Below are 72,089 nucleotides of genomic sequence, written 5' to 3' on the forward strand. Positions count from 1 at the left end.
CCAGCCATGGCGTAATTTCCTTCAGCAAGAAATTTTATCCACATTGTTCTGCACTCAACCCAGGTGAGGTGAATTGGTATCCGGCAGGATTAATTCCTTGAATGCATGAGCGCTGAAAGGCAGCTCAAGCTAAAGCCGGGGTATTAATAATAATAACATCGCACCTCGGAATAGAATATTTCTAGATAGATGGTGCTATATAAATGCCTATTATTATTACATCATTTCATAAAAAATTTTATTAAAAAATTCTTATAAATGTATTGGTCCGAGACAGGGGAATGGACTCCAAGACCCTATCCTCATCTACTATTGAACTGGTTTCCCTTAAAGGTAAAGTTTCGTTAAATCAAAATCTTACAAGAGTTAAAGTAAATATGGAAAAAAAATTTTCAAAATATTTCTTTCCAGAAGTTAACATGAGAATAATAATAAACACCTCCATTCCAATGTTATTTAACTGATTTTGCTATGACATTTACTGCAACTCATGTAGGATTATGTCTTTGTGGACATCTGGGCCCCCTCTACAAAGAGTTACAATTGATCCTATCAACCCCAAGTATATGGAAATCCATCAATGTCATGATTTTTTCTTAAGGAAATTGCACAATGTCCTTTAAAAACAAAGAGAAGCATACCGAATTAACAAGAAAACACACATATTGTCTTGGATCCTCAAATTTAGACCAGGAGAAAACAATAAAACTAAGAATGCCATTTATGATCCTAGTATAAAACACATGAAAGAGCAAAGTTTGATACTTGATAGATTACTTGAACATAGAGAAACAATTCTGTTTTATTTTGTCTTGCAGAAAACAATGAAACTAAGAATGCTGTTTATGACCCTGATACAATCAGAAAGAGCAATGTTATAGTTGATAGATTATTTAATCATAGAGGAACTATGATCTTGTATACTTTCTTGTCTTGCAGAAAGACAATTAAACTACAGCTACAGGTTCAAGAAACACATTTAAAAGTGTGCTCAAGCACCAATTCATCAGTTAGTATTTACATCATCTGACAAAAGTTCCACACAATGGGATGAGCGCCACATGTTAGAAAGGGGATGAAATGACAATGAACCATTCTTTAAACCGTGCAAGGTCAGTATACTTTGATGTGTTTTGAGAGCTTTTTATGAGCACTAGCACATTTGAAGTTGTAAAAATATTGACAATAATAATGAGGTTAATGATGGTGATGATGATGATGGTGGTGGTGATGATGATGATGGTGATGATAATGGCGGATGATGATGATAATGATGGTGATGATGATGGTGATGATGGTGTTGATGATGATGATGATAATGGTGATGATGATAATGATGATAATGGTGGATGATGATGGTGATGATGATGAATATGATGATGGGGCTGATGATGATGATGATGGTGATGATAATGATTAAAATGATAATTATGATGATGATGGATAATGAGGATAGATATTAATGATAATAATACGATGAAAATGATCTGATGATAAAGATGAAAAGAACAAAAGAAAAAAAAGAAGCATTCATTTTTCTCAATTCTATTTGTGTTCTAAGAAAATGAGCCACTGAGCTTCATATCACAATCTTATGACATGTTAACTAAAATATTTATTAAATAGTTTGGGGGAGGTGGATGATCTGACAAAGGGCTTCTTTTTTCTCCTTCTGATAAAGTGAAATTAAATCGCATTTTTCTATTGCACCAAGTAGCAATCTAGGCCTGAAATCTAGGGAGCCTGCATGTGTCTGCAATATGAGGATTAACTTTGACTTTTTTTTGCCCCATAATTTTTTCTGCCTCTTTTTTTAAATTTCACTTCACTTATTCATTTCAATTACTTATTTGTTATGTATTATTCATTTATTATATTATCATTATTATTATTATTATCATATATTGCAGGGGTTCTCAAACTTTTTCTATGAAGGGCCAGATGAGACTCCAAGTAAACCTGAAAGGGCCAGGGTGAAGTGGATACTAAGATTTAAAAAAATGTCCGCGAAGCGCAAAGACCCTTGCGGTCGGGGTCCTAGATGCTCTCTTGGCCCCGGGTCTTGGCCCTTATTTTGGAAGCATTTAATCCAACAAATTTATAACAGTTTCATATGGAACACAGGCAAAATTAGAAAAGATTTCAAAATACATGTAGCGAGAGTCAATATTAATGATAACAAAATTGTAGTACTTTATTAAAAGGAATCTAGATTATACCTATACATACCTGGTATTGGGGAGACAGATAATGTCTTGAAGTATCAATATTTTTTGTAGTCAAAGTAGAATGAATAATAGAGCATGTCTGTTGTAGACTCTAACAAGGATGTCAGTCTCTTAGTCACTTTCAATATGGGAAAAGTGACAGTCTGTCAGCAACAAGTTGCTTGAACCTTGGCACAAAAGGTTTGCCAGACGAAGGCTCTGGTGCAAATGTTCACTGGTCAAGCAGGGGCTGCGGAAGCGGAAGGGGGGCGCTTCAGCCCCCCCCCCCCCCACTTTTTTCCAAAACCATGTACAAAAACGTAGTGACCATAATGATTGTGATTTTTTGCATGGCCAGCCCCCCCCCCCCCCCCCCCCCACTTTTAAAACCGTTCCGCGGCCCCTGTCAATGTACTTCGGTATGAGTTAGTTCTTTAAACTGTTCTGTATGTAAATCCAAACATGGTGAGAACAGCGCTGGTCATGTAATAAGAAAGTAGATCGAACAGACAGAAAAGACTCCACTAAACTTTGTTTAAAAGCCAAATTAATTTGACTGCCATTACTTTTATTACGGTTAGGTCTACATGGATACACAATGTAATCATATTAAGCTATGTTTCATATTGTGACTTAAAAGTGATTAAAAAAAACCAGCAGAGTCTCGCGGGCCGGATTGAGAGGCTCCAAGGGCCGGATCCGGCCCGCGGGCCGTAGTTTGAGAACCCCTGATATATTGTTATATATTATATTATATATTATTAAATATTATTATACATTACTATTATTACTATTATTGTTTATTATTAGTATCATTATAAATATATTTATTATTATAATTCATTTATTGTTATAATTCTTGGGGGGGGGGGGGTAGTTTGTATTTCACTTGTCTATAGGCCTAGTGTTCTGTTGTGCTAACAACTTATTTCATTTTTCTTTTTCAAAAGTGAGCGACACTTTTTACTGCCACATTCTCCAAACGATAACATCAAAACTGGGTTGCAGTGAAAGAACATGGAAGCAATGTGTCAGAATTCGATCGGCTTCACACGTCACATGTCAAATTCATTCTCTTATTCAATTATGCACATCGTGGGAATGTTATTTTTCACCATCAGAACATATTTCCTCGGAGCACCATATTATTGGCTAGCTTGCCCCGGGAACCCTCTTTTTTAACGACGCATGATAATTTCCCTCATTTGTTTTTGCAGAAGAGGTGTCAAAGTGAATTAACTTGTGGAAACCATACTGGGTCCCCGGGGAATGTGACAGACGCTGTGAAGCAGCAGTTGTCATCAAGATTTATTTTTCTTTATGCCTCCTTAGAGAGGTTGTTGATCAAAGTTTGTATTCAGATCATATCTCAGAAATTTCTTATTGAAAATTGTTTAAAAGTTAAAAGTTTGAAGTGCTTTTCTTTTCTTCAGTACAAAATATGATATTTTTAATGCTTTGAAATCAAAGTGCCATTGCAAAAAATCTCTTCACACATTTCTCATGAATCAGTACAAAAAAGTTCTCTAAACACATGTACATGTTTGTACACATAAATAGCTTTACTGTAAAGAGGCTTTCTTCTGATCAATACTGATTAATTAATACTCAAGAATTTGAAATTGTTTAAGAAGTACCCTCCTCTTCCCCAAATCAATAAGCTTTCTTATCTGATTTTTTTTTGAAAATTATATGAAACTATGAATTAAGGGTGGAAAGCCAATCCAAGACAATGTTTATTTAAATGAAAAAAAAAAGAAAAAGAGAACAAGCTAAACTCGAATTTCGTCAAAATCGGATTTAAAATAAGAAAGTTACAACACTTTACATTCTTGCTCAATTTCACAAAAGTTACTTTCTATGCACATTCTGATGCTATGCAGATGAAGAACTGATGACATCACCAACTTACTATTTCTTTGTATCTTATTCATATTAAATGAAATATTCATATTTTCATCCCTTGTCATTGTGAAATACAGTTCAATTTATGGAATTGCCAATTATATTGATTTTCAAACCTCCAAAAATTAAAACATGGTATACATGTACAAAATACAATACAACATAAGTTGTGAATGAGTGATACCAACCCTGCCATTTGCATATTACTGTGTTTTGATAAATAAGTGCAATGTTAAAATGTCATTTATGTTATGCTTACTTGATTTTTCTCTTTTCATTCAAATCAACCTTTTTGTGGGTTAAACTTCCCCTTTAACCTACTTCAGTGTCTGAATTCATAAAAAAAAATAAAAATAAAAAATGAACAACCCCAAAACATTCTGATAACAAAAGTAAATTAAAATCAAATATTAACAAAATAAAAATCATTCCTAAGGATGAACATGGCTTGGCCTCCTCCTTCATATCAAACATGATTATCAAAATAAAACATACAAACAGGTATCAGAAATCAGGAACAAAGGCATGCAGAAGAATTTCCATTATCAGACACTAGATGGCAGTGTTTCACTTTAAAATGTTCACTCATTTCTCAGTATCAATGAAGATGGCTATTCTGGCTAGCATGTGAATGAATGTTTTGTATTCTTTTTATTATAATTCATAATAATTTTTTTCCTAAAAAAAAAATATAGCAGAATATTGAGCTGATTCGTCTTAATTTTTAATTTAAATTCACTGGGAAGTTCATGATACTAAAAAATAAAAGAAAAGATTTTTTGTTTGTCAAAAGCAACTTTGAAAATAAAATCCGATCAGGAGAACTGTTTCAATCTATGACACAAGATGGCAGTATTCAACATATGAAATAAACGGAATTGACTTCCACAGAAACAAATTCCAGATAATGTACAGTGGAGCGTTGTGGCCCAGTGGATCAGTCTCCGGACTTTGAAACAGAGGGTCGTGGGTTCGAATCCCAGCCATGGCGTAATTTCCTTCAGCAAGAAACTGATCCACAATGTGGATGAGGTGAGGTGAGGTAAATGGGTACCGGTAGGAAGAAATTCCTTAAAAAGCTGTGTGCGCTATGAACGCCTAGCTTAGCCGGGTAATATAGGAGCGCCTTGAGCACCTAACAAGGTGGATATGTGCGCAATATAAATACCCTATATTATTAAGCAATGAATGTAGAATATCCACTTAATTAAAATCATAATCATAACAATACAAAATTACAAAAAAATCATAACAAACATGAACACGTACCAGTATTTTACATAACAACAAGGGATTACTATTAGGTCTTTAATAGAAGGGAAGTTCACTGTGATAAAAAAGTTTGTTGCCAAAATACCAGAGAAAATAATAAAAATATTGGTGAAGGTATGAGGAAAATCTATCAAAGATTAAGAAAGTCTATAAATTAGAATTATTAGGTCTTTGCTTTGTGACGTCATACATGTATACGAGCAGCTGCCCCATATGTTATGTAATATACATGCAAAATGCATGAATTTCAAGTTTTTAATGGCTTTCAGGAGCAGGTGTGATATGATTTGTCTGCTAATATACTGAAGGGTACAATAAAGAAAAATCTTCAATTTTTTGAGAAGACATTTCATTGAATTTGTTTTAGAATTCATGATACTGGTACATGGAAAGCTGCTCGCATATGACGTCACAAACCAAAAACTTCAACTTCTAATAACTTTGATGGATTTTCCTCAAACCTTCACCAATATCAAAAAAAAAAAAAATTCTGCTATTTTTTACAATAAACTTTTTGTCAGGGTGAATTTCTCTTTTAAAAGTAATTTAATTAGAGCCTAAACTAAACATATGATAGCAAGTCAGTGAAAAGGATCTATGAGTGACTATCTCCTATAAACAAAAGAGATTTGAGAACATTAAATCTTTCACTTTGTTATGGCAACGAAATGTGGAAAAGTATTACTTTCCTTTTTTAAACACTAATTATATTTGAATTGAATTAAAACCAAACATAAATTATATAAATGGATCACTGTAAAAATACATTTACAAAAGGCTTTAATTAATGACATAAATGGTTTAGGAGTCAAATAACTCACTATTCCCCAATACATGTATACCAGAAAATGTAATTTAGCAATACTTTGAAAAAAAAAAATGTTCTCCAAAGACAAAGAAGCTATTACACACGTATAACTTCTTGGTTCCATTTGACCATGTAATTTTGGGCTTTCAAGAAAATATTCAACATTCCACCAAGATTATTAGTACCTTTTAATACCACTTATACTGCATCAGAGCATAATCACTTGAAATTCTGGTATCATTTTGTGGTTAGAATGTGGAGAAACAGAGAGCTGCACTTTCATTGTGCTTATTACAGCCATTTTTAGGCCGAGAACATGATCGGGGACTTGGGCTGTAATTACAGCCATTCCAAGTGAAGAACTTTGGCTTAGGGTAAGAACATGATCTAGGACTATGGCTGTAATTACAGCCATTTATAGGCAAAGAACTTCGGCTGTAATTACAGCCATATCTAGGCTATGAACATAATCTACATGTATGACTTTGGCTATAATAACGGCCTACGGCCATATCTACATGTAGGCTATGAACATAACCTATGTCTTTGGCTGCTGTAATGGTTACACTTCGTAATTCCAAAGGTTCGTTAATCAATATTTCGAAAAAGGGCACATTTCATTTTGAAAAAGGAGCATCTTTCATTTTGAAAAAAGGACATTTTTTTCCTACGGGGATATTTCAAAAATCATAACCAGAAGCTGTTAAAAATGACACCCCATCCCTTAACAGGAGGTTATTCACATGTGACCAATACACAGTCCCCAATATTCTTAATCCATTCACTCAGGCAGCAATAGCTCAGAGAAAATTAAAAAAATATCAAGATGCTTGATCCACGCGTCAATTCATTATTATCATAGCCAGCAGAAGCTGTAATAAAACAGGGGGGTGCACTCACATTTATTGGTGGTACGGGGACGTGCCGCTTTGATGACCCCTTTTTCAGACCTAATTTTCAGTTCTCTAGATACTCCGAATGACAAAAGTTCAGTTCAGAAGCCGCCCAGCCCCGTTCGCAAGACCCCCGTTACGAGACATCTCAGTTCCCCAGCCCTGCCAAACTTGTCAAGCAAGAGCACTGCATGCGAGAGGATGCATGTACGGCTTCGCAACTCCCTATATATAACTAGTAGCTGCTCCATGCATGGCATGGCCGTTCCGTAGACCCTGTTTCTCACACCATACGGTATATATTTAGTTCCCAAGACCCCGTACTTTACCCTTTTGGCACACCCCCATCAAAAAATAATGTCAGTGTCCCCCCCAGGTTAAAAATGACACACAGTCCCGAACATTCTTAATCCATTCGCTCAGGCAGCAATTGCTCAAAGAAAATACAAATTTAAGATGCTTGATCCACGCGCCAATTCTTGATGCAATACAAGCTTTGACCACAATAAACACATGTATCATCCTCCGTTGAAACTATTTAATTGCATAATATCCTGTTAGTTTTTAAATAAAACATTTTAATAAGTACCCTCCTCTTCCCCAAATCAATAAGCTTTCTTATCAGTTTTTTTGTTGTTACTGAATTAAATTAATATTATTTTCGGATTAGCGAACCTTACATCATTTTCGGACTAACGAACCTTCGGATTAACAAACCTTATTTCGTTTTCGGACAAACGAACCTTATTTTGTTTTGGATTAACGAACCTTCAGATTTACGAATCGTCAGAATAATGAATCTACGGAATAACGAATGTAACCTGCTGTAATTACAGCGAAACGGCATTTGCCCCCGCTTCATTTGCTTTGGTCTTGATATCTCTGAGGGCATACATGTAGGGTTAGAGTTAAGAGTTTTTGGTTCGGAATAGTGTAATAATAAGGATTAGGGTTTATTTATTTTTGGAGGTTAGGTTTCAGGTTTGGCTACACATGCAGGTATTCCATCCGAGCAGTTGTCGCCGGATGGAACCATAAGTACAGTCATTTCAAAGCTAAGAAGATAATATATGACTCTGGTTGTAATTAGAGCCCTTTCTAGGGTAAGAATACCATCTACGACTTTGGCTGTAATTTCTAGGCTAAGAATACAATACAGGGTGCTACATAACTTTTTTGAAGCACTTGCCCAGTCGGGCAAGTAAATTTTCAAATAGTTGGAAAATACTTGCCCAAATATAGATTTCACTTGCCCGAAAAAATCCTTCAAAACAAAGTTTTATTGCTTCAAAACAAGTTATAGCCTTATAGTTTTACATACCATACCACTGACGGCTTTAAAAATACATTTTTCAACATGACTACTGATGTACCTTGTAGTTGTATTTCTTTTTTTTTGATGATTTTTATCTTGAACATCATGACAAAATATATGGTAAATATGCTCTTTAATTAATTTCCTAATCTCATATATTTTCCATATATTTTGGAGGGGACTAGGACACACAATAAAAAAAGGGGAAATCACTGAAAATAACCAGAGAAAAAAAATAAGAAAGGGAGAGAGAATGAAAGAAAAAAGGTAAGAAGACAGAAAGGAAGAAGAAATGAATAAAGAAAGAGAGAGAATGGCTGCGGGGAAGAGAAAGATGGATAGAAAGAAAGGAAGAAAGAAGGGAAAGGAGGATGGAAAGAAAAAAGAAAGAAAAAAAATAGGAAAAAAATGAGAGGAAGAGAAAGGAAGGAAAGAAAGGAATTAATAAAAGGAAAAAAAGAAAGAAAAAAGGTAAACAGAAAGGAAGGAAAAGGGAAAGAAAGAAAATGAGAGAAAGGAAAGGAAGAAAGGAAAAAAGAAAAGGTATAAGGATAGATGGAAGGAAGGAAAAAAAAAGAAAAAAAGAAAAGATAGATACAACGAAAGACAGAAAGAAATGAAGGAAGGCAGAAAGAAAAAATAAGGAAGAAAAGAAAGGATGGATGGGAAAAAAAAGAAAGATCAAAAGAACAAAAGACAAAAAAAAAGAAAATCAGAAAGAAAGAAGGAAAGAAAGAAAGAAAGAAGGAAGGAAAGAAAAAAACTGAGGGGAAGAGAAAGGAAGGAAGAAAGGAACGAATAAAAGAAGAAAAAGAAAGAAAAAGGGTAAAAAGAAAGAAAGGAAGAAAAGAAAAGAAAAGGATTGATGGAAGGAAGGAAAAGAGAAAGAAAGAAAACAAGAGAAAGGAAAGAAGGAAGATAGGAAGAAAGTAAAGGTATAAGGATAGATGGAAGGAAGGAAAAAAAAGATAGAATGAAAGACAGAAAGAAATGAAGGAAGGAATGAAGGAAAGAGATGAAGGAAGGCAGAAAGAAAAAATAAGGAAGAAAAGAAAGGATGCAGTCAGACCGCAGGTCCCTATGCTAATGAGCAAAAAGGCCAGATTCATCCAAATCATCTCGTGGCTGAATCCTCCTCCTTGCAAAATTTCGTGATTCGTGAGATTTTCTTTCTCTAAGAATTTACCTGTTTTAACCTCAAGTTAAATTAAATATTATTGTACCATCAGATAGAGTAAAAGTTACTCTTTCATATTGGTCATTTATTTTGTATACAATATTTTGTTAAATAAGTAAATTTCTGGCCTGAAAATGTGCCTCAAAACTGAATTTTCTTCCTCTGTTTTCTTTTGCAAATTGTGCAAAACTTTTTATTTTGAGCCTCAATGATATCTATATCACCATAAAGCTGAACTTCTGTACTTTCTCACAATGCCACTCTTGATATGCGGCACCTTTTAATCGGGTCAAGATCACACTTTTCCCACCAAGGTACAAGACGAGATTTCTGAAATTTTGTACTAGCAAGAAATCCAGAGTTTTGATTGGCTGGATAAGGTTCACAGAACAACAGGCGCGGGGTATTTGAGGAGATTACCACATGGGAAGTGTGACCTTCCCACGAACCCAGGCACTGGGACCGTTGGAATCTGCCATTGTGTGGTCTCTTTGACCAATCAGAGTGCAGTATTCTTGTTTTCAAACTGCTCTATGTACTTGGCAAATGAAAAGTGTGATCTTGACCCGATTAAACCAATTCTTATTTTGAAACCTATATCATTTCAAAGCATACATATTCAGCTTTATCATGATATAAAAATCATTTGGGCTCAAACAAAAATAAAATGTGAAAGTAGCAGCTTTTGTCAGGTGAAAATATTTATTTTGTAGCATATTTTAGATCAAAATTTTAACCTATATTACAAAATCTTTGAATAAATCCAAACACATGACCTGAAAGAATGATTCTTCTTTTTTGCAATGGTACCAAATTCATGAACGTCGATGCACAATTAGAGCAGCAATGACCGAATGAAAAGAGGTGTTTTGGTCCGCATCAAGCTCATTAAATATGCAAAACATCTCAAGTCATGAATATCACTTGGATGAAAGAAGCCACTTTCTTGGGACCTGCAGTCTGACTGGATGGATGGAAAAAGAAAGATCAAAAGAACGAAAGACAAAAATAAAGAAAAACAGAAAGAAAGAAAGAAAGAAAGAAGGATAGAAAGGAGAAAGAAAGAATGAAAGACCAAAAAAAGGAAGGAATGAAGGAAAGAAATAAAGAAAGAATGAAAGGGATGAAGAAAGTAAGGAAGAAAAAAGACAGGAAGAAAAGGTAAAGAATGGATGGACGGAAGGAAGGGGAAAATGAAGGATTAAAGAAATAGGTAAACAAAGGTTGGATGGAAGGAAGAAAGAAAAGAAGGACAAAAAGAAAGACAGCTATAGTAACAAAAAAAAATGAACCAAAGAAGGAAGGAAATTTAAAGAAATAAAGAGGGATTCAAAAGAAGGAAAGATAGGCAGAAAGAAAGAAAATAGAGGAAGAAAGCTCAAACTATCCAGTCATAAATAAAGAAGAAAATTTATCAATTTCCTTGGCTAAAAAAAATGGTTACGAAAGAAACCACGTTTATCAACATACACACAAATGCATATATGTGGGACTGTCAAACAATGTATTTCAGTGTGTGCGATACAGACGATCATTCGAAACCCGATCTTTTTGAAGCATAACAGAAGTGAAAATTTCTCCTTTTACTGCTTACAAAGGACAGAGCTACCCCCAATTTTTAGGAAATATGGACATTACAATAATTTTTATTGGTAAGAAATGTGAATTTTGACAGTTCTGTGGGAGATTTCTTCCTGAGCAAACTTCGTTCGTGCAGCACCGTACTCCGTATGCATCGGCTGCGTGGACTATGCGCTAGCTAGCTAGGTATGCTAGACTCCCATTGATTCTGTGTGTGTACGTCTCTGAGCTGTGTGTTTATTGCAGAAAATGGCGCAAATTTTGCAATTCGAAAGACGAAATTAATGATATTGCTTTTTTTGTCTCTTTTTCTTTTCTATATTTTGATGGTTAAATATGGGGAATCTTTCTAAAATATAATTTCCATAGGAGAATTTTGCTTGCCCGATTCGGGCAAGCAGTTTTTGTCTTTGCTTCAAAACACTTGCCCGACTCTAACTTTTACTTGCCCCGGGCAATCGGGCAAGCGCTTATGTCGCACCCTGCAATATATGACTCTGGCTGTAATTACAGCCATTTCTAGGGTAAGAATACAATCCATGACTTTGGCAGTAATTACAGCCATTTCTAGGTTAAGAATACAATCTATGAATTTGGCTGTAATTACAGCCATTTCTAGGTTAAGGATACAATCTATGACTTTGGCTGTAATTACAGCCATTTCTAGGTTAAGAATACAATCCATGACTTTGGCTGTAATTACAGCCATTTATAAGCTAGGAATACAATCTATGACTTTGGCTGTAATTACAGCCATTTCTAGGCTAAGAATACAATCCATGACTTTGGCTGTAATTACAGCCATTTCTAGGTTAAAAATACCAGCCATTTCTAGGGTAAGAATACAATCCATGACTTTGGCAGTAATTACAGCCATTTCTAGGCTAAGAATACAACCCATGACTTTGGCTGTAATTACAGCCATTTCTAGGCTAAGAATACAATCTATGACTTCGGCTGTAATTACAGCCATTTCTAGGCTTAGAATACAATCTATGACTTCGGCTGTAATTACAGCCATTTCTAGGCTAAGAATACAACCCATGACTTTGGCTGTAATAAGAGAGTTGTTCACAAGTGACATCACACATCTTTGTCGCATTGCCAATGTGAGGATCTCCATAGCATTAGTGATCGCAATATTCAAATGCTCATAACTTTCTCATTATTTGTCAGATTTTTCTCAAACTTTCGTTGATCTGTTTCTTTGATTTTTCTGTTTTCACACAAGCTATCTTTTTCCAAAGGTTTCATTCTCCTTTAAGAATACAATCTACGATTTTGGCTGTAATTACAGCCATTTCTAAGCTAAGAATACAATCCATGACTTTGGCTGTAATCACAGCCATTTCTAAGCTAAGAATACAATCCATGACTTTGGCTGTAATTACAGCCATTTCTAAGTTAAGAATACAATCCATGACTTACAGCCATTTCTAGGTTAAGAATACAATCTATGACTTTGGCTGTAATTACAGCCATTTCTAAGTTAACTCTTAACATGCCATACACACTACTAACCCAACGCCACAGTGCTAATCCGATGCTAATCCCCTGTGCCAGCCACAAAACCCCCCTGTGCCACATTGATTTTGGGATCGCGAGTCGTATTCACTCCTTTCAATAGTCATGATTACAATTGCTTGTAACTCTCTAACGATTAGTTTATCCACAAAATATTGTGTAGTAAAGTTGTAGGAAATTTCATACCCCTTATAATGGTGTCCTTATTATATGGATGGGTTATTATCTTTACCGCTGAATTATGAGTTGTATCAAGTAGTTCCATTTTGTGGAGTGTTTTGTATGGATCAAAAAACCTAGGTGTCTTCCCTCTCGGAGGCGGAGCCATATCTTGTAAAAAATGTAGAAATACTCGTAAAAGTCTAATGTAAACTGCGTGAGTAAGTTGATCTGTCAGAAAGCAAAGTTCGCACTGTACACAATAGTGCTAATTACGGCGTGCATGCGATGCGCAATACAATGCAAAACGGCGTAACAATGATTGTAATTCCGAATGTGCGCAGTCATGCACGAAGCAGGCGAGGGTAGGAAACAATGCAAGCACAAAGCAATCAATAGTAGGCGTGCGAGCACGAGTGTGGCATGTTATAGTAGGATACGTAGCGTGCACGAAGCACTCAATGAGTTAAGAATACAATCCATGACTGACAGCCTTTTCTAGGCTAAGAATACAATCCATGACTTTGGCTGTAATTACAGCCATTTCTAGGCTAAAAATACAACCCATGACTTTGGCTGTAATTACAGCTATTTCTAGGCTAAGAATACAATCCATGACTTTGGCTGTAATTACAGCCATTTCTAGGTTAAGAATACCAGCCATTTCTAGGGTAAGAATACAATCCATGACTTTGGCAGTAATTACAGCCATTTCTAGGCTAAAAATACAACCCATGACTTTGGCTGTAATTACAGCCATTTCTAGGCTAAGAATACAATTTCTAGGCTAAAAATACAACCCATGACTTTGGCTGTAATTACAGCTATTTCTAGGCTAAGAATACAATCCATGACTTTGGCTGTAATTACAGCCATTTCTAGGTTAAGAATACCAGCCATTTCTAGGGTAAGAATACAATCCATGACTTTGGCAGTAATTACAGCCATTTCTAGGCTAAAAATACAACCCATGACTTTGGCTGTAATTACAGCCATTTCTAGGCTAAGAATACAATCCATGACTTTGGCTGTAATTACAGCCATTTCTAGGTTAAGAATACCAGCCATTTCTAGGGTAAGAATACAATCCATGACTTTGGCAGTAATTACAGCCATTTCTAGGCTAAGAATACAACCCATGACTTTGGTTGTAATTACAGCCATTTCTAGGCTAAGAATACAATCCATGACTCTGGCTGTAATTACAGACATTTCAAGGCTAAGAATACAATCTATGACTTTGGCTGTAATTACAGGCATTTCTAGGTTAAAGGGGAATTAAACCTTTGGAACGAGTAGGAACAGAAAAATCAAAGAATAAGAACAAAGAAAGTTTGAGGAAAAATCTGAAAAATAATGAGAAACAGAGAAAGTTATGAGCATTTGAATATTGCAATCACTAATGGAGATCTCCCATTGGCAATGTGACAAGGATGTGTGATGTCACATGTGAACAACTTTCCCTTTGATGGACTATAAAATACCCAAAAAATGTCTCTTTTTGCTTTTTCTAATGGTGATTCAAACTCTTTATCCATGATGTATTCTTTAAAAATCTGTATTACATGCCCTCCTATAGAAAGAACACATGATCTACCGATAGATGTGATAAAACAGGCAGTTTAAGTGAAATATATACTTAAGTAATGGAGAGAGTTGTTCACAAGTGACATCACACATCTTTGTAGCATTGCCAATGTGAGGATCTCCATAGCATTAGTGATCGCAATATTCAAATGCTCATAACTTTCTCATTATTTGTCAGATTTTTCTCAAACTTTCGTTGATCTGTTTCTTTGATTTTTCTGTTTTCACACAAGCTATCTTTTTCCAAAGGTTTCATTCTCCTTTAAGAATACAATCTACGATTTTGGCTGTAATTACAGCCATTTCTAAGCTAAGAATACAATCCATGACTTTGGCTGTAATCACAGCCATTTCTAAGCTAAGAATACAATCCATGACTTTGGCTGTAATTACAGCCATTTCTAAGTTAAGAATACAATCCATGACTTACAGCCATTTCTAGGTTAAGAATACAATATATGACTTTGGCTGTAATTACAGCCATTTCTAAGTTAAGAATACAATCCATGACTGACAGCCTTTTCTAGGCTAAGAATACAATCCATGACTTTGGCTGTAATTACAGCCATTTCTAGGCTAAAAATACAACCCATGACTTTGGCTGTAATTACAGCTATTTCTAGGCTAAGAATACAATCCATGACTTTGGCTGTAATTACAGCCATTTCTAGGTTAAGAATACCAGCCATTTCTAGGGTAAGAATACAATCCATGACTTTGGCAGTAATTACAGCCATTTCTAGGCTAAAAATACAACCCATGACTTTGGCTGTAATTACAGCCATTTCTAGGCTAAGAATACAATTTCTAGGCTAAAAATACAACCCATGACTTTGGCTGTAATTACAGCTATTTCTAGGCTAAGAATACAATCCATGACTTTGGCTGTAATTACAGCCATTTCTAGGTTAAGAATACCAGCCATTTCTAGGGTAAGAATACAATCCATGACTTTGGCAGTAATTACAGCCATTTCTAGGCTAAAAATACAACCCATGACTTTGGCTGTAATTACAGCCATTTCTAGGCTAAGAATACAATCCATGACTTTGGCTGTAATTACAGCCATTTCTAGGTTAAGAATACCAGCCATTTCTAGGGTAAGAATACAATCCATGACTTTGGCAGTAATTACAGCCATTTCTAGGCTAAGAATACAACCCATGACTTTGGTTGTAATTACAGCCATTTCTAGGCTAAGAATACAATCCATGACTCTGGCTGTAATTACAGACATTTCAAGGCTAAGAATACAATCCATGACTTTGGCAGTAATTACAGACATTTCTAGGCTAAGAATACAACCCATGACTTTGGCTGTAATTACAGCCATTTCTAGGCTAAGAATACAATCCATGACTCTGGCTGTAATTACAGACATTTCAAGGCTAAGAATACAATCTATGACTTTGGCTGTAATTACAGGCATTTCTAGGTTAAAGGGGAATTAAACCTTTGGAACGAGTAGGCTTGTGTCGGAACAGAAAAATCAAAGAATAAGAACAAAGAAAGTTTGAGGAAAAATCTGAAAAATAATGAGAAACAGAGAAAGTTATGAGCATTTGAATATTGCAATCACTAATGGAGATCTCCCATTGGCAATGTGACAAGGATGTGTGATGTCACATGTGAACAACTTTCCCTTTGATGGACTATAAAATACCCCAAAAATGTCTCTTTTTGCTTTTTCTAATGGTGATTCAAACTCTTTATCCATGATGTATTCTTTAAAAATCTGTATTACATGCCCTCCTATAGAAAGAACACATGATCTACCGATAGATGTGATAAAACAGGCAGTTTAAGTGAAATATATACGTAAGTAATGGAGAGAGTTGTTCACAAGTGACATCACACATCTTTGTAGCATTGCCAATGTGAGGATCTCCATAGCATTAGTGATCGCAATATTCAAATGCTCATAACTTTCTCATTATTTGTCAGATTTTTCTCAAACTTTCGTTGATCTGTTTCTTTGATTTTTCTGTTTTCACACAAGCTATCTTTTTCCAAAGGTTTCATTCTCCTTTAAGAATACAATCTACGATTTTGGCTGTAATTACAGCCATTTCTAAGCTAAGAATACAATCCATGACTTTGGCTGTAATTACAGCCATTTCTAAGTTAAGAATACAATCCATGACTTACAGCCATTTCTAGGTTAAGAATACAACCCATGACTTTGGCTGTAATTACAGCCATTTCTAGGCTAAGAATACAATCCATGACTTTGGCTGTAATTACAGCCATTTCTAGGCTAAGAATACAATCCATGACTCTGGCTGTAATTACAGCCATTTCTAGGCTAAGAATACAATCCATGACTTTGGCTGTAATTACAGCCATTTCTAGGCTAAGAATAAAATCTATGACTTTGGCTGTAATTACAGCCATTTCTAGGCTAAGAATACAATCCATGACTTTGGCTGTAATTACAGCCATTTCTAGGCTAAGAATACAATCTATGACTTTGGCTGTAATTACAGCCATTTCTAGGCTAAGAATACAATCCATGACTTTGGCTGTAATTACAGCCATTTCTAGGCTAAGAATAAAATCTATGACTTTGGCTGTAATTACAGCCATTTCTAGGTTAAGAATACAACCCATGACTCTGGCTGTAATTACAGCCATTTCTAGGCTAAGAATACAATCCATGACTTTGGCTGTAATTACAGCCATTTCTAGGTTAAGAATACCAGCCATTTCTAGGGTAAGAATACAATCCATGACTTTGGCAGTAATTACAGCCATTTCTAGGCTAAGAATACAACCCATGACTTTGGTTGTAATTACAGCCATTTCTAGGCTAAGAATACAATCCATGACTCTGGCTGTAATTACAGACATTTCAAGGCTAAGAATACAATCTATGACTTTGGCTGTAATTACAGGCATTTCTAGGTTAAAGGGGAATTAAACCTTTGGAACGAGTAGGCTTGTGTCGGAACAGAAAAATCAAAGAATAAGAACAAAGAAAGTTTGAGGAAAAATCTGAAAAATAATGAGAAACAGAGAAAGTTATGAGCATTTGAATATTGCAATCACTAATGGAGATCTCCCATTGGCAATGTGACAAGGATGTGTGATGTCACATGTGAACAACTTTCCCTTTGATGGACTATAAAATACCCCAAAAATGTCTCTTTTTGCTTTTTCTAATGGTGATTCAAACTCTTTATCCATGATGTATTCTTTAAAAATCTGTATTACATGCCCTCCTATAGAAAGAACACATGATCTACCGATAGATGTGATAAAACAGGCAGTTTAAGTGAAATATATACTTAAGTAATGGAGAGAGTTGTTCACAAGTGACATCACACATCTTTGTAGCATTGCCAATGTGAGGATCTCCATAGCATTAGTGATCGCAATATTCAAATGCTCATAACTTTCTCATTATTTGTCAGATTTTTCTCAAACTTTCGTTGATCTGTTTCTTTGATTTTTCTGTTTTCACACAAGCTATCTTTTTCCAAAGGTTTCATTCTCCTTTAAGAATACAATCTACGATTTTGGCTGTAATTACAGCCATTTCTAAGCTAAGAATACAATCCATGACTTTGGCTGTAATCACAGCCATTTCTAAGCTAAGAATACAATCCATGACTTTGGCTGTAATTACAGCCATTTCTAAGTTAAGAATACAATCCATGACTTACAGCCATTTCTAGGTTAAGAATACAATATATGACTTTGGCTGTAATTACAGCCATTTCTAAGTTAAGAATACAATCCATGACTTTGGCTGTAATTACAGCCATTTCTAGGCTAAGAATACAACCCATGACTTTGGTTGTAATTACAGCCATTTCTAGGCTAAGAATACAATCCATGACTCTGGCTGTAATTACAGACATTTCAAGGCTAAGAATACAATCCATGACTTTGGCTGTAATTACAGCCATTTCTAGGCTAAGAATACAATCCATGACTTTGGCAGTAATTACAGACATTTCTAGGCTAAGAATACAACCCATGACTTTGGCTGTAATTACAGCCATTTCTAGGCTAAGAATACAATCCATGACTCTGGCTGTAATTACAGACATTTCAAGGCTAAGAATACAATCTATGACTTTGGCTGTAATTACAGGCATTTCTAGGTTAAAGGGGAATTAAACCTTTGGAACGAGTAGGCTTGTGTCGGAACAGAAAAATCAAAGAATAAGAACAAAGAAAGTTTGAGGAAAAATCTGAAAAATAATGAGAAACAGAGAAAGTTATGAGCATTTGAATATTGCAATCACTAATGGAGATCTCCCATTGGCAATGTGACAAGGATGTGTGATGTCACATGTGAACAACTTTCCCTTTGATGGACTATAAAATACCCCAAAAATGTCTCTTTTTGCTTTTTCTAATGGTGATTCAAACTCTTTATCCATGATGTATTCTTTAAAAATCTGTATTACATGCCCTCCTATAGAAAGAACACATGATCTACCGATAGATGTGATAAAACAGGCAGTTTAAGTGAAATATATACTTAAGTAATGGAGAGAGTTGTTCACAAGTGACATCACACATCTTTGTAGCATTGCCAATGTGAGGATCTCCATAGCATTAGTGATCGCAATATTCAAATGCTCATAACTTTCTCATTATTTGTCAGATTTTTCTCAAACTTTCGTTGATCTGTTTCTTTGATTTTTCTGTTTTCACACAAGCTATCTTTTTCCAAAGGTTTCATTCTCCTTTAAGAATACAATCTACGATTTTGGCTGTAATTACAGCCATTTCTAAGCTAAGAATACAATCCATGACTTTGGCTGTAATTACAGCCATTTCTAAGTTAAGAATACAATCCATGACTTACAGCCATTTCTAGGTTAAGAATACAACCCATGACTTTGGCTGTAATTACAGCCATTTCTAGGCTAAGAATACAATCCATGACTTTGGCTGTAATTACAGCCATTTCTAGGCTAAGAATACAATCCATGACTCTGGCTGTAATTACAGCCATTTCTAGGCTAAGAATACAATCCATGACTTTGGCTGTAATTACAGCCATTTCTAGGCTAAGAATAAAATCTATGACTTTGGCTGTAATTACAGCCATTTCTAGGCTAAGAATACAATCCATGACTTTGGCTGTAATTACAGCCATTTCTAGGCTAAGAATACAATCTATGACTTTGGCTGTAATTACAGCCATTTCTAGGCTAAGAATACAATCCATGACTTTGGCTGTAATTACAGCCATTTCTAGGCTAAGAATAAAATCTATGACTTTGGCTGTAATTACAGCCATTTCTAGGTTAAGAATACAACCCATGACTCTGGCTGTAATTACAGCCATTTCTAGGCTAAGAATACAATCCATGACTTTGGCTGTAATTACAGCCATTTCTAGGTTAAGAATACCAGCCATTTCTAGGGTAAGAATACAATCCATGACTTTGGCAGTAATTACAGCCATTTCTAGGCTAAGAATACAACCCATGACTTTGGTTGTAATTACAGCCATTTCTAGGCTAAGAATACAATCCATGACTCTGGCTGTAATTACAGACATTTCAAGGCTAAGAATACAATCTATGACTTTGGCTGTAATTACAGGCATTTCTAGGTTAAAGGGGAATTAAACCTTTGGAACGAGTAGGCTTGTGTCGGAACAGAAAAATCAAAGAATAAGAACAAAGAAAGTTTGAGGAAAAATCTGAAAAATAATGAGAAACAGAGAAAGTTATGAGCATTTGAATATTGCAATCACTAATGGAGATCTCCCATTGGCAATGTGACAAGGATGTGTGATGTCACATGTGAACAACTTTCCCTTTGATGGACTATAAAATACCCCAAAAATGTCTCTTTTTGCTTTTTCTAATGGTGATTCAAACTCTTTATCCATGATGTATTCTTTAAAAATCTGTATTACATGCCCTCCTATAGAAAGAACACATGATCTACCGATAGATGTGATAAAACAGGCAGTTTAAGTGAAATATATACTTAAGTAATGGAGAGAGTTGTTCACAAGTGACATCACACATCTTTGTAGCATTGCCAATGTGAGGATCTCCATAGCATTAGTGATCGCAATATTCAAATGCTCATAACTTTCTCATTATTTGTCAGATTTTTCTCAAACTTTCGTTGATCTGTTTCTTTGATTTTTCTGTTTTCACACAAGCTATCTTTTTCCAAAGGTTTCATTCTCCTTTAAGAATACAATCTACGATTTTGGCTGTAATTACAGCCATTTCTAAGCTAAGAATACAATCCATGACTTTGGCTGTAATCACAGCCATTTCTAAGCTAAGAATACAATCCATGACTTTGGCTGTAATTACAGCCATTTCTAAGTTAAGAATACAATCCATGACTTACAGCCATTTCTAGGTTAAGAATACAATATATGACTTTGGCTGTAATTACAGCCATTTCTAAGTTAAGAATACAATCCATGACTTACAGCCATTTCTAGGCTAAGAATACAATCTATGATTTTGGCTGTAATTACAGCCATTTGTTGGCTAAGAATAAAATCTATGACTTTGGCTGTAATTACAGCCATTTCTAGGTTAAGAATACAATCTTTGAATTTGGCTGTAATTACAGCCATTTCTAGGCTAAGAATACAATCATGACTTTGGCTGTAATTACACCCATTTCTAGGGTAAGAATACAATCTATGATTTTGGCTGTAATTACAGCCATTTGTAGGCTAAGAATATAATCTATGACTTAAGCTGTAATTACAGCAATTTCTAAGCTAAGAATACAATCTATGACTTTGGCTGTAATTACAGCCATTTCTAGGTAAAGAATACAATCTATGACTTTGGCTGTAATTACAGCCATTTCTAGGCTAAGAATACAATCCATGACTTTGGCTGTAATTACAGCCATTTCTAGGCTAAGAATAAAATCTATGACTTTGGCTGTAATTACAGCCATTTCTAGGCTAAGAATACAATCCATGACTTTGGCTGTAATTACAGCCATTTCTAGGCTAAAAATACAACCCATGACTTTGGCTGTAATTACAGCCATTTCTAGGTTAAGAATACCAGCCATTTCTAGGGTAAGAATACAATCCATGACTTTGGCAGTAATTACAGCCATTTCTAGGCTAAGAATACAATCTATGACTTCGGCTGTAATTACAGCCATTTCTAGGCTTAGAATACAATCTATGACTTCGGCTGTAATTACAGCCATTTCTAGGCTAAGAATACAACCCATGACTTTGGCTGTAATAAGAGAGTTGTTCACAAGTGACATCACACATCTTTGTCGCATTGCCAATGTGAGGATCTCCATAGCATTAGTGATCGCAATATTCAAATGCTCATAACTTTCTCATTATTTGTCAGATTTTTCTCAAACTTTCGTTGATCTGTTTCTTTGATATTTCTGTTTTCACACAAGCTATCTTTTTCCAAAGGTTTCATTCTCCTTTAAGAATACAATCTACGATTTTGGCTGTAATTACAGCCATTTCTAAGCTAAGAATACAATCCATGACTTTGGCTGTAATCACAGCCATTTCTAAGATAAGAATACAATCCATGACTTTGGCTGTAATTACAGCCATTTCTAAGTTAAGAATACAATCCATGACTTACAGCCATTTCTAGGTTAAGAATACAATCTATGACTTTGGCTGTAATTACAGCCATTTCTAAGTTAAGAATACAATCCATGACTTACAGCCTTTTCTAGGCTAAGAATACAATCCATGACTTTGCTGTAATTACAGCCATTTCTAGGCTAAAAATACAACCCATGACTTTGGCTGTAATTACAGCCATTTCTAGGCTAAGAATACAATCCATGACTTTGGCTGTAATTACAGCCATTTCTAAGTTAAGAATACAATCCATGACTTACAGCCATTTCTAGGTTAAGAATACAATATATGACTTTGGCTGTAATTACAGCCATTTCTAAGTTAAGAATACAATCCATGACTTACAGCCATTTCTAGGCTAAGAAGGCGATAGATGTGATAAAACAGGCAGTTTAAGTGAAATATATACTTAAGTAATGGAGAGAGTTGTTCACAAGTGACATCACACATCTTTGTCGCATTGCCAATGTGAGGATCTCCATAGCATTAGTGATCGCAATATTCAAATGCTCATAACTTTCTCATTATTTGTCAGATTTTTCTCAAAATTTCGTTGATCTGTTTCTTTGATTTTTCTGTTTTCACACAAGCTATCTTTTTCCAAAGGTTTCATTCTCCTTTAAGAATACAATCTACGATTTTGGCTGTAATTACAGCCATTTCTAAGCTAAGAATACAATCCATGACTTTGGCTGTAATCACAGCCATTTCTAAGCTAAGAATACAATCCATGACTTTGGCTGTAATTACAGCCATTTCTAAGTTAAGAATACAATCCATGACTTACAGCCATTTCTAGGTTAAGAATACAATATATGACTTTGGCTGTAATTACAGCCATTTCTAAGTTAAGAATACAATCCATGACTTACAGCCATTTCTAGGCTAAGAATACAATCTATGATTTTGGCTGTAATTACAGCCATTTGTTGGCTAAGAATAAAATCTATGACTTTGGCTGTAATTACAGCCATTTCTAGGTTAAGAATACAATCTTTGAATTTGGCTGTAATTACAGCCATTTCTAGGCTAAGAATACAATCATGACTTTGGCTGTAATTACACCCATTTCTAGGGTAAGAATACAATCTATGATTTTGGCTGTAATTACAGCCATTTGTAGGCTAAGAATATAATCTATGACTTAAGCTGTAATTACAGCAATTTCTAAGCTAAGAATACAATCTATGACTTTGGCTGTAATTACAGCCATTTCTAGGTAAAGAATACAATCTATGATTTTGGCTGTAATTACAGCCATTTCTAGGCTAAGAATACAATCATGACTTTGGCTGTAATTACACCCATTTCTAGGGTAAGAATACAATCTATGATTTTGGCTGTAATTACAGCCATTTGTAGGCTAAGAATATAATCTATGACTTTGGCTGTAATTACAGCAATTTCTAAGCTAAGAATACAATCTATGACTTTGGCTGTAATTATAGCAATTTCTAGGGCAAGAATACTATCACTGATTTTGTTATCATACATACATGTACATACATACTATGTGTGGGCCGCAGTATTAGAAATTTCATTTTGCTTTTTTTTTTGCATTTGCCCCTTATTCTCCGTTCCAGCGTGACGTCATCTGCCCTAGATACGCCGTGGAGACCGCTTCATGGGTGAAAACAAAGGAGTGGGTGAAACAGTGCATTATGGTCCCATGCATAGGTCAAACCGCTCGCATGCGATGTTATGAAATCAGCCGTGAATAATACGTGTGAGGAATAAGATACTGGCCCAAAATCACAAATTTTGAGGATAACCGGAGGATGGAAACGGAGTGAAATACGGGTGTAGAGTAAGATATTAAGTTATTCATCTTTCTCGTTATATTTTTATTTTTACGATAAACATGATTTCCATCCCACCTTTGTGACTCGGTATATCCGAACTGGTTCACCGTCTCGATGTTCGGGTAGGTGGAGCATAGTGTAGCGCCAAAGCGGTAGTGAAGTGGAGTGGAGCCTGCACGAACATCGATAGAGGTACCTTAGGTTAAGATTTTGATGTTGATTCCCCCAACATGGTCCAAGTTTATTGACCCTAAATGACCTTTGACCTTAGTCATGTGACCTGAAACTCAGGCAGGATGTTCAGTAATACTTGATTAACCTTATGACCAAGTTTCATAAAATAGGTCCATATACTTTCTAAGTTATGCTGTCATTTAAAAAACTTAACCTTCGGTTAAGATTTGGTGTTGACGCCGCCGCCGCCGTTGGAAAAGCGGCACCTATAGTCTCATTCTGCTATGCAGGTGAGACAAAAATCAGGTAAAATAAGATCAAATTTGTCTGCACTAAATCCATTTGGTCGTAGCTTGACAGCGGCCTCTGTTTTTTGTTGCTTGTGGGATGGTACAACAGATAGCTCGCTGGTGTGGGATCAAACGTTTGTCCTAACAAGATTCATGCTGGCCAAATATTAATTTATGCGACAGAAATTTTTTTTTCCCACCTTTCTCGTTTTTTTTTCATGGCCTGGGAAGATGGAAAATGACAAGGACTTCCCTTTGATAATATGACAGTGACAGCCTACAGCACAACAACTTTTCGGCATTTTTATTATTTTTCATGACCAAACAATGAAAAATAGCAGCATACCATACTTCGCCTTCACTTTTCACAATGCGGCGATGTGTACAAAATGGTTCGTTGGTCGCGCGTTGTTTTCGCCCACGCGCTGCGGGGGGTCGCGTTCTACGCAAAAGTACCCAGATGATCGGAACTGAGAATATGTGGTACCTTCCTGACATGATTTGTCTCTACTTTCTAGTTCATATGAAAGGTTGAAATGCTCTTAAATTATCATGAAGTGAAGTAAAAATCGGGGACAAAAGTACAAAAAGTCAAATATTGAATATGAAATTGACCTCTATTATAACCCGAGGTCAAAACCAACTTGTTGGTGAGGTAGAATTTGCCTTTTCTACGGATGTTGGCGAGGCTGGCAGTTCCTAGCCATGAGGTCGCTGGAGAAAACCTTCTCCCATAGACTTCGAACATGACTTGGTACATGGCCGGGGCTAAGGCCAGCAAAATGTGACCTCAAGGCCAGCCTCGACTACATCCCTGGCCTTTAATATCCTTACCTGTCTGTTAGCCTCACAGTACGCAGCCACGTTGTTTGCCCTGAGGCAGGTTCCGCTGGAAGCGATGTAGGTGTAGCAGCGAAGACTGTCACCCTTCTGATAGACCTTGGACATCTCACCCTTGTGCTCATTCCAAGGTGACATCTCTAAGACCTTTTTACTCAGCTCATCGTAAGGAAGGTACTGGGATAAATCTGAAGAGACAGAGAATGGGAAGAAATCAAGAGGTGTTGTGAATGAGTGGATAAGTCTTTACACTATGAACCTTGTGGTCCGGGTTATACTTCCACTGCAGCACTTGCCACCATCCTTTGGCAAGGCGTTTATGTAATTTACCACTCTCCACCCAGGTGTAGTATATGGGTATCCAGTATAGCTACAGGGCCATTGAGAGAACGGTTTTTGGAACTGAAGTGGCTACCCTTATCATTATTATCATTACTGTTATTATTATCATTATTATTATATTAAGCTTTTGGAATCACAGAAATCTGTTCAACTTAACCCTAAAAGGACTGGGGGGAGGGGGGCATGATGGCCCCCGCCCCCCTCGACGCTTCCCGTGATATTTCCGAAATGCAAAAAGACAGCATCGCAAAATTTTATGACTTTTTCTATGAAGTCTCGCGCAACTTTTGAGACCTAATTCGCGACATACGGGTATAGCATCGCGACGTCACATGACATTTTATGAGACAATGTCATGCCGAAAATGGCTCATTTTTATACTTTGTGTACAAAGTCTATGGGAGATGAAATTCATAAATGGGTGATTATTTTTCGTTCTAATTGGTCTGCTTAATTTAGTTGTTAAATGGTCCATTGAAAAAAAAATTAACGAAAAACAAAAGATGAAAAACAAGAAATACATAAGAAATTCTTGGATTTTTTTTATACACTACCTTGCAGTTTATGTGCTAAGGAATGCCCGTGCCAAATTTCGGCGTGATCGCCCGAACGGCGGCCGAGATCAGAAGTCATCAATACATCTCAAAAAGCCCAGTCCTTTTAAGGTTAAGAGACGTTTGACTTAGCAGTTCAGGTATTGTTTACCACATAATTTTCCTAAATGTTCCAATTGTCTCAACTTCGGTAGATATGCGAACTTTAGGAAATTGATGAACCTGTACCAATGTTTTCAAAAGTGTCTTGTTAGTGTATTGAGCTACTGCTTTATCTATGAGTTGAGGCTGGAAGAATAATTTGGCCAAAATATCTAATCATAGATTCTACATGTATCTATCCCATCCTGTCGCCCTGCTGTGACATAGGTCCTTATAATTGAGCACTTTTAAGATTTAAAGCCCTGCAGCATATATTCAACATAGTCAATCGGTTACAAAGTTATTTACATGTATGAAGCCTTTAATCATTATCATTGATATAATTTTCTGTACTAGCCTCATATCATTCATGTCATCATCATAATCACCACCAACATCATCACCACCATCGTCATTATTATTCACCATCACCATCACCATCACCATCATCATCATCGTCATCATCATCATCATCATCTTCTCCTTCATCATTTTACCTTTACCCTATATTTTCAATGGTGTCTTGTTAATTCATTGACCATCGCTTTATCTATGGGTTGACTTTGGAAGATAAATGTTGCAAAATAATATCTAACCATTATAGGTTTTAGATCTCGTCGCAGTCATCGTCATCATACCCATCATCAGCATCACTCATCAACACCACCATCATCCTCATCATGATCATCATCATCGTAATCATCATCACCATCATCATCACCATCACCATCATCCCCATCACTCATCACCACCATCATCCTCATCATCACCATCATCATCATCATCATTATCATCACATCATCATCATCATCATCATCACAAACTCACCTAACTGCCCGTCCTGCTTGACATCTATGATTGCACTTTCTTTGTCCTCTGCCTTACTTATGTGAGATAATTTTGAGAACTGTTTCTTCACAAGATATGGCAGTACTTCTCCTTTCAAAGTAGTTAGGTTCCTGAAAAAAAGGAAATGTATATTTCAGTTCATTAAGTATCCAGATAAACTTGAATCATTAAGGCATTTGATTGACACTATGGATTTCGTGGCAGTGTAACTTTATGACTGAGTCGTCAAACATTCATATTTCATCCAAAAAGACAGAAACTATGGCTGCTACTATTATTTCTTCACCTTTTGATACTACTGCTTTTACTGTGAACTTTAACCCTAATTCTCCGAGGGGGGGGGGGGGGCCATAATGCCCCCCCCCCTCGACAATTTTCGCGATATATCTGCTTTGCGAATTTTTTTTACCTTGCCGCTCACTGACTTTTTACTTTCAAGTCTCGCACAAATTTTGAGACCAAATTTGTGACGCCCGGGTACGCGGTTACGACATTACGCAACATTATATAAGTGCATGTCAGACCCAAAATTGCTCAAAACGTGATTTCATGTACAAATCCAATGCAAATAGTGTATTTAGCCAAAATTCATAAATGTATCATTATTTCTACTTTTACTGATTAAACTTAATTAATTTTGCCTTGTTTATGATCAGAATTAAGTCTGGAACGATTTCCATTGAAAAAACAATAAAAAACCAAAAGTAAAAAAACAAAGAAATACATAAGAAATTCATAAAACAATAAAATACATAAGAAATTGATTTCCAAACCGAAGTTTTTTTTAATTGCGATTGTTAAGAATGCTACAAAGAATATTTTTACCAAAAATTAGCATTCTAGGAGCTTTATTTAGTGAATTAGAGCAAAAAGTATGATTTATGCATAAATTAGCATAATTAATTCATATAAAATAAAATCTCAATATTTTGGAAAATTTTACCATACAGCCTTGTAGATTACATCACACACTACCAGCGTGCAAATTTTTGCGTCGCTCGCGTGATCGGCAGCCGAGATCTTAAGGGGGGGCCATAATGCCCCCCCCCCCCCGGGAATGACAAGAATCAAAATACCCCGGGAGCTTGAGGGTTAATACAGGTACAACGACTACTACTACTACTACTACTACTACTACGACTACTACTATGACTTCTGCTACTTTTACTTTATATGAGATGTAGTAATCGGCAAATATTAACAGATGAAGCTGCACTGCAAAGCATAATAGGATTAAAAAGGGAGCAGAGACCGCAGTTCGCATGCGCTGAGCTAGCTAGCTTGCCCCCTTTTCGATCCCATGATGCATTGCAGTTCTGATTAGCGATAAACCTTATCACAGTATGTTTATTGATAGTGGATATCAGACTTAAGACCTTATGGCAAGTTTGCCTTTAGAAAGCCAACATGCAAGTTGCAATCATCACAGTTTAATATGACATTCAATATATGTTTCAAGGTATATAAACTTGTCCCCCCCACCCGAATTTGATGTTACAATAGACTCTGCATAGACAAAAGACTGCTACCACCTAACCTGGATTAAGTACAGGAAGTAGGAGAGGTGAGGACTGTTCCCATTCATGCCATAACAAAGAAACCCTGATCAATGGACTTGAAGGCCCAAATTCACAAAGGTGCTTTTTAAAACCATTGGTTGAACCCTTGGTTTATGCAGATTTCATGCATACACGGTAAAATGAGAGGAACATGATATCTGTATGTTTCTCTCAAAAAGGTATTCTGCAAATAAAGCAGAGTACGGTACTATTAAATTACTATTTACAAAACAAAGTAATTCATTGTTTTGGCCTTACCTTCCCTGTTTAGAATCAGCAAGGAAATCAACAACCCATTTCTTTAAGAAATACATATGAGCATCTAATAGCCTTGTCTCGAATTGTATACATGGAAACCTAGAATGCAAGAGAAAATAAACAAATGACAAGCAATTTATTATTTTAAAGATAAATACCAGTTGTGGTAACGATTTCAAAATGAGTTCGAAAAGAATCTAATGAAATTACCACCAAAGTGCTTGTATGTATAAATAAAAAATATTTGCCAAATAGCTCTGGAAGAAAATGCGTAATTGCTCAGAAGTGAGCAAAATAAGCATGGAATTCCATCAGATGTTGGGTAGTTTTTTAAGCAATATTAATGCACTGTCCACATATGCTATTCAATGTTAGTGACCATTATAATTATCGATTTTGAGCAAAGATTTCATGATTTTACAAAGATAAGTTTACATTGACGTACCAGATCTAGATGTATGATAATATTTTGACTATTAACCTTGATTTAAAAGAAGTCAATGCAAATACTTTTTGAACCCAATTTGCATTGACTTTGTACACCGAATTATGTTTTTGAGCAATTTTGGGTCTGTTATGTCACAAAATATTGCGTAATTTCGAAACCACATACCCAGGCATCGCAAATTTGATCTCAGAAGATGAGCAAGGCTTGAAAGTAAAAAGTCTCTAAGCAGCGAGGTCAAAAAATTTCTTGCAGTCGCATAGTGACGAAATTCATCGAGGGGGTCATACCCTCTCCCAAATTAAGAGTTAAATTTTAAGTACAAAGACAGCATTTATACATCTTTCTATTTTTACAAAGGAATTCCTTGTCCAAAATAACATAGAATGTGAAAATTGATGTGGAAATCATTAGAGTAGCTTATGCAGAAGCCGAGATATACAATTTTGACGAAAATGGGTGGGGTCAAATACCTATTTGCCCCAAATCATTTTTTTGGTCAGCACCCCCTCAATTTTTGACTGATTTTTCTGAAAAAAAGGTGTCAAAATGCTCGGGAGCACAAACTGCATCTATTGGGCTGGTCCCTCTCTGTGATTTGAAACATTGACTTTTTTCACCCTGTATGGCCCACCACTAATAATAATCACAAAAGAGCTTTTATTCTACATCGCCCGATGGTGGTGGTCACCGGTGCAAATTTGTCAAGACCAGTGGACCGTTTGAATAAATAAATACATAAGGAATTCAGCATCGCCAAAGACTATGAATTATCAACCAGGTTTGTTGGGTCCTATTTACGCCACAATGTATTGTTGCCCTCTATGTTCATTGGTTGCAAACAGAACAATATGGCTGCACGCCCACCCCCAACGGAATTATCACATTTCAGGCCGATAAATTCAAGCAAGAAAACTAAGAAACCCTGCTTCGTACTATTATTGTCATAACTCTACTTGGCCGATCAAGGTTTGGAAAAAATAGTATCATGTGAAAAATGTAATGAAAAGATAAGGAAATATAGGCCCAAACTTGGTTGATATTTCAGTATTTGGCCACAATGAATTTCTTGTGTATTTCTCTCTTTCTCTGGTCTTCCCGGGTGTGTATTTTTTTCAGTGTACTTACTTTCTAAGCAATGACATCTTCAGTCCAAGAGAAACTTCTACATCAGCTTCTGCAGTCATCAGGAGCATCCGTTGTCCTTTCTCATCTAATCCTATGATATCTCTTTGATCTGAAACAGGATTACGATGAAAGAGAAAGAGGAATAGAAGACATCAAATAAGGGCAAAATGGCCCAAATTCACAAAGGTGGTTTTGAAAACCCACGGTTGAGTCCATGGTTTATGCAGATTTCCTGTAAAAATTACGCCTATTTTACCACGTATATTAAAAAATGTCCAATGCTGATGCGCGCTTTTGTCAGAGTGCGCCAAATTGACGCCTGTTGCCGTGGTTATCCATGCTATTTTATTCATGAGTCTACTGTTTTGAATAATGAGTCCACTCTTCAAACAGTGGACTCATGAATAAAATAGCGTATCTAACCATGGTAACAGGCGTCAAATTGGCGCACTGTGACCAAAGCGTGCATCAGCATTGGACATTTTTTAATACACGCGCCCGATACGCGCTAAATTAAGCGTAATTTATACAGGAAATCTGCATAAGCCGTGGATTCAACCGTGGGTTTTCAAAACCACCTTTGGGAATTCGGACCAATAAGATAGAAAGGTGGGTATCAGATCTCTAGAGGGACCCAGCTTTCTCTAGGTAAATCATTGTTTTTAATCTGAAGAAATTTGGCTTGGTATCAGGAAAATTGTTTTGAGACCCCAAAATAGCACTGAATACCTAATAGCACTGCCTTACATGTATATAAATGGGGATGGCGGGCTGGACCCTCAAAGAAAGTAAAACAAGGAGAAAGAGAAAGACTGGGAAAAGATTGAAATATGATTATATTTTGAATAATGTATCAAAATCTGTCAAAGGGTGAAAAGTTTTGCTCACTCACTCAAGTGTGATCACTCCCAACTGTTGAGAAATTTCCCCCTCTGTTTCCACACACAAAATAATTTGAAATAGAGAATGCCACTGTGAAATCCCACTTGTGGCAAAGTTATGGATGCAAATTTTGTAAAGGTACTTCATGCTACAGTCATGTAAAATAAAAATGACTCCAAACCAAACGATGGTATGTCTCTGGAACCAACGTTCTAACTTTTCTGGTATTAAAGGACAAGTCCACCCCAACAAAAAGTTGATTTGAATAAAAAGAGAAAAATCCAACGAGCATAACACTGAAAATTTTATCAAAATCGGATGTAAAATAAGAAAGTTATGACATTTTAAAGTTTCGTCTAATTTCACATAATAGTTATATGCACATCCTGGTCGGTATGCAAATGAGGGAACTGATGACATCACTCACTCACTTTTTCTTTTGTATTTTATCATTTGAAATATGAAATATTCTAATTTTCTCCTCATTATCCTGTGAAACAAAGTTTTATTTCTCACTGAACATGTGGAGTTACCATTGCTTAACATTATATGGTTCAGTCAAGTTGGTCCTTATTGTCAAATCTGTAAAAATTGAAATATTGTATAATTCAAACAATAAAAAACCAAAGAAATAGTGAGTGAGGGACGTCATCGATTCTCTCATATGCATGTGACTAAATTGTGCATATAACTTTTTTGTGAAAAATAAGCAAAATTTCAAAATGTCATAACTTTCTTATTTTACATCCGATTTTGGTGAAATTTTCAGCATTATGCTTGTCTGATTTTTCTCTGTTGATTCAAAACACCTTTTTTTCTGAGGTGGACTTGACCTTTAAGTAGGTTTTGCATGTGCGACTGTAGCATAAAAGAAGAAGTTCACCCTGACGAACAGATTATTGTAAAAATAGCAGAAAAAACAATAAAAAAATATTGGTGAAGGTTTAAGGGAAATCCATCAAAGATTTTAAAATTCATTAGCATTGTTACGTCATATGCAGGCATTGTCCCCATATATAGTGTAGTAAACAATCAATGAAATTTTCTCCAAAAAAAAAGAAAATGATTTTATTGTACCTTCAGTATATCCACAGACAGAATATATTGCACCTGCTCCTAAAATATACATTGTTTTCATATTACATAGCATATGGGGCAGCTGTTCGAGTATATGATATCACAAATAAAGAACCTAAAGTTTTAATTTTGATTTGAATCTTTAGAGGATTTTCCTATTTTTTAAAACAAATTTTTAAGGTATCTTTTACAACAAACTTTTATGTGAGGTTGAACTTCCCCCTTTAAAAATAAATACCAGTTGTGGTAAGAATCTCAAAATGAGTTTGAACAGAATCCAAGAAAATGACAACCCAAGTGGCTCTGGGAAAACTGTGTAACTGCTGAGAAATGAGTAAAATAAGCATGGAATTCCATAAAATGTCGGGTATTTTTCCAAGGAATGTTAATACACTGTCCCACATATGCCTTTTAGAGTTAGTGATCATTAGACTTATCGGTTCTCAGCTAAGAATTCATGATTTCAGGAAGATAAGTTTATTTCAATGAACCAGATATGATGGCAATTAACCTTGATTTTAAAGACTTTCTCCTGAAATAATTGTTTGGTGCAATTTCTTTCTTTTGCCTTTAAGCAAACAACCAACCTGATTTTTTCTTGCTCCTGGTCCCCGGTACTGTTATTCCTTCAAGTCCTTGATCTGGTTGTTGATAGAGTAGCGTTGTGATGGTGGAGTCGTACTTCCTGTGGATATCAGCCAAAAGGTGTAGCTCTATGTCCGTGATGAGGTCACTACTTATCACGAGGACATCTGTCTGTAAAGAGTATGATTTTGGAAATATGAAAACCTTGCAAATCAGCATAAAATCATATTAAAGATAAATGCCACTTGTGGTAATGATTTCAAAATGAGTTCTTACAGAATCCAATAAAATGACCACCCAAGTGGCTGTTTGTATGAATAAAAAATATGTGCCAAAGGATTCTAAAAGAAATTTCATAACTGCTTAGAAATGAGCGAAATAAGCAGACAGTTCCCCAAATTGTTGGGTCTTTTCCTCTTCATACTTTCCCACGTATGCTTACCTGTGTTGGTGGTCTTCAGTGTGATAGCTTTGTAGCTTAGATTTCATGATTTCACTATTAAGTTCAGTACAACTGTACAAGATCTATACCTAGAATGATATGGTCAATTAACCTTAGTTTTACAGACTTTCTCATTAAATAATAAGTGTTTACTGCAACTACTTCATTAATCTTTAATAATAATTATGGATATTTCAGAAGTGCTAAAAATTGTTGACATGGTGCGTAAAACTACAATTTAACAATAAACAATAAACAATCACAATCATTCATTCAAAAAAAATAGAGAAAAGGCAGATTTGAAGAGGGATGGTCTTGGCAGCTACTGCAGCAAAACTTTTTTTCAATAAATAAGAATTTCAACTTACAAGGGAATGAAAAATTTATGTGTCGATGGTTGAATGGATATTACAAGACAGTGTGTCTATTTTAAGTCATCCTTGCTAAGCTGATAACAACAAAATGGAAACATCTCATATTTCATATAATTATTTACAAAGGAAATAGTGAGTACATCAGTCACAATGCCATTTCCATGCCAGCAAGTCATGAGAACATGTATATTTGTGAAGTTTAACAAAACTTTGAAATGATATAACTTTCATATTTTAAACTCATAACGATGAAATATTCAGTTTTGGACTTGTTTGACTCTTTTCTATCTCTTCGAGTCAACTTTTTATCGGTGTGGGCTTGACTCTTAAATTCATGCTGGTTTACCTTGATTTTATCTCTAATGTGCCTCAGAGATTCAGCCGTGCCCCAATCTTCATCATTGGGGATGGTTACAATGTCCAGCTCCAGCTTGGTCTCACCACATGATTTCAACTTCTGTCGTAAATCCTTCCCAAAAGATTCAAGTGTGATGATGATCACCCCTGTCAGAATGGGTGCAAAAGAGATTCAAATGATCATTATTCTAAATAATAATAAAACATTATGCTCTGCATTTTATAGGTTATCTACATCTCTTAGGAGCAGTTTACTTCTCCCAAGTCATACCTATACAATGTTTTCAGATACATATATTTCCTTTATTTTTTACTAAACACATATTCATGAAATGGATGCATCATTTATATCATAAGATTAGTGTGGTTGTGTGGTTAGAGCATTGGACTCATGTTTGTAAGGTTGTGAGTTCAAATCCCAGCTAGACCAATATCTGTCATCTTTAAAATCAGCCCCTATGACTGATAACCTTTGACATAAATGTTTTCATATGTACTTGTTTATATACCAGCTTGGTGTGATGCGGAGGAGAGCTGCTTTGCCGATTTCCTACGGATGTTACTTCTACAGAAATAAGTCTTGCTTTCATGAATACAAAGAGCCATTTTATACCATTAGTAATTTTTATAATACCTACAGTACCAGTCACAATTCGTTGACTATCAGTTTACCTGTTTCAACCAGAGAACAATAGATTCAGTGGACCGAATCTATTGTTCTCTGGTTGAAACAGGTAAACAGGTAGTCAAAGAATTGTGACTGATAGATTGTGACCGGTAGTGTATTGTATCACTGTTATTGCAATGGTGGGATTTCAAAATGATCACTTCATGAAGTCCATGTACTTACTTTCAAAGCCAGCCTTCTCCAGCATATTTATCGGATACCAAATCATAGGGTGGTTGCCAATTGGAAGAAGTGCTTTGGGGATGTTGTTCGATAGGTCTGTCATCCTGGACCCTCGGCCAGCGGCCATGATCACCGCCTGGAACTCCATGTTGAATCTTCTCACGCAACTGCTCAGCCAGAGAATGACATGAATGGTGGGAAGGAAGGAGTTGATTACAGAAAAAATAAAAATGCTGCGAGGATATGGATGTTAATAAAGCAATTATGAATAAAATGTAGATCTAATATTCAGTGCATGATTGTGAGGTGATGCATTGCCTTTTTAAAAAGGTATTCCATTATCTATGCTAGCTCCCTGACATGGATGGTCTTCACACATTACAAAGCCAGAAGTCAAAATCAATGAACCTGAAATTTAATTAACCAAACACAAGAACCAAGTATTTTGGCTCGGTTCGGCAAAATATTATTCAGTTTAGAGTCCTGAGTAACCTGCCCATGATTCAACATGTTCAGCTTTTCTGCAATATATTTGTTTTATTTAAACTTTCTTTTCACAGAAATAAATTTACATCGAATGTTTTTTTTTAAATCCGAGTTAAACTGCCGCATGCTCTGGAAATATGGCAGAAATTTCACACTGTTAAAGGCTAAATTTGACTTTTCATTTTTTCAAAGGGATTTTGGAGTTACTTAAAACATGGCTTTTCCGGTGATAGGTGAGTTATTATAATAATTATTTTTAATCACATGTTGACTTTTAGTATTTGTTAAATAATAATTTTTATCACTAAATTGTTCAATTCAATTTCAAAACGGCATTTTACATTGCTAATCGAAGGTACATCATAACGAAGCGGTTAAAGGATCACACCTATTGTAATTGCTTTGTTGAAAAACGGATCGAGGGATCTACATGAGATCGGTCTGGCAAGACACCTTCAATTTTTCACCTTTTTGTTATGCATTAGGCGCGGCGTATGAAGTAAAAATAAATAAAATCACAAACATTTATGTGATTTCTATCTATTAGTAGAAAGCTGGATTTCCTAGGGAAATCCATCTTTGTTTTGATGTGTCTCTTATACATATATGGGATGCGGTTCAATGCTCCACGATGAAGCAGTATATGTCAAAATATTAAAAAATATCGGAGTCCTCACTCCTCACGGCTAGGTAATCGGCCGGTGCGAAACTGCATTAGCGCCCAAATATCCAACTACTTAACGGTACATAAAAGTCAATAGATGGGACACATGCCAAGACCAGGACTTTGTTTCCCACTCCACCATATTTTCGACCACATCGTTTGTTTTGAATATTGAAACAGCAAAAAAGCTTTTAAAAAATGCGAAAATTGATCTAAATACACATTCCTGAGCTAAAAATTTCCCAAAAGTATTCCCATATTATCAAAAGCAAGAAAATATACCACTGTCTTACCTCAGACTCCGTCGGAAATCTCGCTAAATTATTCGACCATTAATGATAAATTAGGGTGTTCTTGACGCGGCGCAGCAAATGGGAAAAAATCGATCAGGCAACTCAAGAGCTGCATACAGAATAATTTGTCGACACTCATGAATAAAAACAAAACACAAAACAAAACAGTATATTCAGCGATAAAGCGGAGAGCATGCCAAGCGGAGTTAACGGGGGGGGGGGGGGAGACTAGGAGAGATTCCGGATAGTCCTACCTGGCAGGATGGCTTGCTCCTCTCAAAGCTAGAGACATAATTACAAATTTTGAAATAGATCTACATACTCTCAATAGAAATATCACAAGGAGGCGTACAAGTATAAGATATTAACCGATCTTTACCATACACGATGAAAAGCAAAATAGATGTTAATTGTTGAAACATATTTCTTTTGTAAATCATGCCAATTTTCCTCCAATATGATTGTGCAACATAGTTTGACTCCTCATTGGACGTGTAAAATATCCCAATTATTGTCTTACTCAGTCAAAGGTGTCTCAATTTGTTATATACTTTCGTCCTTATTTGCATATTACCGTGTGTCTTTTTACCATAAGGAAATTGTCAATGTTGGGCTAATTTCGGTTGTATTAGACTTTTAAAGATAAAGTCTAAAGTTTCAGAAATTAGAAGTGATGGGTTTAGACTCTGCATGTGTGACATGGTTTAGATCATATTTATCTAACCGTCATCAGGTAGTTACCATGCAGACGGTTCTTTCTGATTCACTGCCTATTAAATGCGGAGTCCCTCAAGGAAGCATTTTAGGCCCCATTCTTTTTATGTCTTACATCAATGATATGTGTACTTGTATTAACGAATCTAAATTCATTTTATATGCTGATGATAGTGTCTTGCTATATTCGGATACAAATCCCAAGATAATTGATAAAAAACTTAGTGCTGATTTGGCTAATTGCATCGAATGGATGACTGACAACAAGCTTAGTTTACACGTTGGGAAAACGGAAAGCATTTTATTTTGTTCTAAACGAAAGTTAAGATATACACACGATTTCAAGGTTTCATATAATAATCAGGTAATTGAAAGAAAAGATTCAGTAAGATATTTGGGAATTAATTTAACAAGTAACCTATCATGGACGGGTCTGGTAGACTCAATCGCCAAAAAGGCTAATTCACGCTTGAAATTTTTGTATAGATATCAAACCTGTTTGAATATGAAGTCTAGACGTATTTTATGCTTTGCGTTAATACAATGTTTATTCGACTATGCTAATGCGGCTTGGTACGGTAGTCTGGGTGTTACGGATAAGAAAAAGCTAAGAATAATTCAAAATAAAATTGTGAGATATATAAATGTTTTAGGACCAAGAGCACATGTCGGATATAATGAACTTGAAAAGGCAGGATTGCTTCATGTAGATCACAGGTCACAACAATTAGTATTACACCACGTGCATAAAATATTCTATTCGGATAAATTAGATCATTATATAGCAAATAATTTCACCCGGGTATCAAATATCCATAGGTACGATACTCGAAATAGTAATTTTAATTTCGTATTACCAAAACGTGAAGGACATATTGGAAACACTTTTTATTTTAATGGCATCCAATCTTGGAATGCTCTTCCTGATAAAATAAAAGCCGTTAAATTCTTTTGTCAATTTAAGAGTGCATTAAAAAATCACCTAAAACTGGAAACTGCCCGAGAACAGCATTACCAGTAAAATAACACATTTTGTACAGTTGGTTTCTAGTATTGTAGATAATGTATACATTAGGGTATGTTAAAATATAATCTTGTTTCACATATTAGGAAGATTATTGTTTGCTTCAGATGTTTGCAAATTATATGACTGATGGATATGTTTGTATGTATTTTATTTTTTTCCCCCAATATTCCAGTACTTGTCGTAGTTTATATTTTTTGTTACAATATGTTAATGTTTTATACTAACTATAGGACCCCATTGGAAATAAGCCTTTCGGCTTTCATGGGCTATCCTGTCAAGGTATCTCCTCAATTTCATTGTAATCTCCTGTGATATTCTTGACGAATAAAATCAATCAATCAATCAGTCCACCCCAGAAAATTGTTGATTTGAATCAATAGAAAAAATTTCAAACAAGCAGAATGCTGAAAATTTCATTAAAATTGTTGGATTTTTCACTATTTTCATTCAAAGAACTTTTTGTTGGGATGGACTTGTCCTTTGATATGGTAAATTTGAATCAATAAACTTCGCGAATCGTTAATTTTAGTATAATGTTATCACCCTCCGCCCCTCTCCCTCCGTGTGAATCCCCCCTCCCCTTTCTGGGGGGGGGGGGGGGTCACAAAGACTTAAGTGTGACGAAAAACATGCTTTTGTCGTCAGCATGATTTGACAAATAAATGCGTTTTATAATTGCACGCTAAGTCACACTTTACTCTCTGTGAAACGCGCCCCCCCCACTTCCCCCGATTTTGTAAGCTCAGTCATTGTCCTCATGCCCGAGATATTTCATTTGCAGGACATTCACATTTCGACGGGGGTTTTCTGTGACTGTCGACGGCAGGTGCAGTCTCTTGCCAATTATCGACAGTCCAATGGCGGGGCAGTTCCCCGGCAACTCTACACCGGTTCTTGTAGAGTGTCCCGCTGCTTCAGAGCTATTTGCGCTATTTGAGATGGATGGGAATGTAGGTTAGGAAACATGGCAGGCCGGTCGTACGGTCGGTCGCGCCCGTTTAAACTGATGATGTCTGTGAAATTTTCTCTTATTATCTTTGGGCATGCTATGGCCTCTGAAATACAACACCATTGCAGTAGATTGGACAACAAGCAGATAATAGGCCCAAGCTCGTGCCCATGGGGCCCTCAATTCAACGAATCGGGGCCCCAACCAACAAAGAGGGTGACCAAATGGATTCTGAGCGCATGATGTGCGGGGGCAAAGAAACCTGCTCCTAATTTCCAATTAGCCCACTAAATTATAAACTTATCACTATAGATAAGCAACAATTATTATTGTATTTTGTTTTTAAGCGTTTTTAAAGCATAGGCCTAATCGGAGTAAATTGCATAAAAAATGAATTGATCGATGCTTTTAATTCTTGACATTAAAAAATATGTTTTATGTTTCTTCAAAGTGATGCAAGAAGAAAAACGAAGTCACAAGTCAAGTTAAAATATAGATTGACAATTCATGGAAATCATCACTTTAAGCAAAGGAAAAACAAAAACAACTAGAAAACACTTGTTTTCTCCTCTTGTTCAGTTAATGCTCTTAAAGTGATAAAAATCGTTATGTCGTACATGTTAAATTCCTTTTCAAATGAAAGACGATTACTACGACACTGGCTGTAATCGGCGTATAGCATTCAGTTGAGGCTCATTGTATCAATTATCTCAAATTATATCACAGACCACACATTCTTTGACATAATAATAGTTTGCTTTGATATTAAACTATCGGCTTCCATTTTGTGATTGAGAAGGCCCTCACCTAGTTCTACGTAGATGTTATTGACCTATTCAGATTGGCCTATATCCACGCATGGAATAATTTCTCATTTAGTCAAATGATTCGTTTCACGCACTCCCCCCATGAACGTCAAGATTAATGTACAAAGGACGTGAGATGAAAAGATGGGGATGGCCCGTTGAGGTGGGATGCGGATTCCGGGAGTTGGTATTTTTTTTACATGCAATAGGCACAAGCCTCCGTGATGTCATCGTAATGGATATCTAGATGCTTAACTTGTCAAACCAGTCAATGCCAAGAACAGAAATTTGTACATAATAATATTATCGGCATAATCATCATTGATGCCCTCATCGTCAACATCGTTGTCGTCGTCATCATCAGCATCATCATCATAATCATCACCATCGTCGTCATCATCAACATCAGCAGCAGCAGCAGCAGCAGCAGCAGCAGTAAACCCACTTCTACCACCAATATCACCACGATCACCACCGCCACCATCATCATCGTCATCATCGTCATCATCATAGTCGTCAATTCGTCATAAAAAGGACAGTCTTTGTGGACATGTCCACACCATTCTTTATTTCACCTTTAGTGTCCAATCCTCAACTAATGGACAATCTTCCATTCTGTACGAGCAGCATGTCGGCAGCCACCCAACTGCGTCCCCATCTATTCCTTTAGCTGTGCAACCATGTCGCCCCCTACGAATCCAATCCTTTGACCATTCATGGCTACGCTCGACAGCGCATGGAGGAGGACTCCCCTATTTCTTTACAATCCACTGCCCAACTTCTCATCGTAATCCAATAAAGATTGGTCTCACCTATTTTCCTTTCGAGGCCAGTTACCTGTGGGACACTTTTAAAGATCTGGAGCGGACAGGATTCACGAGCGATCGGACATTGTCACTTTGGAAGTTGGTTTCACCTTTCCATATCGGTTGCTTTTCGCAACTTTGCGCAATTGGGGGATCAACTTTTATTGGTGACGACTCCGCAGAGGAAGAGAGGTTCGAACTGATTCGGTAAGTGGAGAAAAATAACAAACGGCATTATTTTCTTTAGGAATTTTTGTTCTTTTTAAATAAATAAATAAATATATATACACTTACAATTGGTTCTCGATATAAATATTGCATTATTTGTTTTATAATTTGTAACGGTGTATGAGCGAGTTGTTGATAATGGTTCTGACTTTGGCACGCCCATTGTAAGCCTATATAAACTTCACGAAAAGTTCAAAATATATGCTACTGCAATTAAAATAACAATCCTATCGGTGTCTATCAGTTTTTCGTGACTTTTTGTCTGATGGACAACATCATGAAGTTTGAGGGAGTGTTATATAGGCTATATAAGACAAGAAAACATAAAAGTTACTTGTAAATTTTAATCGAATTATCGGAATATGTTCAAACTTTACAGTAAGTCGATTGTTCTCATTTGTCACATCATCACCAAAAGGTTCCATGGCAAATTAATAAAGTTTTGTCTTAAAATATTGGTTCCTTTTTACTCTTACTATAAGCCAAAATGAAAGCAATGGCTTGAAATTCTTACGATGGGCACAAAGTCACCATGTTAAATTAGTGTGTATGGTTGAAATATTCACTACTTGTGGATATACCACTCAACATTTTGCTAACAATCAGAAGAGAAAGAGACAAATAACAAGTCCTATCTGATAATTCACATTAAATCAATTCTGTTTATATTCATGAAACTTTTTATCCTTTTGTTTGTTTGTTTTATTCATTTCATTATGCAAAATGATATTGAAATTGTAAGGGAGAAAATGCTATATTTGCAGATATGAATAGATAGTAGTAGTCCCTTGAATAACACAACAGATAATTAGTTCGTTAAAGTGAGACATGGCTTGAAATAAGCATTCATAACCTTGTTTTGAGAATAAAAACAAAGGCTTAAAAACGTTTACAAGAATCATGACAAACAGCGTACCAAGATAGAAAAAACATACATCTTCAATATCGTGGGAAAATGAAAATCATTTTGATGCACCTAAAAAGAAATCTATCTTAAAGAAAAATTAATGAGAAAACTATTTCGAAAAGAATATCTCCTGAACATTTTATTAAGATGATAAATATTTGTCTTGAATTATTTTGTATGATTAAGGGTAATGAATTCCACTTAGAGCTTGTAATAATCATATATTACTCTGAAACTGATAAGATTTGAAAGTATCAGTATTGACTACAGGGGCCCTCTTACATAGAGTTACGATTGATCCGATCAAACGCAACTATGGAAAGCCAGCAACGTCAACATCTAAAATACAGGTTTGTTCAAAATATTTTACAGAACTTACGTATATTCATACATTCACTGTTTTCTTGACAACTTAGTATGCTTCTCTTTGTTTTGAAAGGACATTGAGCAAATTTCAAAAAGAAAAAAATTATGACATTGGTGGATTTCCATATACTTAAGATTGATAAGATCAATCGTAACTCTTTGTTAGACGGGGCCCTGTTTGTTTCTTTTCATCTAATTTATCTTTTCCATGACTCTCTGCTGATATGAGGGGGAAATTAAGCCGTTGATATTCTTCAAAGTAGTTTCCACTTTGTGTGGTCTTATTTTGAAATTCTGTCCCATTAAATATGATTTCTTCCTGCTAATTACTCGAAAAAAGGCATGATAAAAAGAAAATATTTAATATAATATATCTTGCAACCAACTTCAAATGATAATGGTTACATATAATTTTTTATACTTGTATTTTTTTTTCAGTGGACAATGGCTGAGGGCAGAGATACTAATGTTACGACGAGGAAAATAGGTGAATCGCTGAATACCGAAATAATTACTCATCCATCACCAAAGAAAAACATGACTTCTGGTCTTACAACCGAGAGAAATAAGCACTTGGATAAGAAATCACTGCCCAAACACCAAGCATCGGTACGTCGAGTTGTTCGGACACCTAAGTGCGCCCGATGCCGAAACCACGGCGTCGTGTCTTGCCTGAAGGGTCACAAGCGGTTTTGCCGCTGGCGGGATTGCCGATGCACAAACTGTCTCTTGGTGGTGGAACGGCAACGGGTGATGGCCGCTCAAGTCGCGCTGAGGCGACAGCAATCCAACGACCCATCGGCTAGCGGGAATGGAACGGGGAAGACGCCGGGAAGCGGCTCGGCGTCGGGCGGGGAAAGAGAAGGAGGAAACGTCAACGAATGTAGGAAAAAGAGTGCCAAGGATTTGGTTTCGGCTGAGGAGCTGTCGAACAGTAAACGGAAACTGGCCGAGATAGGTGCCGAGGCTAGCCGATTGAAAGAGAGAGTTAAGAGGTTGAGTTCGACAGCAGCCAGGGGGAGACTAAATGGATCTATTGCACGGGATATACTCGAAGGTTTGCAATTTTTTCACTTTCAAGAGATAACATTTATAATCCTTTATCATGATAAAGACAGATTAAGAAGCATTTTGATGTATCTTGTAAGACAAATTAAGAAAATAGTTTTGTTAAAGCAACAGAAAGATATATGCCAACAATAACAAAGACATGCAGTAAAACTCCAAAAACAAACCAGCACAGTGAGCTGTCATTAAAGGGATGGTCCGGGCTGAAAATATTTATATCTTAATACATAAAGTAGAATTCACTGAGCAATATGCCGAAGATTTCATCAAAATTGGATAACAAATAATAAAGTTATTGACGTTTAAAGTTTAGCAATATTTTGTAAAAACAGTCGTCATGAATATTCATTAGGTGGGCTGATGATGTCACATCTCCACTTTCCGTTTTTTTATGTTATTAAATAAAATCATAATTTTTTTATTATTTCATACTTGTGTGAATAATATGTCTCCCTTATAATGAAATAAGTTGCAGCAATAGATATCTAATGCACTAAATCAGTTGCCAATCCAATTTGTCTAGTTCTTGGAGGAAAAAAATTGAATAAACCTAATTTCATATAATAAAATACAAAAGAACAAGTGGAGATGTGACATCATCAGCCCACCTAATGAATATTCATGACGACTGTTTTCACAAAATATTGCTAAACTTTAAACTTCAATAACTTTATTATTTGTTATCCGATTTTGATGATATTTTCGTCATTTTGCTCAGTGAATTCTACTCTTTCTATTAAGCTATACATACTTTCAGCCCGGACCATCCCTTTAACACTCCACACAGACAGACAGAAATACACATTAGAACACAAGGTTCAGATTCACGAATAGTTTTTTATGTATATTTATCGGAAGCGAAAAAACCTCCCACGAATACATGCCATTGGTGACGAAAAGGGACAAGGGTACAAAAGAACGAGAGAGAGAGAAAAAAATCAAATACTGAAATCTCTGGCAAAAATTTGCAACATAAAGGATACTTTTATGTAACGCTTTTATCTTGAAATCTATATTGAATTGCGATAAAAGACAATCCTCAGTTCCATATAACAAAGAGAATGAGTTTTCGTCTCTTTTTGGGTATATACATATAGTAAAAAATAAACTAAAAAGGCAATTAAACCCACTACAAAATTAAACAGAAGTAAAACTTATAGACAAACTATCTCGGGGTAAAAGGTAATAAAGGAATAGAGCTCGTTTACATCAGTGTATACTCATTAGTATTGTAAAGACTATTAATTTTAGGCCTTTCATCATCAGTGGCTTTTGATTTTTTTTATTCATCATTCTTTTTTGTTGAATTGCTGTCAATACATTTTTTTTTTTTTTATCAAAGTGTTTAAATATTTTTATGTTTTTGAATAATAAGTTTGCGGATTGCATTTCATTTTCCTACAATGTTATTTTCTCCTAAGCGTTATTTGAATAATCATTTATTATTGTAAATACCATTTTCAATATTTCAACAAAATGGCTCTCAATGAACGTGCCATCGCCATGAGTTCTATGATTTTATGATCGGCCTGATTTAAAATATAATTGTCGTCTTGATTATTCATTATTACTGGCAGTCAGCGTCGTAGTAGCATATCAGAAGAAGATATTCATGGTACAATGATGATAATTATAACAAAAACAGTAGTAGTAGCCTAGTAGTATAGTAGAAGTAGTAGTAGGAGGAGAAGAGGGAGGAGTAGTAGTGTTACTTGTAGTATTATTTAATTTTAAAATTTATTTATTGATATATTCATATTCCACAAATCCTCAAAGTACGTTTCATAATAAATCATATTTACAATGAAAAGATGCATTAACTGCATAACATATGCAGGGTTGAAACGTACCAATGAATTGAAAAAAAAGTGTAGACCCCCTATCAAAATTTTATACAAGGGTAATATGATATAAGTAGAAAAAAAAATAATCAGCAAAATTCTATAAATTCATATAGATATAAATATAGATATAAATGTATATACACTATAAACAAAATTAAATATTGACTTTAAAATAATCAACACTACCGTGGATAAGTATGAATTTCACAAAAAGATGTTTCAGATGTTTCAATGAATGACTGTAAAGCATATAATTAGTTTTTTTGCAGATTCAATGACAGTTTGTTGGCTTTAATCCAGTTTGTTACTTTGTCTAAATTCTGCATTCATAGTGCTCCAAAGTGAATGTGGATCATGATGTGTGTAGAAAAATTGGAATCATCAGCAAAGAGAATAAATGAGAGAACTTGAGATGAAAAATACATAAAGTAAAAATAGTAAAGAGCCAAGAATACCAACATGTGGAATTCCACAGGCAACTGACCTTGTTGGAGATTCTGAATCATTTACGGTAACAAACTGAATTCTATCAGAAAGATAACTCCTGAACCATTGTAAAGCTGTCCCTCTGATACCGTAATTTGATAGCTTACATAATAGTATTTCATGATCTATTGTATCAAACGCTTTTGAGAAGTCGAGGAACAACCCTACGGTATGATCAGAATTGTCAAAAGAAGTAGATTTTCTATTTATTAATGTCAATATAGCATGAGTTGTATTATGTTTTTCTCTAAAACCGAATTGATCATCACATATAATACTATATTTTTAAGGAAAGCAACCGTCCTTTTATAGATTATGTTTTCAAGAATTTTTGAGAACGAAGTTAACAAAGATATTGGGCGGTTATTACTAGTGATTAATTGATCTCCCTCTTTGAAATGGGTATAACTTTAGCTATTTTCATCTTCTTTGGGACCTGGCCAAGCTGCAATTATAAATTAAATATAAGAAGCAGAGGATCAGCAAGAGAATGTATAATGTTTTTCACAACTCTATTTTTAATGCCATCATAACCAGGAGTCTTTTCTGCCTTCAAATTAGATAAAATCTCAAGTAATTCTTGTCTATGACCTGGAGTTAGAAATATTGAACTATCAATCAGTTTGTGTATCCACAAAGTAGCTGTAGTTATAGCAAAAGTAGTAGTAGTAATAGCAAAAGTAGTAGTAGTATTAGTAGTAAAACTAGAAGTAGTAGAAGTAGTAGGAGTATATAGAAGTAGTAGTAGTAGTATAGTAGTGGTAGTAGTATTAGTAGTATTAGTAGTATAGTAGTAGTATAGTAGTAGTAGTAGTAGTAGTAGTAGTAGTAGTAGTAGTAGTAGTAGTAGTAGTATAGTAGTAGTAGTAGTAGTTGTTGTTGTTGTTGTAGTAGTAGAAGTAGTATAGTAATAGTAGTAGTAGTAGTAGTAGTCATGATAGTAGTAGTAGAAAGGAACTACAGTCACGGTTGTAAAGTGCAAATCCCGGGGGTGCATGGGGTTGGAGGATATATCCCCCACTTTTTGGAGAGCGGGGATGGCCTATACAATCATCCTCCACTTTCCAGACAGAAACAGTATTTTTAAAATCCTCAAACGTTAATACTACTACTAACACGTGAAATTGTATTCAAATGCCGTCAAATCAAGCCTAATTTTGCATCCTAAAAACGCAAATATCTCGCGCGGTCGCTCCGCTTTATCGCTCAATCTTACGATAATATATATATTTTGTTTTGCATTTACTGCATACAGGCGTAGTATCTAGCCAAAGGCTTGAGCTTTATTCTTGAACATAAATTGTAGTATATTCTTTATGAAAAAATTACTTTCTGTGAATTTATGTTTGAAATTCAATATAATTATTATTGAAATGAAAGAAAATAAATGTTGATATGAAAGGAAATTTATATGAATAAATTTATATTCATTGCGTCACGAAAGTATATCCATTTATGAATGATAATGACTTTAAAAATAATAAACCAATAAAAACATACAATGGTGTGGGGGAATGGGGGGGGGGTCATAATTTTGTGGAAAATTTTGTACAAATATAGACCTACCCCATACTTCAAGTTAAATGCACAAAATTACTGACCAATGTCGTTGTAAAACATTTAAGACACCAATATTTCCCATATATTTACAATTTTATGTATCACAGGAGACATAACCCATTAATTAACATAACAATATATAATAAAAAAAACACATTTCAAATGTGAATGGAATATTGTACATAATTTTGAATGCTTCATCATCTCTCTTAAATGTTAATGATTATCAAAAAGCTTTCCTTTCTGCAGTATTTTCCTTTTCATTTGCATCATTGTGCTACATTTTATTTATTTATTTATTATTATTATTATTTTTTTTTTTTTTTTTGGGGGGGAGGGGTACCGAAAAGCAAAGTTCTTGCAGATTTAGTGAACTCAGTTATTGTTTTGCAATAGCTATTAGCGATTATCCGGATCGGATTCAATATATGAAGAGGCCATATTTTGATAACTATTTGATAACCTCCATCCTATGTACCAAGTTTTCAATAATTGCAGTGACATAAACGCTTCTTGTATGCTCGGGTGCTTGGAAAAAGTAATGCAATAAATCTCGGATATTATGCAATACCATACTTCTTTGTTTGAGAACGTGAACTCCGACTGCCGACAAATCAAAATGTCAGCTACAAACAACGAGTTATCAGACCCCTTCTCCTAAAACTCATTTTTCTTCCATCAAGACGCCATTTCTTGATGGTAGTTGACTTTCAGTTAATACGATTTCGGATTCGGGTTTCGCGCCTCCGGCAAGCCTCTTCGGCGCAACGCTGCTTTTCCATTAAAAACCGAATCACGAGAACAGAATCATGAGGTTGGTCTAATAATGTTATGCCTTTGTTGCAATGAGATCCTATCTGTATTTTCACTAGGAATAATAGGAATGAAACAAAGGTCACGGACGATTTTTTTTATATTTTTCTTCTCCGCCTGCTACTTTGCAAACAGACAATTAATTTCCTTCCCCTGACATTTTTGCCGATGAGGCTGTAATATCAAGCGAAACGTCTTGATTTCATAACGATATTGATATTTTCTCTGCACTTTTGATGGTAATAGTAGACATCAATATTTGGGTGTACGTGGAATCGCTATGCCCTAGAGCCTGATATCTCACAGTGGGGGAAATAATTTCTCACTTAGACAAAGTCTGTGATGAAATCATGCACGTTTCAATTTTATTAAAGAGGCATATGAAGTTGTTGCTTATATTTGGTTGTGCAGAATTTTGTGCCCACCCCTTCGCCTCTCTGTCAGACCCCCTCCCTCGTCCCCTTTTCCTTCATCTTGTTTCCCTCTCTTCCTCTTTTTTAAACTCATTATAGGCCTATGTTGTACCCAAACCATTGACTTCCGAATTATACAGACTCCAACTCCTTCACACTAATGGTAGCAATTTCAACACAAATGCCATAAAACTTAAATCTTGAACATCAAATAATACACTGAGAAATAATATGAACTTTAAGTTTTAAGATTTTTTTTTCGAATGATCATTCAAATGTTTCTAGATAGTATTTCCGTATGAGCAATATGGGACTGCTAAAAATACTATGACATGTGTAACATTAAGAGGCCAACTTGAATTGATAAAAAAATATATATTAATAGGCTCAAATCGTGGTCTCTCAATCGCAAATATACTTAGTAACAACATTATTTCAACAATATTATTAAACCAAACTCACCATTCATGTGTTGCAACCAAGTTTTCATTTTTTTATTACGTTTCCCGCAGGTCAACGTGGCAAGCCAGGTCGACTGTCATCTCGCGTTCCAAGTCGTCCGGTCATTTTTCTACCCCCGCCAGTCAGCGAGAGGATGCGCAAACGACGCGCTTTCGCCGATAAAGAACTAGAGACAACAATGCTTCAACGCGAATGCCAGTGGACGCTGATGCTGGCGTACGCAGCCGGCGACAAGACGCTAGCGCCTTTCGCGTCACATCCCTTCTCCTCACATTTTGACGCAGGTCGTCACACCGGTCAAGATACGGATAAAAAACCGTTACGGAATATTCGAACCGGATATGGAGATCTAAATCACGTGAGTGGAGAGACGAGGTCGAATGACTCTAAACTGTTGTGGACAGGATCGCCGTGCAATGATGTGCGACTGCAGCTAGGTGGCGGCGGCGAGGTGCCGACATTGTCGCCGAGCGTCGCAGTGCCTAGCATGAGGACGTTGAATGCCTCGATGGTTTCAATTCCGTCGACGCTCATCAAACACGGTCACAGAGCTGGAGTTGGACATGGACAATTTTCGGGAAATCTCCACCCGAACCCGACACTAACAACTGTTGTAACGAATAAAGAACATCATGAAAGATCACATGAAGACACTTACCTGCATAATCCGGCAACACTTACGTTGTCTAGGTGCAAAAGACTAAAAGGTGACGAACGGTTAGGCAGTTCTTTACAGAATAGTAGGTTTGGTGGAGAGTTGGACAGCCGCCCAGAAGAAGCAGACTTTGGGTGTTCAGGTTCGATGGACAGAGATACTGAACATGCTAAATGGAGGGTTGTGGGTCGTGATCATGACATGCACGGACATGGACAACAGCAGGATAGCGCGGAAATTGGACGCGGCGGATCAGAGTTTGAAGAGCAGGATTCCTGTGGAAAGACAATACAAGCGTCAACAAATAATCTAGCATTTTCTATTGAGAGCTTGTTAAAGAAATGACAATGGAACTTTAGATCGAAAAAGACGAAGCTAGTATAGAATGATTATAGACACTTCAAACATCTTCTTAATGAATATATTAAGGCGATCGCACACCTTACGATTGGTCTGCGACCCGATTTCAGAATAAAATCTAGTAGAATTTGATGCTAATATTGAGACTTGGAATATCTTACTGTGTAATGTTCTAAATCATCGTACGAATACCTATGTTCAAATCTGTGACTATGCTATCATCCTTCTTAGAATAAAAGCGAATTTAATATCTAGTCGTAATGACGTCATAGCAGTCGTACGATTGGCTACGATTTGAAACTAATTTGGCCTTTACTCCAAAATAAAGGATTGCAATCTTTCATAATGGTTATATTAGTATTCTTTCAATTAATTTTAACCTCAAAATAAAATGATATGTTCCATTCACATTTTCAAAAATTAGCAAAATGCGATTTGTTCCAAAATCGGATCGCGAACAGTCAAGGTGTGCGGTGGCATTTAGGCAGCTACGTTCAAGGAAGAGGCTCGTCCCCCTCAATGTAAGCACAATATAATATGGGCAAAGAATATTTCAATATGCTACAAAGACTCAGTGCATGTTTTACAGACATTAAGAATTGGTCCATACAGAATGGATTAAAGTTAAATGAACGTAAAACAGAATGTTTACACTTTGTGAGTAGGCATAGGACTTGTAGTCCGATTGGCGATATTTCTTTTGATGGTACTAATATAGAATGCTCTGCGGCTGCTAGAAACCTAGGGGTCATGTTTGATAATAATATGTCTCTAAAGACCCATGTGAACAACGTATGCAGATCTGCCTCGTTTGCATTGCATAAAATCGGCAGCATCCGTCAATTTCTTACAAAAAAGACCACCCAGAGGCTTGTTCAGGCACTGGTCATGTCTCGCATTGACTTTTGCAACAGTCTTCTGTATGGTCTACCTGATACACAGATTAACAAACTGCAGAGAATACAAAATTCAGCAGCTAGGCTTATTGCTAAATGTCGTTCACGTGAGTCTGTCACTCCACTGCTAAGGGAGCTTCATATGCTAAGGGTTCGTGAACGAATTGATTTTAAGATCCTCTTGCTTACTTTCCAATGTTTGATAAAATCAGCTCCAGTTTACCTTCAACAATTAATATCAGAATACTCACCCTCCCGCAACTTGCGCTCATGCAAAAAATCACTCTTAAAAGTTCCTGCCATCAACACCCAGTCTTATGGTTCCCGATCTTTTTGTTCAGCATCCCCTCAACTTTGGAACAACCTTCCTCAGAGCATAAAACAAGCAGACTCAACTGACAAATTCAAATCTATGTTAAAAACTCATCTTTTCGTTAAATAGATCATCCTTAGCATATGCGGCTTCAACTGTCTACTTTCAACTGTTAACATGTATAATTTGATTTTAGCTGAAATTTCTTGTCTTCCTATGTATTTTCCTTAAGCGCTTAGAGACATTCTTTGTGATAAGCGCTATATAAATGATGTTAATTATTATTATTATTATTATTATGCAGTTCCTCAACTATGGAACAAACTTGAAACTTCTCGAGAATATTAAATAATGATCCTCTCTTGATCTACTCGTGTCTATGTTTAAGTCCTACCTTTCCAAAGATAAATGCAAATTTTCCGCATTAATGATTCATTATGGGTAGTTTTGAATTGTATAAATTCAGTCTCAAATGTGTACAGTAGCGTATTTTAGCATCCACTTCGCAGACGCTTTCTGCAACGTCCAGAATCTATTGAAAATGCCCGTCAAAATCACAATTGGTATATTAGAGGTCATTGTCGAGAGTTGGTGGACCGGCACAGCACATCGTCTTAAGATTCGGACCGGATACAAATGCATGTCGTTTGTCCAGAGTCCAGGACGACACTGCTGTTTTGATTCACTCATTTTCGGCGAAAGTTGCTTTGTTATGAAGGGCTTTCGACCAAAGATTTTCTGCGTTATGTTATAGAAAGCGTCTGCCTTGTGATTGCTAAAATGCGCTATTGATGTATGCAGTTTTGATATATGATTTTTTTTGCTTTCTTTTCCTATTCTATCTTTATAAAGCGGCCAAAAACTCTTAAACAGTAGCAAGTTTTCGCACCGACAAGCAGACTGAATTTAAGAATGTATTGAAAATGTCCGTCCAATGACAATGAACAGCCCGGAGATCTTTGTCGAAAATGGGTGAACCAGAAAAGCAGATTGTCCTAAGTTTCGGAGCGGAGAGAACTGCCAATGTATCGTCTGTACAGGACGAAACTGCTGAATTGATTTACCAATATTCGACATAATGGTCGCTCATTTTCACGAAGGGCACTTGACAGTGCCTTAATATGCTCTTGAAAGCGGTCTGCGTGCGGGTGCGAAAACACCCTAAGTGTTACCGTCCAAGACAGACATTTCGTATAGGTTGTATTATCAAAATGAGCTCCCTATTCTAATTTGCTATTAATTCTAGGACCTTAAGGACAACGAACAAGTCCATGACTGGATAAATCATGCCGGACATGCATTAATTACCAGGGCTCTATAGCAGATGCCTAAATGTGCCTTTTGAATAAAGACCTTGGTTTCCTGTAAAACAGTACATTTTGAAATGGTTATTAATTCTATCTTCTGGAAGTGTAATAACTGTAATTGCATTTTCGTTACATTGTATGTCGATAAAGTGTGAATAAATTATACCTTGATAAGTATTCTTATTTTGTTTTTATGCATACATGTATATTGAAGACTGATTGGTGACTCTATTAAATACATGTATATGCCACCATTCAAAGAAACATAGAGCAAAAGGACTGCTAAGATAACGGTTCCATGACATTTGCTCCGGCGACAATTGCTCCAATGGAAAATCGGCATGTTAAGCCAAACATAAAAGCTCAAGCCCCAGTCACATATAGACCCCGGACCACCCCGGACCACCCCGGATCTGATCCGGGGTGGTCCGGGGAGAGATCCGTGTTGGCGCCTTGGGCATCCTTGGAGGTCCGGGGTGGTCCGTGTTGGTCCTTGAACGTCCGGGAGGCCAACACGGCAGTTTTTGACTGTCAAAAACATCCGGCGTCATCCGTGGACTGCCGGGTTGGCAAAGCCATCCGGGATGGTCCGTGTAGCTGCCGTGTAGGTCCGTGTGGCTGCCGTGTAGGTCCGTGTAGCTGCCGTGTAAGTCCGTGTGGCTGCCTGGAGTATCCTTGGCAGTCCGTGTTCTTTTTTCCCATCAAATCTTTACAACGCTATTTACTTTATGAACTTTTCAGTAGTTGTTAAACAGTTGACACAAACATGCTCAATTTATTTATGATTAAATGGATGATTAAATGATTCATGATATTTTCTTACGCTTTGGATATTGGCCCCAACCTAATATTTGTAAACTTAGTGCATGTATGAATATTTTTTTTTCTAATATTTACCCCAACTTTGTCTGTTATTATTATTTCACATTTCATTTTTTTTAAATATGTTATATGTATATAATTTATGTAATGTACCTGTTACATCGAAATTGTACATTAAGTGTTATACTACTGCCCTGCATCGACAGTTATGCGTCATGACCTGGGCCTATCTTAATTTTTATTATGTTTTCTATTGACTTTGTAAATTTCTTTCCTTTATTGTGGTTTCAATAAAGTGATATCAAATCAAATCGAAATTAAATTTGTCGTTAAGGATTTAAAGTACTTAACAACTACTTTTAAAACAGTAAACTGTGTTGTATAAAAAAAACAGCGTTTTTACTGGTTAAGGAAGTTTTGAGTTTTGATATATTTTTTAAAAACAACATAATATAATGTTGCGACAAGGATGAGAAAAAAAATAAATAAATAGATAAATAAATAAATAAATAAAAAATTAAATAAATAAAAAATTAAATAAATAAATATCAGCTCATTATTATGAACAGATTTTCATTTGCCGTGCTGGTCAATATAGCTGCCGTGTTGGTCCTTGAGCTGACGTGTTGGTCCGTGTAGCTGACGTGATGGTCCGTGTTGCTGACGCGTTGGTCCGTGTTGGTCCTTGTAACTGACGTGTTGGTCCGTGTAGCTGACGTGATGGTCCGTGTTGCTGACGTGTTGGTCCGTGTAGCTGACGTGATGGTCCGTGTTGCTGACGTGTTGGTCCGTGTTGCTGACGTGTTGGTCCGTGTAGCTGACGTGTAGGTCCGTGTTGCTGACGTGTCGGTCCGTGTTGACGACGTGCTCTGCCGGCATGGTCCGTGTAGATCCGTGTGAAGCTGCCGTGTTGATGCCGTGTTTACAGTCATCCGGGGCAAAGCTATCCCGGACCTCCCCGGATCATGCCGGCATTGCCGTGTTGATCCGTGAGGATCCGTGTCTATATGTGACTGGGGCTTAACCTCCAAAGCTAAATAAACCATAATCCTTATCTTTACATTCTTCTGAACCAGAAACACTATTTTGATTTTAACTCTAATCCTTGCCCTCTGGGATATTAAGACCGGATAAATTGTCGCAGAAGCAAATGTCGTGTCACCTAAGAGGACAAGTTCGCGGAATTCTAAAAATTACTTGACTTTACGCTATGAAGTACAGAGCTTAGTCTCTTAAAAGGAGGAAGATAACCCTCACACTTTATCTTTAAAAATAAAATAGATAAACATATCAAAAGGTGAATGGAGAGGAAGAGAGAGAGAGAGAGACGGGGGGGGGGGGGGGGGGGGCTCTGAAAGGGCAAAATGTTCTTGGGCGTTCGCTTACACTTTCACTTTACGTGAATCTTTTGTGAAAATTGCAATATAAAGAACGTGTAGGAAGTTTCATCCCTGCCCAACCCACCCCGGCCGTTGCGTGGGACCATTAAATGTAGAATAAAAAAACACTATCTAAGAGAGAAAGAGAAAGGTTTGAAGAAAGTGAGATCTATATTTTTCTTATCTTTTTATTCCAGAAAACAAAATGAAGATTGGTATAAAGTGTGAGGGTGAGGGAAGAAAGGTATGAAATAAAGATGCATGACAAAACAGAAAAAAGAAATATCAAGAAAGAATGGACAACTTTTGTGTCACCTAGGAACGGTGACAGGGCAATCAGCGGGTCATCGCGCGTGTGGTATCGCCCTGGTCCCCCGTGGATAGCTTAGGGACGGACATCTCCAATATTGTAGAAGTCATGTTTATTGGACATGTAACACTTCTTACCACGACATCAAAATTGTTTTGACAATAGTAGTAATATCAGGAGGGAGAAAACGAAAAACCGCCACTGGCAAGTTAAAAGTTGAACTGACCTTAAACGGTATTCATATAAAGAATGAAAAAAAAAATAAGATGTAGAAAGAGAAAGAATGAAAACAGAGACATTGCATCTGGTTATTTTCTTGATTTTTATAAATTTTGGGAATGATTTGAACAAGGAGGGGACACTATCAGTATTGAGTATATTAGGAATATCAAGGGTATCAATCAATCAATCAATCAGTCAATCAATCAATCAATCAATATCAAATGAAAGTCATGGAAACTATCACTTTCGGCGACAAAGGTAAAACAAAATAAAGACAAATATTAGCCAACTAAAATTAAATGACATCATAAGAAAGTGCATAATTATTGAATTAATTATATTGTAGTGAAAAACAGTCAAGAGTGAGCAATTTTTCCCGTCTTTGACACAAAATGATTGACAAGTGAACAAGCAAATATATTTAGATACTTTTCTCAGTTTTATTTACAACTAAAATTCTTCCTAGAATATTCTAAGCGAGATGTGTCCGTCGGTGGCACCGCTTTCATTTTTAAAAGCAAATAATATATAATCATTTTTGTTTTATTGTTTTACTTCGAAAGGACGAACGAAGGTCCAGTAGCAATGGGTTCGATTCGGGACAAGTAATGCCAAATACGTAAGAATTTGAACCTCTGTCCTTCGACTGGAGAAACACCTGGCATTTTAATCGGAGATAAGAAGACCTGAATACGGAAGCTTACCAGTGCCAACCAGATGACCATGGTGACGAGTTAAGAAGACGATAAGACTGGTCAAAGGACGAAAAGCCTAGTTCTTGTTAGTCGGCAAGTCGATTTGTCTTTTTCAGGAAGTCAAGATGACGAGCTATTGAAACTTGGCAAGTCGACTTGTTTGGGTTTACTCTTCTTTTATACCTTATCTCCCCTTTCATCCTCCATTTTATTCACTTCTTAAAAAATCATACTCATGCACATGTATAGGGTAGTACCAAATGACAGAATGGAAACAAGGAGCTTCAAACGCCTTGATGAAAATAATCATTTTTCGAAGCAACCCTTCGATGGTGCGTAAAGATTCAAGGTTCAGATAGCATAAGATCACGAACATGGCCCTAGGAAGGGGGTGTACTTTTCTTCCTTAAAAATTCGTTTCCAAGGCCCTGATTACGAAAAGCTTGAATTTAAACATACACTAGCGTGATTCCAGGAGAAAAAAAAACACAAGCTCACGGTCACTGCCTCCGTTCGCCCTTTTAGCTGAATCTCTCTTCGGGAAACATGCAACAGTTTAATTTGGTCACGCTCACTGCAGCTGGAAAGCTAACATGGTTTTTCTTGAGGAAACATTATGATTAAATAACTCAACTGAGCAAATATTAGCAAAGCTTTAAAATCAATTAGTCGTTCATTATATGTTTATTGTATTATGGAAATATGATTATGAATGGGTGCCATTTTTGTCCACATTATTTCTGATAGGTTTTAGTGTTTGAAATTCGTACTCCTCCCCCTACATACAGTAAGTGAAAAGGCAATGGCTAATCTAGGCACGATCACTACAGCTGGATGGCTAACAAACATTTCTTAACGATAATGTGATTGATTTAACTCTACTGAGCAAATATTAGCTATGGTGTTGAAACAATTGCTTTAATGTATAAACACCCTGAACATGATAATGTACAATAATAATAAGATAGCCCCACAATACATATTACGTATAAGCCAATCAGTGTCAGTAATTTGTCAAGGATGAAAATTTGGCAGCGATGAAATTAAAATACAACTGAGTAACATATTAATGGTGAACATTATAAAAGGATTAGGATAATGCTATAACTTACCCCCTCCACCTTCTCCTCCTCAACTTCTTCTTCGGGTTCTTCTTCTTTCCCCTCTTCTTCCTTTTTTCTACTCCTTCTCCTCCCCCTACTACAGCAGCAACAGCAGCTACTACTACTACTACTACTACTACTACTACTACTACTACTACTACTACTACTACTACTTCTACTACTACTACTACTACTACTACTACTACTACTACTACTACTACTACTACTTCTTCTTCTTCTTCTTCTTCTTCTTCATATTTCTTCTTCCTTCTCGTCATTCTTTCTTCTCTCTTGTTCGTGTTCTTCCCCGTCTAATTCTATTGCTTTTCTTCATAACCTTCATTCTCTTTCCTTTCCCCTTTTTAATACTTCAAAGCCGTTCAATTCTTATATTTTTTGGTACGATATTCTGGCGGGAACCACATCGAAACTACTAATCATACATCATTTTTCTGCCGATAATTTCAAACGACTTGGGACTATTGCTACTAAACCATTGCGAATGGACAAGCAAATCAAATGGAGTAAGCGACTATTCGAAAGCAATTTCAATGGGCAGAGTACCTTTCAGGCCGCCCCCTTGTTCGGTCAGTAATACAATTTACTTTTCAGCACGACGCTTCCCAAGTTATTCTAGGTATCCCGGTCACTGGGCGAGCGTAACACCTGAGTTATTACAACACACAGCGGTTTTCTTCACACCCAATATCAAATTATTCTGTTTACAAATCCGCTTGTCACAGCAGAAATGAAAGACAAAATCTTTTATAGTCAGCTAATATATGACATATATAAATCATCAGTAACCAACCGTAGAATGTGGAAAGGTTGATGTCTTCGTTGAGCTAAAAATAGCATCGATCGTTGAAAAAAAAACAGTATTCATTAATAAAACAATAGGGAAGTCAAGTGGAGGCATCGGAATTGTTTACCAAGGAATTAGCAACTGCGTTTAATTATAGAAATTAATTCGCAATGTTCTTCAGTGGAAGATGTAGATTGCGGTGTTCCTTAAGGTAGTTTGATAGGTCCTCTATTATTCAATATGTAAATGATATCTAACTGTAAGTGAATATTCATTTCCCCGCCTGTATCTAAATCACAGAACATTCTTATGAGCCCCTCACATCCAGATCCTAACGTTTGCTCAATACACTGAATATTTCATTGGATAAGTTAAAAATAAATAAAAATGGTATTCAAAAAATTGTATTGATATCAAACGAAATTGAACTATTACAGAATTCTGTCATTTCAGCGAAATTCTTTGGCCTATGTGTTAATATACCATTTAAAAAGAATAGATTCAATGCATTCATGTTATATCCATTTGACAAACTCTTATTGGAAATTGACTGTGATGGAATAAACTAAAATAAACTTGACTAGTATTACAGTGTATGTGGTGGGGGCATGTAGTGGATGTTGATTCTCTAACGAAAAAGGACCAATTCGACCGATTAATGAGTGATATGTTTATATTTATTTATTTATTTATGTTACTTTTGCCTCCGCAACATGAGTGAAGCATTTAATATTCCAAAGAGTTATCAGCAATATCCTGTAAACCTTTAAAGATGATTACAAAGGGCTGTCAAACTTCTAGATCAGGGTTTATCGACCACACAGAGGGCGCCCCATCCACGAGCAGAGCCGCAGCAGTCATTGCTACATAATTTTCACGTATCCACAAAGGGTGTTGGTTACATAAATCCCAAACAATAAGCCAGGATGACAACATCCATCGCTCCATCCCCGCCCTTCACATTATCTAGGACCTGCATCCCTTCAAATTGTCTCACCATAATTGGTCGACTCATGGTGCATGTAACCTCACACCACTTCTCTTTAAGTCACCGTCCATATCTCTCCTCTCTTGTTCTCTGCCCGTATACAACCCTCATATGCAGGGTATCCCGTTACAAAACGACATCAAAGCCTCAATATTAACTCCTAAAATGGCTGATAAAACCGGGGGAAAATGAGATTTCGGATACCTCACAAGTTTTGTTTCAGGATCCACGGTGCGTGGTAATAAACGATATTAGGTCGTGAATACGCCGTCAAACAGGGGCGCAATTCACATTCGACATTTCGCTTCAAGACACGAACGGGATATCAACACAGCAAAGGCATATACCTTCGAGTTTTCTTTTCCTCCTCATGAATGTTGATACTGTTTTTTATCTTTTATTTTTTTTCTTTCTATTGCCATTTCATTGATCACAGAAGAGATTTGTTGACTCAGAATTTTGATTCAGACATTCCGGTTATTGATGTAGTAATTTCCAAGCTATCATGTTCAGACACTGTCACTCAGTAGTATTCTAGGAGATATTTATTCCAACGATTGTGACCAAAATTCTTTTCTTTATTTCAAAGTCTACTGTAATAATAAGACGAATTACACTTCAAGTTCAAATTGTAAATTCCATACTTCCATATGGAATTTTAAGGATAGAACATTAACGTTTTCTCCGTGTACCATTAATAACAATGCATATACATGGACCTCATTACCCTGATATTAAATTCCCTCTCGAACACTTATGTAAAGATGAGGGGGGTGCATGCCTCTCCCCAAAGTTCCAATACCTCGGAAGAAAAAGAAGGAGAAACGCGAGATAAAGGAATCAATATGGTGTTTTGCTCGGTCGCTTTGCTCGTCTTGGACTTATGGAAAATTATGCACATGCCATGTTGTACCTCTCAATATCTTTTGGCCCATGACGCCGATGCTTTTAAATCCGCTTAAATTTCAGGTGTGAACGTTTGTGCCTTTTCGACTGCATATTAGCGTGAATGAAAATTGACAGAGGATGGTTGTTTGTGCTGAGGTGTTGTCGGTGCATCACCTTTCAGCATTGTCGATTCGAAGGCAGCGGGTGGCAAAGGCAATGCTCGCTCATTGAGCTCCCAGGTGTACCCTTCCCACTTCGTCATCCCCCGCAGCAAACGACCCGAGGCGGATGGGAATCGCACCCATACCGAGGCATAAACTACATGGCACTGATAGATAGGGGTTGTGCACCACTCCACCGTGGGGGAATGCTGTGCAGTGGGAACAGGGTGGAGAGATCGTGGAAGGTTAGTAACCCAGAAACCTATAAGTCGGTGATCTCGAAATGCGAGGTCTGTTTGATATATGCCAAGCCATTCGTGCTATCACAAACCATTGTGATATATAATTACTTCTAGAATCATGAACATTGGGAATGTACAATACGTTTGAAAGGTGGTTCATTGGTACAATTAGAATCGAGAATCGACATTTAAACAGTTGGATTTCTGGTTCAAAACATATGACAACCAAAGTATGCCACTATCACACATCGTACGAAGTACGTTTGGTGCGAGATTCCCATGCCTAAGGGAGGTACTGCACATCGAACAAAACGAATACCTTAGATGTGGGATACCTGCGCATTATGTCAAACGAAGTTCCTTGATCAGAGATTGATTGATTCACGTCAAACAAGATACCTTTGATGTGAAATACCATTGCTCCTCATCAAACCAGTTACCTTTGATGCGAGATAAACTTTGCTTCACATCAAACTAGGTACCTTTGACGTATGATACCATTGCTTCACATAAAACCACAGGTTCCTTGGATGAGAGATACCATTGCTTCACATAAAACCAGGTACCTTCTGTGTGAGATACCATTGCTTCACATAAAACCAGGTACCTTGGATGAGAGATAAACTTTGCTTCATATCAAACTAGGTACCTTTGATGTGAGATACCATTGGCTCACATAAAACCAGGCGCCTTTAATGTGAGATACCATTGCTTCACATAAAACCAGGTGCCTTTAATGTGAGATACCATTGCTTCACATCAAACCAGGTACCTTTGATGTGAGAAACAATTTTCTCACATCAAACTAGGTACCTTTTATGTGAGATACCATTGCTTCACATAAAACCAGGTACCTTGGATGAGAGATAAACTTTGCTTCACATCAAACTAGGTACCTTGGATGAGAGATAAACTTTGCTTCACATCAAACTAGGTACCTTTTATGTGAGATACCATTGCTTCACATAAAACCAGGTACCTTGGATGAGAGATAAACTTTGCTTCACATCAAACTAGGTACCTTTGATGTGAGATACAATTGGCTCACATAAAACCACAGGTTCTTTGGATGTGAGATACCATTGGCTCACATAAAACCAGGTGCCTTGGATGAGAGATAAACTTTGCTTCACATCAAACTAGGTACCTTGGGTGAGAGATAAACTTTGCTTCACATCAAACTAGGTACCTTTTATGTGAGATACCATTGCTTCACATAAAACCACAGGTACATTGGATGAGAGATAAACTTTGCTTCATATCAAACTAGGTACCTTTGACGTGACATACCATTGGCTCACATAAAACCACAGGTTCTTTGGATGAGAGATACCATTGCTTCACATAAAACCAGGTACCTTTGATGTGAGATACCATTGGCTCACATAAAACCAGGTGCCTTTAATGTGAGATACCATTGCTTCACATAAAACCAGGAGCCTTTAATGTGAGATACCATTGCTTCACATAAAACCAGGTACCTTCTATGTGAGATACCATTGCTTCACATCAAACCAGTTGCCTTTGATGTGAGATACCATTGGCTCACATCAAACAAGGTAGGCCTACCTTTGATGTGAGATACCATTGGCTCACATCAAACCAGGTAGGCCTACCTTTGATGTGAGATACCATTGGCCCACATCAAACCAGGTACCTTCTGTGTGAGATACCATTGCTTCACATAAAACCAGGTACCTTGGATGACAGATAAACTTTGCTTCACATCAAACTAGGTACCTTTGATGTGAAATACCATTGCCTCACATAAAACCAGGCGCCTTTAATGTGAGATACCACTGCTTCACGTAAAACCAGGTGCCTTTAATGTGAGATACCATTGCTTCACATAAAACCAGGTACCTTGGATGAGTGATAAACTTTGCTTCACATCAAACTAGGTACCTTTGATGTGAGATACCATTGGCTCACATAAAACCAGGTGCCTTTAATGTGATATACCATTGCTTCACATAAAACCAGGTACCTTCTATGTGAGATACCATTGCTTCACATAAAACCAGGTACCTTTGATTTGAGATACCATTGCTTCACATCAAACCAGTTGCCTTTGATGTGAGATACCATTGGCTCACATCAAACAAGGTAGGCCTACCTTTGATGTGAGATACCATTGGCTCACATAAAACCAGGTAGGCCTACCTTTGATGTGAGATACCATTGGCTCACATCAAACCAGGTAGGCCTACCTTTGATGTGAGATACCATTGGCTCACATCAAACCAGGTAGGCCTACCTTTGATGTGATATACCATTGGCCCACATCAAACCAGGTACCTTTGATGTGAGATACCATTGCTTCACATAAAACCAGGTACCTTGGAAAAGAGATAAACATTTGCTTCACATCAAACTAGGTACATTTGATGTGAGATACCATTGGCTCACATCAAACCAAGAACCTTTGATGAGAGATACCAGTGTTTCACAACAAACATGCAGGTACCTTCTATTTGAGATACCATTGCTTCACATCAAACCGGTCCATGTATACCTTTGATGTGAGAAAACATGTGCTTCACGACAAACCTGGTTCGTTTGATGTACGATACCGGTGTCTCGAATCAGTAAAAAAAAAAACATCTATATTTTTTAAAATAAATAATTGTAACGCAATGTAACTTCCTCCGTGTTTTATTTTATGTATTACAGAAATTTGCGATGTTGCATTCTTGCTTTTGAATTGGTCGTGGGGTTTTCATAAATGAAATATAGATGAATTCCAAAAATGCTAATATCGATGATCATAGTGGATGCCAGTATGACAGAATGCTAACAACCCTGTCCAAAATAAAAATTAATCATGTGAATCACAAAAATCTAACAAAAGTATTATGTTCCCCTTTCTTTCCCTATTTTCCACAGTCTTATGCACCAGTTTATTGGCTTTGTTACCTGTTTGACCCACCTCTCACTAATTTTCTTGTTATTCATCTCTTCCTCACACCCCCTATCACTGTTTTGTTCCAGATCCTGTTTGATGTTGCCTGCCCAATTGTCCTAATCCTTCACAGCTTAAGATCTTTTACTGGCCTTATTTTCACTGACTTCCCTTTGTGTCTGCCTACTCCTTTGCTTTAATCCCCTTCTCTAACCTGATTGGTCATCACAACTCTCTAATGCCCTTTTTGTCTCCTTAATTCTAGTGTTGCTTTCGCATGTCTTTGGTCTATATTATGTTTGTTCCACTTTATAATTATGTTTGTCATTTTGCCTCCGACGAAGATTTTGCTAGGATCGAAAGCTTAGGCCCCTTTTGACTCTTTAAAAGTATTACTAGGAAGAAATCAAATAAGAAAACCCTACTTAACGAGCAAGCACGGCAACCACATTACTGAACATCCCACTGATGTGTAATGATGAGATAGGATGAACGAATTCGATGGATGAACCTCGCTCAAAATAAAGTGCTATGTCCTTGACGGGAGAGGGCGTTACACTCATAATCTGGAAAAAATTATTGACTCTCCGAGTCACAGTTTAGGCATTGATGTCTTGCATGCCATTTTTGATTGCTCCAAAAGTGCCAAGTAATTTTTCATTATCTGAGTGTTTCTTTTATTTTTTTTTTAAAAGCAGATACGAACCAATAGCGCCATCTCGAGTCCTCAACTACTCATACCTGGCCCATTTACTTACCCATAATGCTAGTGTAGTCTAGGATTATAGACCCACTTGAATGATAACATGCTTATTAACTACTCAATAAATTTATACTGCAATAATAATGTTACCATGTAGCAAAACAATTACTTTTCCTCTCAAAATTTTTAGTTTCTCTATACAAATTTTTAGTTTCTCTATACAAATTTTTAGTTTCTCTATACAAATACTTCTCTGTAGTATAATTAGATGTCTGAAAATGTATATATTTTAAGACTATGTGTTTATAACACACATTCAATGTGAGACCACACACAGATCACTTCCCCTTGAACGGGATATTCTGTGTCTAACTGTACAAACTGTAAGCTCATTTATATATAAAAAACCCTGATAATTCATTGATTGCGGCATGGCGCCGAAACATACAATAGTAAATGCTCAATCTTTCTTAATCACTGAGGCCTACTACTCTCTCGGTTTTGGAATGTTATGAATAATTGTCATTTTTATTAAACTGAGAGGGTAGCGGTTGTTTTGTCAAGTAAGAACTATGTACATCGACATTCGACATAAATGATTTGTCCCCATCCCCTCTCTCTCTCGAGAGAGAGCGAGATCTCTTAATTTGGTTCGCAAGTGGTGATTTAACATGTTTAAGTTTCAAACTGAAACGATATTCAAATCGACATAGCGCCATCTCCCTGACTTGGTCTTTGTACATGTGATTGATGATAAAGTTGTCACATTATCTTGATAATAAAGATGAATGTAAGAACAAATTTCTCTCATTATACACCTTAGAATCCATATTTGTTTCATAATTAAAGGGGAAAATAAGAAACGACGTGATTAAAATTTAGGATTTATTTGACTGCAAGGTTATATTTTAGACCTCTCATCTCAAACTCTGCATGATTAACATTTTTTTAAACAAAATTAATCACCAGATAATCTATCAAGAGATATCCTGTTCAAATCCAGAACTTCAACTAAAAAACATGAAGCCGCTAGTAATTTCAAAGATAATTCAATCCAACAGCACAATAGCGTTTTAACAGGTTTTTAAAAAACAAATTCCTGAACATTTCTATTTCTTCAGATAAGACGTTATCTCGCTCGACCACATTTCTTTCAAAGAAACTAACAACTAAGAGAAAAGATGCATGAATTTACAATATATAAATTAATACAAGTGTCGATATAATAAATGAAAAAGAAGAAAACAGGGAATTGCATGATTACAAGCAGCATGTTTAAAACTCAAGGGCCCGTATTCTGATAGCAGGTTTAACTTAAACCCAGGTTTAAAGTTGTGGTTTAAGTATGGACAGCCAATTTTTACATAAATCACTAACAGTAGAGATATCATACTTCATCTCATTTGGCTCTCAAATCATTCATAATTGTCTAGGAAGTATAAATAGATGATTGTCTTCACCATCGATGAATCAGGAAAGAGCAAAGTAAACATAAGAAACATACAACTTAATAAAAAATTTGATACTTTTGGCTTCCCATACTTAAACCACAACTTTAAACTTGAGTTTAAGTTAAACCTGCTATCAGAATACGGGCCAAGGAGCGCATATTAAGACGACTTTTTATCCTCTGACTACAACTTTTTCATGCTTGTTCTTTCACTCTATAACCTTTTCTTTCTTCATATCTGTTCTTCTTGTTCGTCTCCATGTTTTATTCTATCTGACTCTTCATCCCTTCGTCTATGATCTATCTAATTCACTTCTCTCCATCTCTATCTTTTCATCTTCGTTTCTATTTCTGAATCATCCCTTTCATCTATTGACTCTCATTATTATGTGCTGCTCGTGCCGGAATGTACAGGGGTATAGCATTTACAAAATTACACCAACATTTTGATTATTAGCAAGGATTATAGGATTGTATTCAATCATCTGTGTTGAAAGACGAGGGTTTAAAGCTGCTTCCGTTTATTCTCCTGACTTCGATCACATTCTATAAAGGTAGAACGAGACCTCGGGGGCTGCGTAACATGCGAAGGTAATAACACGGAGAGAAAATAGATTATGAAAATAGGTATTGCCCCAACCGTGCCAACTCATGAACGCCCGCGCGCCCCGCTTTGTAAGTTTGGCCCCTACGTCATGTACGTATACGCATCCGTAGCAGTGGAATGACGCGTGAAAATAGAATAGGTCTACGTCGCAAGAGAATTGTCTATGTGGCCTCCAGTGATGACGGGGTAGCTGTGACAACATGGAAGTGAAGCGGCGAAGAGGTTGCATGCAGAACTCTAGCAAAGAATTTTCTTTAATCTGAACATGTCTCCCTGACAGATACACACTGAGTGACATTTAAACAACTGTGCCAGAAAAAAAAGTTCGGCTCGCATTAAAAAACCGAGGGCCGTTTCATATAGGCCTAGCTGGTCGTAAGTTAAGAGTAACTTTGAGAACGACCGATGATCCTTTTTTTTTAATGGTAATTGATATTCACCATTAGTTGTTAATTGGTGATTATTCAGCGCGTTAAAAGGTTCACCAGTCGTTATTTAAGTTAAGCCGCTCTTAACTTACGATCAGCTTTATGAAACACCCACCAGTATGAAATTGCTATGATTTCATTGAATGACGAGAGAACGGAATAAAAGTAAAGAAAATCACAACAAAAAAACAAACAAAAAACAATCAAACGAACAAACACAAACAACAACTTCATACCGTCATCCCCAGATATGGAAATTCTTTGATCGTCTTTTCATGCATCCATGCTTTATTTTCGTTAACTTGAATAAAATTCACACACGAGTATCTGGGCTCGTATATATCAGGACTTATTTCATATCTTCCACCGATTTCCTGCGCAAAACCAATGGCGGTCAGTATACGCTTGCACACCGTAGCTATGGTGTCACCAATAGAGGGCCAAAACCAAAACTCATAAATCAACTGTGGAATTATCGGACTACATTTTTGTGTAATTCTTTCAGGGTAAAAAAATAAATATATATGGCAGCTATTTCCCAAAGGGTTATTAACAATGTCAATATTTTAAATACCAATATGCTGATTAACCAAACTATCAGGCATATTGTTAAAATGTGTCATTTGACTATACCGTAGTATAGTAACATCACGAAGTTGGATATACATTACATTGAAATGCGCCATAGTACACTATGAAAACGCTGTTAAAAAATTTAAGAACGTTGTTTAAGTCTTCAACTGTAACAACTATTGATAAAAGTATTAATTTTTAAAAAAGTTTAACCAATTATTTAAAAACTTTTTGTTGGAGTGATGGGATTAAACAACATGCAAATATTTTAAACAACGTTTTTACAGTGTTTTGATAAGCAGGGCGAGGGCATTTATGGTGGCGGAATTTTTCTTTGAAGTTATAGGGATTATAACGGTCAGTGTCGCGATTATCTTTTTTATTTTCAAATTAATGCTTCCTCTTTTCTCTTTCCTATTTTTATTCCTCTTTTTATTTCTCTGTTTTCCATCCTTGATTAAAACAACAGTCCTAGCTGTTAAACATTTACTGGCCGGAGCTCTCTGCCAGGATGTTACCTGACTGGAATGGAAGAGCGTTAATGTGGATAATGTTTAAACCAAATGAAAGCGATGTTTCGATTCGTCTATCAATTGAATTTGCTGCATCACTGGCATACGGATTAAGCCGTGTTTGTTTGGTCATGACATTGACATGACATTGAAACATTCTTCTGCTTCGAAGGTTTGAGATTTCCTAATCGATCATCCGTATGATACGACACGCGCAATACACAGCACTAAACACATCAATTCAAGTGTAAACCCCCACCAACTCCCACCTTTTAAACATGAGATGTTCAGTTCCTGATCAGAAGACTGTCCTGGTGCAAGTCTCTTTTTTCAAAACAAATCTAGGAGAAAAAAATCGCAAGATCAATTTCATCCTCAAGTTTAACATTATCCAACGTGCTTTGACGTAGTGTTTTTACAATGATACTGACGAGATTATGTAGTGATAAAATGGGGAAGTGAACAGGATCGAATAATCACAACTAGAGCCTGCATTGTGGGTCCAAATTATGAAACAGTAATGCAAAGCGCGAGCCGATTTTTTTTAATATTCGGACCAGAAAAGGGGACATTCAGGAATTCAAGAAGAGTAGATATATTCCATCAATCCACCAGTGCGAACGTAAGCACGGACTGGAAATATTTTATATTCAGTCCTTAAAACGGGGCAATCACTTTAAGTAGTTATATGAAAAAGAAGCATATGGCATTACATGAATTAATAAAAACTCGAAGTGCGAGGAGTATATTAACTTGAAATTGGGATGTTTTTTTTATACTATTAATTTAAATTCCCTTGAACAGGATTATTTATTTCATTAAACAGACAATGCGAACACCAGGAGTGATGAACACATAGGCCCTCGCAAATTATGTTTCTTTAAAAAAAATTAGATAATACTGTATAATCCAATATGTATATAATATGATACGAAATAATATAATATACAATAAGTTCTTGTACCCCCACTACGTCTCCCTTTCTTTCTCCCTTTTTCGCTTACCCCCGTTTTTTTTTTTTTTTGGGGGGGGGGGGGGCACGTGCCCCCGTAGTTACGCCACTGGTTATGTAATATAAAATGCATAAAAGTTATTTTTGGGTGATTCGAGATGACATATCTTTTTTTTCTTTTTAGGAGCGCGTTTAAAATGATTTTTGTATTGACATACTGAAAGTAAAAACAAAACAAAAAAATCAATTTTCTGAGAAAATTACATTTCATTGATTTTTACCATACGTTATGTAAAAAATTGCTCGCATATGCCGTCACAAATCAAATAATAAACATTCTAATAACTGTTTTTTTATTCCATTCTTATATGGATTTTCCTCAAATCTTCGCCAATATTTCTTTTTATTTTCTGCTATTTTTACAACAAATGTTTTGTCAGGGTGAACTTCCCCCTTTACGATTCCTTGTATTAATGTAGGTCTTTGTCTAAGTAAATAAGAAAGATTAACCGTATCAGACATCTGAGCTGGTAATTTACAAACCGTATTGCCCTAGATTTCATAAATATCGGGAAGGGATATGTATATTATTTGCATTTTCCTCGGTCTATCTACTCGTACTGACTTTGCATGCAGAGACGACGCAAAATATATCTTTATATTTTATGAGATAGCCAAGACAGATAGCCAAGCGCAATTGGTCCATAGCACGTCACGTGATATGATCGAAATATGTATATTTTTTCCAGCCGGTCACCTTCGATAAATATTGTAACAAAATGAAAGGTTTATTTGATGTTCAGCATGGTTTTGGAACGGCTAAGAGCGAAGAATAATTTTCAATTCATGTGTATAGTAGCGTAGAGAAATTCAGTAACGTTTGTATTAAACATGCATTAAGCACTACTTGCTGGGAAATAAGGATGTTTACAACTGTATGATTATTTTAATTATGTGTCTTTAATTATTCTTCACTGTTTGGGTGTAAATAGTAGTGACAATTACCATTGCCGTTGCTGAAAAGTTTTATTTCATGACTTTAACTGTTTTTAAAACAAGCTCTCAAATTTTACGGCCTGACAAGCTCCCTCTTTAATTGTTGAGCATAATCAGGCTTCATGCTCGATTAAGAGCCATGCAATAATTTTGATTGGTAGCAAGAGATTCTGCACGAAACTCTGTCCATTATTTTTTTTATTGAAACCTGTGGCGAAAGGATGAGCATGATTTATTTAGTAAAGTTATAAGAAATTAAGACTTTGCTCTCATCCTTGTCGTTATTCGTTGTACGGAGCTACAAGAATGCATGGTCGGAAAAGCAGAAATACTAAATTGTTGGAAGTACTGACTAGAATGAGTGAGAATACTGAAAGTACCAAGATGCAGAAAATACTGACTTTACTGAAATACGGAAAATACCGAAATTACTGAGATAATACTGAAAATACTGAGATGAGTGAGGATACTGAAAATACTGAAATTACGGAGATACTGAATACTAAAATTAATGAGATATAGGAGAAACCGGAATGACTGAGATATTGGAAATAGCAAGAGTTACTGGATAGAAGAGATTATTGAGTGAGAAGTACCGTGTATGGTCTTCCTACCATTACCAGAAAATCACGCACGGTTCTTCAACATGGTTGCTCGGTTCCATGAAAAATAATCCAGGTCACTGAGAAGGAGCAAAGAGTCAGAAGTGCAAAAGACAGACTTTACACCTATTGTATATTGCAGCCGAAACGAACCAGCTCGTCAGGAAAGAAAGTCGGTTCGGCTACAATATTATATTAACCAGCCGATCCATGAATATAATTTCTACGTGTATGGCGCCCTCTCGTGGAATAGATGTTACCAATTACACGGATAAAACATATGTGGGAGGGACGTACCAAAGCAATTGATCAACGCTAGATATCGACTGGAATCAATTTTCGGACCGGACCGCGGAATATAATTTAAGTGGGTCCGACGTCCGAGTTAGATTTAACGTTATATCTGGATTCTAGATCTAACGTTAGGCTTTCTTCAGTTAGTGGTGCCTAGATTTGTGTAGACAGGAATAAACGTCGTTTCTGGGGATTTATTCAACAATTTTGAATATTGGTGAGTGGAGCCAACGTAGTTCAGCGGATAGAGACTGAGCTTACTTTTGACTTTTGCCTGGTCTAACGAACGTTAAAGTAAAGATTTGACATTTGTGACAGTGGTGTTGTCTGATGAGCAATGCCAATGGGAAATCAAATCAGCGTTTGGACGATAGAGTTTGGTAAGTAACTTTAGATCTAGACTTAGGCCTAGGGCTAGGCCTAGTCTAAACGTTAGTTCTAATTCAACTTTTTTAACGTGTTAGATCCTAGACTACCGTTTAGAGTCTAACTTTAGAGAAATCTAACGTTAATTTTGCTAAATTTAGTGCTAACGGACGTTAGGTTTGGTCTTGGACCTGGTTCGACAACAGAAAGATCAGGACCGCCAGCAGTACAGCCGCGACCTAATCTGACATAGATCTAGACCTGTAGTCATGTTTTATCTCATCCCCAACTACCAACTTCTCAAGTTATTTCATAATCTGCACCTGGTCCAGGCGCGGATCCAGGAGGGGGCCGAGCCGGCCCCGGCCCCCCTATTTTTTGACAACCTGCAGAAAAAGTGTACTATAGGAAAAACACTAAAGAAAAGTAGGAAAGAGGTATCATACCCAGGATGTGTAATTTACAACCTCTAACGGCCGGCCCGACCCCGAAAGGAAACAAGAAAAGGGTGCAGGGGAAGAATTGGAAAAAGAACTTTATACAAAAAATTTCGCTCGCACTTCGCGCTCGCATTGCCTGTGCCAATGTCTGAATCCCATTCAAGAGGATTAAATGACACTTATATATCCAGATCTGAAATCTATTTGCACACAATATTTTAGCTCGCACATCAAGCTTTAATTATTTTGATTGTTTTACACAAATTGTTTATATCAAAATTTTCAGCTCGTGCTGCGCGCTCGCATTGTTTGATTTGTGAGTTACCTATCCTCTTTGGAAATTCTTACCAAAATTTGTCAAAATGCTCCTTTATCATGTCAGTATATAAAAAATTGAGCTTTTGTGCTTCGCGCTCGCATATAATTGTTTGAGACACACAGCTTTTTCTGTATTTAAATAAAAACGCGCTTAGACTGTCCAGTTTTCAGGTCGGAATATCAAAAATTTTGAGCTCGCGCTTCGCACTCTCATTATTTAATTGGTGATACTTGTATCCTCTTCATTAATCACTAAATTCTCGCTACCCCAAATAGCGATTTCGCCGAGATCCGGGAAAAATCCCTGTAACGCGCATTGCATTATGGGATAGCTTTTCGGTATTACAACTTCCTGTTCGGAAGTCCTATGCACTGTTTTGCCATTCAGATCAACAGTGCCGTCACGCACAACAACACAACGTCGCTTTCGCTCGGAACGTTCGTGATCACAACCCTCTCTTTCACGATACAGTTTAACAGCCTTTTCTGCTAAATTTATTAATTCTGCCCGACGCTTTCCATTGCACGGTATTCCTCTGTCAGTTGAGATTTTTTTTTCAGTTCCGAAACTGATTTTTTAATCCATTTTGTGGTCGACGAAAAATTGAACGGAATGAATGCTTTATATATTTAGCGTCTAGTCGAATACGATCGTGATGTCAGGCCGGTCGCTAAATGCAAAATTTTAAGATATTCATTTTTTGTTTACTTTTTTTATAACCAAATAAAAACATTAATAAAAATTATTTTCACGTAAAATATATATATATTTTTTAATTATAATTCAAATGGAATCAAAACTGACCAAATTAAATAAAAAGTATTATAATTTGTACATGTTACGCTGATTGGCATCGATTTCAGCGTGGTGGATCGGAAAACTCAGTATCGCGAACCTCGCGCGAGCATGACTCTGAACCGGAAGTGGTGATAACGACCCGACGGA

General features: G+C 36.4%; 3 protein-coding genes across 3 annotated transcripts in view; 1 reads left to right on the top strand and 2 right to left on the bottom strand.

Annotated features, from left to right (window-relative positions):
* The window catches only part of LOC129270938 (translation initiation factor eIF2B subunit gamma-like), a 19,754-nt gene extending 19,746 nt beyond the window's left edge, over nt 1-8 (bottom strand). Inside the window, exon 1 of the mRNA XM_054908278.2 lies at nt 1-8. This exon is cut by the window's left edge and continues 103 nt beyond it. Within this exon, the coding sequence (XP_054764253.2) occupies nt 1-8 (8 nt within the window).
* A 23,561-nt stretch (nt 9-23,569) lies between these two features.
* LOC129270939 (translation initiation factor eIF2B subunit gamma-like) lies at nt 23,570-36,489 on the bottom strand. The gene is made up of 8 exons (XM_054908279.2): nt 36,406-36,489; nt 34,963-35,129; nt 34,102-34,259; nt 32,942-33,110; nt 30,396-30,504; nt 28,823-28,921; nt 26,985-27,115; nt 23,570-25,307 (listed from the first exon to the last, which is right to left on the bottom strand). The coding sequence occupies exons 2-8, from the start codon at nt 35,108-35,110 to the stop codon at nt 25,048-25,050; spliced, it is 1,074 nt and encodes a 357-aa protein (XP_054764254.2). The 5' UTR covers nt 35,111-35,129; nt 36,406-36,489; the 3' UTR covers nt 23,570-25,047.
* A 3,836-nt stretch (nt 36,490-40,325) lies between these two features.
* Nucleotides 40,326-50,231, top strand: LOC129271548 (uncharacterized). Its single transcript, XM_054908874.2, has 3 exons — nt 40,326-40,914; nt 42,647-43,265; nt 48,905-50,231. The coding sequence occupies exons 2-3, from the start codon at nt 42,653-42,655 to the stop codon at nt 49,852-49,854; spliced, it is 1,563 nt and encodes a 520-aa protein (XP_054764849.2). The 5' UTR covers nt 40,326-40,914; nt 42,647-42,652; the 3' UTR covers nt 49,855-50,231.
* Nucleotides 50,232-72,089: the final 21,858 nt, after the last annotated feature.

Source organism: Lytechinus pictus, chromosome 11, assembly GCF_037042905.1.
Source record: "Lytechinus pictus isolate F3 Inbred chromosome 11, Lp3.0, whole genome shotgun sequence".
Classification (NCBI taxonomy): domain Eukaryota; kingdom Metazoa; phylum Echinodermata; class Echinoidea; order Temnopleuroida; family Toxopneustidae; genus Lytechinus; species Lytechinus pictus.

Coding starts and splice junctions, on each gene's coding strand:
- LOC129270939 (XM_054908279.2), bottom strand. CDS start 35,110: ATGGAGTTCCAGGCGGTGATCATGGCCGCTGGCCGAGGGTCCAGGATG. Junction 33,111..34,101: donor ACATTAGAGATAAAATCAAG/GTAAACCAGCAT, acceptor TACTCTTTACAG/ACAGATGTCCTCGTGATAAG. Junction 25,308..26,984: donor CAAGCAGGACGGGCAGTTAG/GTGAGTTTGTGA, acceptor CTGTCTCTTCAG/ATTTATCCCAGTACCTTCCT.
- LOC129271548 (XM_054908874.2), top strand. CDS start 42,653: ATGGCTGAGGGCAGAGATACTAATGTTACGACGAGGAAAATAGGTGAA. Junction 43,266..48,904: donor TGCACGGGATATACTCGAAG/GTTTGCAATTTT, acceptor CGTTTCCCGCAG/GTCAACGTGGCAAGCCAGGT.